The sequence below is a fragment of the Anolis sagrei genome, chromosome 3 (assembly GCF_037176765.1).
Source record: "Anolis sagrei isolate rAnoSag1 chromosome 3, rAnoSag1.mat, whole genome shotgun sequence".
NCBI lineage: Eukaryota > Metazoa > Chordata > Lepidosauria > Squamata > Dactyloidae > Anolis > Anolis sagrei.
Window position 1 is genome coordinate 46,948,116 of NC_090023.1, and position 72,089 is coordinate 47,020,204.

The window sequence follows — 72,089 nt, forward strand, 5'->3', positions numbered from 1 at the left end:
TACTGACACTTCTATCAGCCTGAGTGACCAGTGCACACTAAAATATGATGCCCCAGCATCTGGAGAGACACATGTCCTCCCATACCTACAGTACCCAAACTGACCAGAATACTTATGACAAGCATCATATTGTTCTCTATTTGGAGATCAAGATCTACTGGCCAGATGGATACACAGTCAGTCCTCCACATTTGTTAGGTATAGGGGCAGAGCCACCATGAAAGTTTTATATATATATATATGTGTGTACACACATACATACACACACACACACACACATGAAAGAAAAAACTATTTTTTAACCTAAGAGATCTCCCAGCATGACTCTATGATAAATTTCTACTGGATGCTGGTAATAGAAGAACTTCCTGACTGTAAGAGCTGTTCAGAGTGTGGTGGAGGCTCCTTCTTTGCAGGCTTTTAAGCAGAGGCTGGATGGCCATCTGTCAGGGGTGCTTTGAATGCGATTTTCCTACTTCTTGGCAGGGGGTTGGACTGGATGGCCCACAGGGTCTCTTCCAACTCAACGATTCGATGATCCAGAGATCCCTAGAGACATGTTATCTTGAGAAATCTCTAGGTCATCCAACATGACTGGATGAAGTTGACTATAGAGTCATACTGGTGAATCTAAATTCCTAGTAAGAACATTTAAAATCAAATCTGTGAATCATCAACTCTGGAGGGACAACTCTAGTACTGAAGTCTTACTTCAAGGAAGGGAAAACCTTATCACATTCTGAACATGACCTAACTCTAGCCCTGCTAATGCTTCTCACTTTAGATATCTGCCACATCATGTTTAGTTTGCACTTGAGTTTTATACAGTGAAAACATAGGTGGATATAAATGCACTTTTACTGAGAATAGGGCTTAAGGTAATAATGAATAAGGAGTAATGATTGTAACGATTGGACTGAATATAGATCCATCTCAACAACTGGAAATGCCACTGGTATCCTAAGATAGAAGAGTGGCTTGTAAAGGCCACAAATAATTTAGTAAAGAAGATGAAATATTTATTGTGGTGTAAGCTGTTGTTGTTTAGAGCTCACTTCATGAGCTGCATGAAATGGTCTGGACTAGAGTGGCATTCACAATATGGATAGGACTTGCAAGCAAAATAATTGCAGAACCCTGGTTTCTGTTGTTGAGTATGAGTAACAAATAGGGTAAAATGTATTTTGAAGCTATGTCCTCAGGAGACAGAGTGAGAAAAACAGAGGGTGTTGACGCAATACAAATGAAGAAGCGGTAACCCTAGCCATTTATTTTCTGCAATCAAGCTAGAATCTAACGCAACTGATAAAAGTGTTTTTCAAAGCTTATCATATGAGCCTTTTTCAGTTTGAAATTACTATGTCCTTTTATTTCCTTTCAGACGTCATAGCTGTTTGGCTGCTTTATAAGACAGTTGAAATGTAACCAATTCTAACGCAAACAATATGCCTAAATATTTTACAGTTATGACCAGCCAAGGCAACAGCTGCCTCCTGACAAAATTAGTTTTTAATAACATAATACCAACTACTACACCAAGAATCCAAAATTCATTGGAGCTGCCAGTGCTCTAAAGACATTATCCTAGCATAATACATTTAACTTTATTTAGGAAAGACTACTAAGCAGGCCCAGCTTATTCAAGGTGATCCTGGAATAAAGGTATTACTTTTGAAGTTCAGGGTCACTGACAGCATTGCACAGTCGTAGGAGTTTGATGCCACTTTCAACTGTCATGGATCCTTTCCACAAAGTCCTGTGACTTGTAGTTTGGTGAGATGCTTAGAATTCCTCGCTAGAGAGCTGCAGTGTTATCATGCATTGAGTACACTATACTTTGATAGTAAAAGAATCCTAAGTATCATACTTTGTTGCTCTGTTTCCTTTGTTATTGGTATATTTACAGGATTACAAATAGCAATACTTCACAAAACTTGTCTCAGAGGTTGCCTGACTCTGCTCTTTCATATATACAGCTCGTATTTCCTTCCTGTTCAAACTGTCACCTCCCAGCCTCTTACTTCCCTGACTCTATCTTCCAAGAGGCAATAACATTTTAACAGGATATTACTACACCTCACAAACTTACAAATCTTAGCATTTCACAGCAGTTGAAATAATATCAAATGGCTATAACAAGTAAAGATACAATCTCAAAATATATTTCCATAGATTTTTTGATTTACAAAAGCTTGCCAAATATTGGATTATTACAGAAATAATCCTAGTCCCACTGCCTAGCACAGGTATGGGTAAACCCAGGCCCGGGACCCGATGCGGCCCCTTCGGCTCTTTTCTTAGGCTGTCCTTTCTCTATTATATCCTTCTTTCTCTTTCCTCCCTTTCCTTTTTTCCCTCCCTTCCTTCCCTTCTACCCTTTCTTCCTTCTCTTTCATCACTCCTTCCCTCTTTCTCTTTCCTTTTGTCTTTCTTCCTTCGCTCTTCCCTCCCTCCATTCTTTTCCACCCTTCTTTCCTTCCATCCTTCTCTTCCTCCCTTCCTTTTCTTTCCTTCCTCTCTCCATCCTTCCCTCCTACCCTTTTGTCCTTCCTTCCTTCTTTCCACCCTCCTTCTCCCCCTCTCTTTCTCCTTCATTCCTTCCCTTTTGTCTTTCCTTCACTCTTTCATCCCTCCCTTCCACCCTTCCTTCCATCCTCCTCTTCCTCCATCCCTTCTCCTTTTACTTCCTCCTTTCCTCTCGTCCACTATCTCATTCTGACCAAGATCAACCCTTTTGGGATCCAAAAGTTTCCTGTTTTTCCTTCACTTTCTGCCTCCAAAAGAGAAGAAGGGAAGGAAAGGGCAGGAAGGGGACTTGGGGAGAACTGCATGGTTCCGGCCTGCCATGCGACCCCCAAGTTAAAAAGTTTGCCCATGCCTTGTCTAGCAGAACAAGGCTTTGAAAACCAAATAAAACAGCTGCTCTTATTTGTTTGTTATAAGCAGCATGTGTCCCATTCCTTTATCATGTCATTTTGGAATTGTTTATTTTATTTTATTATGTTTTTATTTTGATGGTATTTTTGCTTTTTGTATTTTATTTTGCTATACTTGTATTATATTTTGTTGTAATTTTGGGCTTGGCTTCATGTTAGCTGTCCTGAGTCCCCTTCGGGGAGATGGTGGTGGGGTATAAATAAAGACTTATTATTATTATTATTATTATTATTATTATTAAACAAATATGGCTTAAAGAGCAAGTGATAAAAGCCCATTTTAAAAAATGCATGTAGGAATTGAGTTACTTGTGTTTCATAACATCCATTTGACACACAATTTGGGAATTACATTTTTATTTTTCTTCTCAGACACAAATGATGACATCGACAACAAAAATGATAAAAGAACAACTACAAATAATAAATATTTCATTGAAATGTCTAACACTTCCATTGGGTTGGAGACACTAAAGGACACACTCACAAAAATATAATTGACAGCATCAATTGTACCTATTGGGCACAAGAATGAAACAACAGAAGCTTGAAACAAAGTACAAAAACATTTGTTGACATTTTGGCTCAACATCACTGCACTCTAAATGGATTTAGTACTAAGAGTTTCAGAATGTTAATGCCTCCCATTATCATCATGTTTCATTCATTAAAATGCACAGGCGCCATACAAAGTATACCTTAGCAAAGTTCACGTCTTTGCTTTTAAGTATATCCTTTTCATTAAAATTGTTACTTTAAAAATGTTCATACAATGGTTTAAATGTGCATGAATTGTGCTTTTTTTGTTATATCAAAATGTACTAAAAATTGAACAAAGATTTAAAACACTAGACCAAAAAGGAATAGCAATAATGTGTGGATGCTTGATAAAGTTGTAAGATATTTTCAGAAACCTACAGAACCGAATAAGCATGAGTATTGGCATTTTTTAAAATTTCTTCAAGAAACAGTATTTAGGCAGCGATATTTTTAAAGGCACGTTCAATTCATTCTGTTGTAATTAAGATTGGACAATACAACTTTACAAAAAAATATGTTTTCATATATACATTGCTTTTGCCTATTTCTATTTCATCTCTGCATTTATGTTAGATAGATGGATTGTGCTGTGTTGAATTCTATATACAAGCCATTTTTTAAAAAATCAACATACAAATTGATAAAGGTAAAATCAGTTGAAAGTGGACTATCACTCACCCTGCCCCAATTCCCATTATATGTGACAGTATGTGTATTGGCAACAATTTGACTTTGCCCCTTTTAAAATGTATGACACGGCCCTCACACTGTGAGCATCAGTGTCATATGAAGTTATTGGGGCCAATTTCCTTCAAAAAACCTGTTATTTAATTATTACGTATATATATTTATATGTGGCAATTCTCTACAAAACTGGGATTTCTTTTACACAGCATTCATGAAAGCATACATTACTTTAATTGCCTCTTTTTAGTGAAACATTACTGTAAGGAATCAGATTCTATAAACTGAGATTCACAGTCTCTGAACTGATCTTCCCACCACTTAAGCTGTGTATCATTGCAATCATATGAGAGTGTTTGTTCAGTTCTTCCTGCTGGAGTTTGACCAAGCACTCCTTTTCTTCCAATCGCCCTTCCAGCTGTGACTTCTGGACTTCCAAAGATGAGGCCTAAAAGTACATATTATATACCATTCAGCAATCTCGCTCTCTTTCTGAAGTCTATCACCTAGTAAACTGGGGGAGTGTAAGACTCCATTCATGGGTTAAATTAAACCACAGTTAAAACAAGTTTAATAAATGTGGCATCTAAACTGGACTTGCAATTTGATAGAAAACCATAGTCTGTGACAGGGTTGCTTTGAGGTTTCTGAGCTGCATGACTATGTTCCAGAAACATTCTCTCCTGATGTTTACCCACATGTATGGCAGGTATCCTCAGAGGTTGTGAGGTCTGTTGGAAACTAGGCTAGTGAGGTTTATATATCTGTTGAATGTTCAGGGTGGGAGAAAGAACTCTTGTCTGCTTGAAACAGGTGTGAATGTTACAATTGGCCACCTTAATTAGCATTTAATAGCCTTGCAGCTTCAAAGCTTGGCTGCTTCTTGCCTGGGGGAATCCTTTGTTGGGAGGTGTTAGCTGACTCGGATTGATTCTTGTCTGGAATTCAAGGAACATGAAAGGCACTGCAGACTATTTCAACCTGAGAAGTCAGCCATAGAAGTGCACTTGATGAAGCGTAGAAGTGCACTTGATATGCTGGACACAGCATATTATTTAAGAACACAGAAATGCTGGGCCACTCTAACAACTACCATGTCATACTATACAGAGATGCCATTGAAATCCACAAACGTGGACAATTTCAACAGAAAGGAGGAAACCATGAAAATATACAAAATCTGGCTACCAGTATTTTCAAAAAACCTCTAAAATTAGGACAGTAAATAAAGAGCGGCACTCAAAAAGCAGGGGAAATCCAGACAAGAATCAATCCGAGCCAGCTAACACCTCCTAACAAAGGAGTCCCCCAGGCCGTAACCAGCCAGGCTTTGAAGCTGTAAGGCCATTAAATGCTAATCAATATGATTAATTGCAAAATTCACATTCGCCTCAAGCAGACAAGAATTCTTTCTCCCACCCTGGACTTTCCACAGATATACAAACATCACTTGCCTAGTTTCCAATAGACCTCACAACCTCTGAGGATGACTGCCATAGATGTGAGCGAAATGTCAGGAGAGAATGCTTCTGGAGCGTGGCCATACAGCCCAGAAAACTCACAGCAATCCAGTGATTCTGGCCATGAAAGCCTTCAACAACACATAAACTGTTAATTACTTTAAAAAATGTTGACTGTATTTGGGTAGTATGTCTTAATTTGTAAAACTACACTATTGCTGCTGCACTATGGAAACAGAAGTGAGTTTATGGCATTAAGTGCAGAAAGAACAGAACAAAATTAAGCCAGAAATCTGAACCATACCCACATATTTGCATATAGACCATCGCTACTACATATAAAGCATGAATTAGTATGATACTTTACAGAAGCTAAGCCTTAAGAAAAAAATATTGCATCACACTAATTTTTTACTGAATCAACACATCCATTTTTGATAATCAATTTGACATAAGCTGTAAGCTACAAGGTCAAAAGAAGAAATCAAACTATTTTTTAAGAAAAGGACCTTGTCTGGTTCATTCTTTCCTTCATAGCAAAGAGTTTAAAAGTGAAAGCGCCGAGCTGCAAAGTGCAACGAAAGGCATGCTTTTGCCAATAATGCAACCACAAGTGATCAATCAAAGACAAGATATACTGCAAGTTAAAATTCAAAGTAACAAATCCATTTTGAGAAACACTATAGATCAGCCCTGCTTTCAGCAAAGTGTCTGTTAGATTTGGGGGCATTCTGACTTTATCTGTTGCATAAAACCAATTGGGTTCCAGCACTATTTCTCTGAAATAATATAGAACAATGAAAACTTATTCCTATTGCTCCAGTCTCAAACCTTGTTATAAGACTGAGAATGCAATCCTTAACAGGATATTAAGAAATAAATTTCAGAGTTCAAAGGGACTTACTACTATGTAAATGAATTGCAACCTCCATCTACACCGTTCATACAATAGTATATATTCCTAACTATGGTGACCAGATGTTTAGTTCTTTTGCTTTGATAATCTTGATATCAAATAAACTTCCAAAGATAACTTACCTTAATGCTAAGTTCTTTCCTTGCCTGTTCTGTTTTGCTCAGTTCTTTTCTAAGGATGTCTATGGTCTCCTCCATATCTGCTTTTTCCTTCTGCCTGGCTTTCAATTTTTCTTCCTGAATCTTTGCCTTCTGTTGCAGACCTTTTGGAAATAATTGAGAGACAGCCATGCTTTTGCCTAGTACCTGAAAAACACTCTTGAACAGCAACATTCCCGCACACTACTATTGAATTAGACAGTACTGCCACCTACTGAACATCAGTCATTTCTTTCATAGTCTTCAGCATTTACCTACTGAAATATATATTTTATAATTAACGACAAAATCATCTTGAGATATTTGAACTCCAAAGCATCCTTTTCAGCTGTCTGGTTACACCGTGTAACACAATTGTTGTTTCTGGGTTATAAATGTAATTTCCTAATTGTTTCTATCATAAAAACATGAGGAAAGCTTATTAAATTGCAAAAATGTTGTTTTTGTGGGATGTCCTGCAGCACATTTTGCTATAGTTTTTCAATGAGTATAACAACTACTGTATTTTCCGGTGTATAAGACAACTGGGCGTATAAGACAACCCCCAACTTTTCTAGTTAAAATATAGTTTAACATATGCTCACTGTATAAAATTACCCCTCTTCACATGCACACCAAATAAAAACAAAAAAACCCCATCAGATTTGATTTTGATGTAGTAATTTTCCTATTACCATACCTCCTTCTTTGCCTCTCAGATCTCGCACATGTGTGCCTGTGCCACTGCACTGCAGTCCTCAGGAGCAAGATCTGAGAGGCAGAGAAGGAGGTATGGTAATAGGATACAAGGACGTCCCAGGCGGGTAAAAGAGGCATTTTTTTCTGGGCACAGTCCTGCTCTATTTCGTTTTTCCATGCCCCGCACGTCCCGGACGCTTGCAGCTTTCCCGCCCTTCATTTACACTTTCCCGGTGAGGCGCATCGGGACCGCGTTAAGTCATTTCTTTCTACGAATGCTAGTGAGTAGATTTTCTTCTACTGTACTTGTACAGTGCCACCCTTGCTGCTTTCAAACAGTCACCGCATACAGTGGGGATGTGTCTGCGGCCGTTTTCAAGCTACTCCCACCATATGTGGTGACCACAGATTCTCCAGTCCAGTTTGGAAGTTTCAGCACCCGCCCTATAAGATGACACCCGCCCTATAAGATGACCCCTGACTTTTGAGAAGATTTTCCTGGGTTAAAAAATAGTTTTATACGTCAGAAAATACAGTACTTTCAAAGTAAGTACCACACAATTAAACAGGAATAACACCTTCAAATCAGGAGCAGAACATTTTTAAAATTTGTTTACATGGTGTTATCAAAGATCATTAACAATAATTTTTGAAATATAGCTTTACAAGTCTTTCAAAAATCATAATTTTCCTCAACATAAGATGAATATTACTTGAATTAGCTACTGTAAAAACAACTTAGTCACCATAAATGCAGTACAGACAGTACTGCAACTGCGACTGTAGATTCATTAACTTCATGAATGTGATATTCCTGATTCTTGGCAAGAGGTTGGGTTGGATGGCCCATGTGGTCTCTTCCAACTTTATGACTCTACAATTCTAACTCTGAAATGCCCTTCTTGGGCCAGAGCTGTCATATCTGTGGATGGGACTTGTGCACTATACTGCGATTGGGGAACTCCCATTAATGAGCACAGAGTCACAGCAGAAAGTATCTGTATGCAATTACAGAAAATGACTCTTGCATATTCAAATGAATGTGGAACTCCCTCCCCAATGAAATTAAGTCTGCCCCCTCCCTCCTGGCCTTTTGTAAAAAACTTAAAACCTGGCTGTGGGATCAAGCATTTGAGCAGTAGATGTAGCAACTGGGAAGAAAATGTTTTAAGTGACCACAATGGATTGAACTGGACTATGATTTTGAACCAACGGACTGTTTTAAATTGAATGTTTATAATTGCTTTAATTGTTGTTTTAATTGTAACTGTGTATTTTAATGTATTGTCTGGCATCTAACGGTTGCCACCCTGAGTCCCTCTTCAGAGGTGAGAAGGACGGGATATGAATACTCAAAATAAATAAATAAATATCTCTCTATTCATAGTTCTGTTAGGGCAGATAGGAGAGGAACATAACATTTTCTTGATTAAACTTTTTTCCTGACTGATATCACTAGAAGCTAACTGAAGTATGAAATCTCCAGTATTGATGTCATTCTTGCCATAGTCAAGGTAGATAACACCTTTGAAGTTCCATAGCTTTTGCTATATCCCTCAAACCCACCTACCACAGCATTTTTCCTTATCAGGGAAACAGCTGAGATCTTTTCAAAAAATCATACAAGAGTTGTACTGTTGCATCCAAGCTGCTGTAAATGTCTTTTCTGCTAATGTGTCTTAACTTTCCTTCAGCTTGGGGGATGCTGGTTTGCTTTCCTGTTTGAGCAAGAAACCCCACAGATTCAATGTCTAGGCTACTGCTTTAGAGAAAAGGTAACGATTTCTTAATTAAGTTGTAGTTTTTTTCGGGCTATATGGCCATGTTCTAGGGCATTCTCTCCTGGCATTTCGCCTGCATCTATGGCAAGCATCCTCAGAGGTAGTGAGGTCTTAATTGGTCTTGGGCCTATCTCTACTCTACTCTACCACTATCTTGGTTTCCCCACAACAAAGTCCATACTTAAAGTGTGAAGGTAACTGGTTGTTTTTGAAGTCACTACTAGTGGATAATTCTGTAAACCAGTTGTTCTCAACCTGTGGGTCCCAGATGTTTTGGCCTTTAACTACCAGAAATCCTAACAACTGTTAAACTGGCTGAGATTTCTGGGAGTTGTAGGCCAAAACACCTGGGGACCAACAGGTTGAAAAACAGCGCTGTAGACAAAGGACAGGTGAAAGTCTGTCTTGCTCATTTTCTATGGTAAAGGGCCTCTGGGGCAACCGATGCCCAAGGTGATCAGGCCAGAGGCTGAGAGAGGCCTCTCCTATTGAGGCTTGGCACCTTGCTGGAAACTGCACAGGCTGCCACTGATCAAAAGTAGATCAGTATAATCGATTGAGTTCCCAGAATAGTAGTGGTGATTGGCTTGAAATGGCCTGTCCAAGTCTGGATCTTGCTGTGACCAACTATAGACACATCTTGCTTCCAAGATTCCTTGGTGGTAATAACTCTAATCTAAAATGGCTACCTTTCCCCAGGCAAACTTACTGATACAAACCAGTAAGGGTTTTCTTAAGCTTCACCCTCATAAAGCTAACAGGAAAATGGCTATTTTAAAACTGAGAGAGCCTGACAAGAGTGTTGAGGGTAGCAAAAATACTCTAAATGTGGGTATCTATATTTGCTTATTGAGAGCAATGTGAAAAATCATATAGTCCCTGAGATATTTTCCCAGAAATTATGACTTCAGTCTTAAAGCTTTCAAATATACAAGAATACAATTGTATTTTGCCCCTTTGCTCAATAAATCAAGATGTCAAATGAAGCTGATACAGAAGCAGAATGCTTCAGCACTAACTTACTTGATATTTTTGCATCTTTGTCTTGCAACTGTTTGTGCAGTTCTTTTCTTTGCTCTTCTGTTTCCATCAATTGAGCAGCAGTTCTGAAAAAGTGAACATTACAGTTCTTCCATAGATGAATTTAAGAGAAGCCCTTTTCCTTGTCTTCAGAGGAAAATACTACAACATTTACTGATACTAGCAAAGTTTGAAGCATTCCTTCATTTTGTTATCCACAGAAGACACACCTTTCACCAAACAGCTAGAGCAACAGTACATCTACCATAGATGTACATCTAGTTGTAACCTAGCATTTGAACTTGGTATGTGGGAACATGCTATGTAAAAATAGCTGAGATGTTATTTTTGCTGAATTACATTATTACGTACATAGGGTATTTTTTACTTTATCTTCCTTGACATTAAAGCATTATACATTAGAAAGTAAAACAGCCACAGATCTCATTTCTCAACTAAACCGAAAGGCAACATATAAGGTAGTGTTGTTTTCCACCACCATTAACGTCAACTGGGTTTTCCCCTTCCATAATCCATTCCAGGAAATGCTGAATGAGTCTAATTCTGATCTACCCATATGAACACTCAATTTCTTTTCTTTCTTTTTTAAAAAAAATGAGAAAAGAAAGGAAACTTAGTTTGAATTTCTTGCTTTGGACAAAGGTGAATGCATACTTCAATATCCATTCTATTTTTAAAAGAGCCCCAAATGCAAAAGTTTGCAGTATGCTGATGATATACGTCTTTTTCCCATCCAATTCCAGGAAGCTGTTTCTGACTAAACAAGTGTCTCCTGTCAAAAATGAACTTAATGAGGGTAAAACAAATAGAAACACAATCCAAACAAGACAGAAGTGCTTCTATTTCAATTAGGTTTTAAAATAGTATTTTTATTTATTTAAATTAATGTTATTATCCTAATTATTGTCGAAGGCTTTCATGGGTGGAATCACTGGGTTTTTAAAAAAAGTTTTTTGGGCTGTATGGCCATGTCCCAGAAACATTATCTCCTGACGTTTCACCGGCATCTATAGCAGACATCCTCAGAGGTGGCGAGGTCCTCACAACCTCTGAGGATGTCTGTCATAGGTGAAACATTAGGAGCGAATGCTTCTGGAAAATGGACATAAAGCCCATAAAACTTAAAAATAACAATTTATCCTAATTGTTTTACAATATTATAAACTGCCTTGAAACTCAGCTTAGGAAAAATGCAGGATATAAATTCAACCAATCAATTCAATCAATATCAGCTTCACAATCTGGGCTCTGCAAGGGACTTTCAGAAAAAATGTGTATGTGAACATCATTCTGAATTATAACTTAAATTGGATCTCATATAGCTACATTCCAGCCTAACTGTACTCAACAGGAAGAAATTAAATACAATTTCTTGAAACAGTTACTCATCCAATCAGCCATGGTGACAACTGTCACTAAAAATATATCTTTTAAACACAGCATGGATTGGGATAGGGGCTGCCAGAGGACAGGACAATTTGCCAAAACTAGGCGGAAGAACTTTTCAAAACTTCTCTGTGTAGTCTGACATAAAGCCACTGAAATCTACAAGCATGTGGACAATTTCAACAGAAAGGAGGAAACCATGAAAATGAACAAAATCTGGCTACCAGTATTTTTTTTAAAAAACCTCTAGAATCAGGACAGTAAATAAAGAACAACATTCAAACAACAAGGAATCCCAGACAGGAAACAACCAGGGCCAGCTAACACCTCCCAACATAGGATTCCCCCAGGCAGGAAGCAGCCAGGCTTTGAAGCTGCAAGGCTATTCAGTGTTAATCAAGCTGGCCAATTGCAACATTCACATTTGCCTTCAACAGACGAGTTCTTTCTCCCACCCTGGACAACCCACAGATATATGCACCCACTTGCCTAGTTTTCAACAGACCTCACAACCTCTGAGGATGCCTGCCATAAATGTGGGCAAAACCTCAGGAGAAAATGCTCTTGGAACATGGCCATACAGCCCAGAAAACTCACAGCAACCCAACCAAATAGTGGATAACCAAAAAAGCTCTACGTAATAGATCCTTTTCCTTTTTGAATATGTGCCAGATCTGCAGCAAAGCAGCAACAGGCCTGACCGGGGAAGGGACGGTGAGTATGAATGTACTAGTGAATGCTGAATATATGTTATAAAGTCATAATTTTACTTGTTAAGTCATAATTTGTATTTATATGTTGGGTTGCCAAATTTCATTACTATGGATGTATTGTTGTTGTGTTCGGCATTGAATGTTTGCCTTTTATGTCTGAAATCCACCTTGAGTCCCTCCAGGGAGATAGGGCAGAATAGAAATAAATAAATAAATAAATAAATAAATGTTGTTGTTGTTATACATGATGTCCCCCCCCCCCTTGTCTTTGTAACCAATATAGCTACTATAAAACCCAGTACTGGTGTCTGTGTGCCTACTTCTTTCTTTTAAAGTACCTAATGTACTCCATCCCACTGAAAAATATTCAAAAAGGATTCATTATGCATGTGATTCTGAAAGCAACTAATATAAATACAAGTTAAACAGGGACATGCACTTTCATGTGGTGCTGAATTAGCCTAAGAGTATATTTACATTATATAGTTATAGTAGTTTAGTAACTTTTCAGCTGCCATGGTTCTATCCTGTTGAATCCTAGGATTTTTAGTTTGGTGATGGGGCCAGCGCTGCCTTTTGGAAAACTCATGTCTCTTTCTCTGAAGTAGTTCTAGAACATTCTGGCAGAGAATTATAAGCACTTTTGTCAAGTGCACATTCACCCATAAGAGTGAATGTTCTTTTACAATGAAGCTGACAAGCTGGCTAAATGAAAAGCTGAAATGTAATTCAGTAGAATGAAATAACCAGACAATGCATCTCATTCAAATTCAAAATGCCTCAAAGCATATTACACAGATATGAAAAAATGAACTCAATAAAAACATAACAAACTTTAACAAATATTTAGTAAAACAGTTGGTTTCCGTATCCATGGATTCTGTACCCACAGGTTCAACCAACCATGACTCAAAAATACATTTTTTAAATTCCAAAACTAAACCCCTTTTCTTCTTCTTTTTATATAAAGGATGCCATTGTACATAATGGGACTTGAACAGTCCCTTGATCTGCAGGGGATCAAGCCCCAGCAGATACAGAGGGCATGCAGTATAATTTCACTCTTACTACAAATTAATTTGCTCTGTTCTATAGTCTTCACAGTGTAGACAAGAAAAAATGGGATCAACTTCCAAGTACATTAAAAAAGCTACCTTAAGCAGTATTTATAGGAATTGTTCACTGAAAAACAGCCTTTTTCAAATTGAATAAGAGGTGAACTTACTTGTCATTCTGTTGCTTGAGCGACTCATTCAGCTTTTTTATGTTCTCGAGTTGTTTATTCAATGAATTACACATCAGCTGCATATCATTATATTGCTTTTCTATTGCTTCAAACCTAAAATGTTTAAATTATTGTTATTAAATGAGATGACTGTTCTGCGGGTTTTCATAACACAAGATTTTGATAACACATTGGAGTTCCTACTTTCAAAATAAGAAAATTTGGTGGCATTCACATTGCTTGTCTGTAGGTGGGTGTCACAGCACAAGCGTGACTTTCAGTACAAGGCTTAAATGCAATGCTGATCATGTATTTCTGGCACTTGTGTGCATGAAAATTCAATCAATTCACTGCTCAGCAAATTATTCATACTTTTCCATGTAACACATTACAGGTAAATGTACATCTGTAAAATGGACTGGGGTCAGGGTTCAGGATTCCAGGCACCCAAATATGTCCTTCTCTAGGATTCATTCTCTCTTTTGCTCTCTCTTACATGCGCACACTTCCCCCCTTCTCCAACTTCCACGTGACAGTCCATGGTTACTGAGCATTTTCAGATCTGTTTCTCAGGAGCAAATATCTCCTCTTTCTCCCAGTTCTACACATCTCGATGTTCCTTGTTTTTCAGAGGCTATTTGGTTTGATTTCTATCTGCAATTTGCTATTAATAGTAAGTGATATGGTTGTTCTCACAAATGAGCTAGAGTACTTGAGTTACTAGAATAATTCCTGGCTGAAAGCATCTAGTTGACCTGAATACAGAATTCATTTTCTGAATGATTTTATCTTAGGAGAGAAGTGTCTTATTCAAATATGGATGTATTGCTTCTTTACAAATTGCAATGAGTTTTTTACAAATTGTGTATCATGTTTTCTAGTACCATTTACTTCTTCTGCATACCAGAATGGGATAACAACTACTGTTTCTCTTGTAAGACTGATACTGTGTTTTAACTCTGAGATTTTTCCTAACACTAAACACAATAACTTGGCTGTTTCTACCTTATTCTACCTTATTTGAGCATGAACAAATTCTGCAAGGAAGTCCAGATCTTACTCATGTTTTAGGTGCACATCAGTTTGGTAAAGTACATACAATCATAAAACATGCTTATCCAGAGGAGAGAGTTGTCAAGGATTTACTTATCTTTCAGGATAATGAAGCGTCTTACTTTTGAAGGAGGTCAATGGAAGATCTTTTTAGTAGCTCATGCTCTTCAGCTATAGTCTGGAGCTTTCTATTGTGTTGAAAGAGCTGTTCAATATCACTTTGTGCCCGTTCAGATTCTACTTGCTGTGCTTTTAACAATGCCTCAAGATCTTCATTTTTTCGTTCAGCATCCTTCAAGATTGAAGCAAGAGCCCTAGCCTTTTTGAAAAAACATAGAGAATTATTCCAGTAGAAAGTAAATTACCTCATGCTCCTAATACTACTACTATTAGGAGTATATTTCGAGGTCCACCAAAATATAAAACTTTATTTCTGTCCGCCCTATCTCCCTGATGGCGGTTCACAACATACAGCGGCAAACATTCAATACCATAAAGTGCGACCAAAAACAAATAAACCAACCATAAATCAACTAATAGCACATTAGACACCAACATAAAACAGTAAAACATTACAACCAATTAGGCATAACACAGCTAAAATACAAGTTTAAAAGATAAGCATTTGCAAACAAAGCTTAGATGTAAACATTAAAATTTTAAAAGCCAGAATAACATGCCATTGCATATTTCATTCCATTATATTTGTGTCAGGTATCTTGTATGTCCTCCTTTCTATATGCTTGTGAGCATAAAAAGGGTTTTAGTTGCTTTTTAAAAAGGCAATATATATATATGTGTGTGTGTGTGTGTGTGTGTGTGTGTGTAAAGGCTTGTAACCTGTTGTGCCCACTGTAAAGGATATAATATGTCTCCCCAAGCTAGTCTGATGCATGTTTCCCAACTCTGTTCTAAAGATTGGATGTGCACAGAAATGCATGTGAAAATACAAAAAAAAAACCAAAACTAAAAAAAAAAACAACCCCCCCCAAAAAAAAAACCCCCACTTTTTTGCTCTAAGAGAATTCAGTATTAAACCAGTAGCTTTCAAAAGGCACATAACAATTTTTAAATATAATTTAAACTGTTTTGGAACTTGACATCCCTGCAATTCCATCTTATAATTGATAATTGTAGCTAAAACAAATTGAGCCATGAGGAAAGGTGAGTAAGAAATAAAAAGTATTATTATTACTATTATTATTTATAATTCAGACTGAATTGTCATATTCTAAAATAGGATAACCTAATTAAAGAAATAATAATGTGCACAGTTGTAAGGACTTTTTCAGTAGTAGCAATGAGCAGACACTAACTCAGTTCTTGTCTGATGATTTCAGTTTTACTCACCTCTGTTTCAGCTTGAGCTCTCTGGCAACGATACTGAGCAATAAGCCTGTCTGCTTGAGCAAGAGCTAATGCCTTTGCTTCCAAAAGGTCCTGCAACCTTGTTTCTTTAGACTAAAAATAAAACAGAAACTAATTAATTTGAAACAAAAATATAAAGTATGCACATGAAACAAGCATATTAAATGTGTACTCACTGCTAATGCAGACAATTTCTGCTCATATACATCCATTATTTCAGAAATCCTTATGTCTGTGACTGATTCCTTCATCTGTGGGAAATGTTGACAGTATGAGCTGCTACACAACATGCAAAACTTGAGTTATGATTCTAAACATACGGATAAAAGAAATGCTTGATAAGAGTAATGGATTCAGCACTGGCAGATAATCAACATTTGTCCACTTTCCCATACTAACAGATCAATAACATAATAATCTTCACAGAAGGCATTCTTAGAAACATATAATTATATTGATACTTCATAAAACAGATGCCCTGTATTTACTGTAAACATTACACTGCAAACAGAACAATTTAACACTCATTTGTATTGTACACTTAGGAATCTTATGAAATGCTGATTTCAAGAAAATGTAATGTCAATAATAGAGTTTAGAAGTCTCCTATTAACATAATGTTCTATAAACAAACTTCAGCTGCCTGCAAGTAAGTCCTACTGATTTCAGTGGTGTCACCAAATCCCAATGTGTATTCCATACCGAACTACTAGCTCCAAAATCTAACAGTAGCTTGGAACAGAATGTCTTGTATTTTATATAGACCACGACAAAGAGGCTTTTATCAAAATAGGATGCACATTAAAAACATTAACCTCCAGGCCAGACTGGAGTTTCTCTATCAGTTCCTGAACGTTGTGCATCTCAACATCATCATTTGGAGGGCAACTAATAGAGCACTTCAGTGAGTTAACACAGGTCAGGGATGTTTGCATGTGGCTTCTTTTGGATACATGCTCTGCTTCCTGTTGTCTGTACGAATTATTAGCTGTAATACTCTCACCAAGCCTGTATAAAGACAAAAAACAAAAAAAGATAACGTGAACAAAAAGAACTGCAATTAAATATAAATAAACAAGCCTCTTCTGAAATGGGGGTAAAATCTGGGAGAACTGCAAGGGAAAACAACTTAGCAATAACATTAATATGAAAGACAATTTTTAAAAATGTTAGAAGGAACTCACATTATGGCGGGGAAATCTGGTAATGGTGCTGCTTCAAATAATAGTCTGAGTCCAGCCTGCACTTGCTCCCTGTGATCTGATGTTAAAGCAAATGCCAAAGGTGTAACCAGACGCTGATCCTAGGCACAAAACATTAATCAGTTTTAATTATAACTTTAAAAACAACAAGTCCACAGGAAATACATGTTGTAAACATTTTCATTTTATCTGCTGAATTCCTACCATGTGATATACCACATTTCAGCAGTTTTAAGGTACCCCCCCCCCCCCATTGTAGGGACTCCAAAAATGTGATGTGTGTTACAATCAATGGCACCTTAGTTCTGTGTTTGGGGGTTTTTTTTCTTTCAAAAATGTTTTACCTCAAAGAGAGGAGGAGACAGAAGAAGATATACTATAGTTATAACTAAACCTATGTTGCTCTTTCCATATCAGAACCAAAATGCATTTCCCAGGATACCCACCATGAAAAAGATGAATAAAAACTGATCTGAAATGGGGAAAATAAACAGTGGTATTTTAACTGTCTGTAGAACAAGTAATTGCTAAAGTAATAAGCCTACTTAACAATATTTGATTAGTGCTATGTTGACTAAAGCCTCAAGAAAGTTGAATGACTTTTGCCTGAATTGGAAAATTAAGTACTTGCATGTTTTCACAATGAAGATTACTTTGATAATACTCTTATTCACTGCTACTGAAATGATTGTAATCATGCACTCTTTTTAATAGGAATCAAATAAAAACACACAAAACGACTTACTTGAAGAACTTTATAAAAGCTGACTTCCATATTAGGTACCAACTGCTTAAGCTTGCTCATGAGATCTAGCATTTTTAGGATTAGATCAGCAGCAAGCTTACTGGACAAAAATAGAAATGAAAATAAAGCATTTGACAGTTAGCATAGAATAGTTTCATTTTAGAGACGAAAATATATCAAACATTTACCTAATTAAATTTCTACTTCAACTAATTTCTCCTCTGAATATAAATACATTCAAGCTACCACCAACTATGCTATGAACATTTTTAAAACTTACTAAAAGTACAAACATGGCCCAAAATGCGGGGCTGAGAAGAGAGGAGTAGAAATGCTGTAAATAAATAAATAAATAAATAAATAAATAAATAAATAAATGTCCTAATCACTATGTGTACAGTGGGTTAAGAAAGGAAGACTAAACCTTGATGATGTTTTTGGCTGTGGTAATCACCTTTAAAATTCTTCACATTCTATTTTTTGTTCTCATTTTGCAGACAGGTTTAAACTATCAAGAAAGGCAAGCTTTCTCTAGCTACTGATACCGGCTATTGTGTTTTTACCATGCAATTGTTGAAAAAAAAAGTTTCACAACCCATTACAGAATTATGGGGTGCCACCATTTTGTTTCTAAAGCATCATGAAATGTGAAAATTTCATTGCTATAATGAGAGTAACAAAAATTCATTACTTTTTCATTACAGTAATTGTGCAAGTGGGGAAATTTCAGGGGCTCTTTTCTCCTCATTTTTACAGCTATTAGGGTGAAACTTGCTACAATGGTAGAACACATTTACCACTGTTAGTCCATCAAGTTTCAGAACGTTTCACTTATCCACAGATTTTTGAGGAGTTTTATTTATTTATTTACTTTATTTGTATACTGCTCTTCTCAGCTCTTAGGCGACTCAGTTTTCAAAGTTTTTATAAACATTTTGAACACTGCATTAGCTATCTCCTTTAATTGTCTATAAATTAAAATATCTCTGCACAAGATAGCAAAGGATCATTCCCCCCAACTTTCAGAAATATTTGTACATCTACCGATTTTGGGGAATTTTTAAAAAGTTTTGACAAAACCTTATTTTTAAAAAAGCTGCAACAGAATATCTCTCATATTAACCCATAGAATTTCAATTTAGGGATTTCTTCCCAGCACGATATAGAGATTTACTTTCGAGAAGTATTGGTCAGTCCTCCTCTTTGCAGATTCAACAATTTATTGGAACTGGATGACTGCTGCTACGTGGGGACAAATTTCTCCCCTGATTGGAGCTTTCTGATGCTGAGCAGAATTCTGAAAATTGTAGTTTAGGGTGGGGCCTTTTGAATTCTCTGGCATATGGCTCCTCACCTTCCCAAACTACATTTCCCAGAATTCTGTGATTCTGAAGTCTCTTTCCCAGCGAACTCTGCTTTCTCCCTGCTGCTTCCCTCTTCTAATGGCAAGAGGCCACTAATTTAAAGAGGAAAAGCTTTGCTTCCTTAGGTTGAAAATGCAACTGACTTTGGGAGGCTTCCGAGATTTACAAAATTCAAACGAAAAAGTATTGGGAACATTGCATTCTTAAGTTTTTTGGTGCAGGCCACCCTTGCGCATTGGTTCTAAGTACAAATTTTACAAAATTGATACGACTTATGAAAAAACTGCACAGCCCTGGTTTTTACCCTTGTCCTAATTGCTATTGTATCTGTGTTTGTTAGCATTTATATACTCTCTTTAGAGGTATTTTAAAAATCCATAATGATGGCTTACAAAATAAAATGCAATACAGTTATGAGACAATATTAAAACCAGTTAAAACTTGATTGTTTTAAAATTTAAATCCTATGAAACCAATCAGCGAAAATAATTCTATGTTAGTTATCAGTGGAGAGCCCATGTATTTCTTCCAAAGTTTTTTGATTTTGCTATTTATCTGTTTCCTGGGTGCCCCTGTATGCTGGTCCTGTCCTTATCACCCCAAGTTGCAAAGTTTACCAGGTGCTTGAATATAAAAAGGAACCTCCGTGTGACCAGGTTTACTGTTACTGCAGGCCTAACAATCACATGGAAGCTTCTGCTCATTGTCAGGTAAGCGTATAAAGAAATGCCAGCAAAATTTTCTACTTTAGATAGGAAGGTCACTGGAGGAATGAGGCAGGTATACAGAGTCTCAAACTCCATAGGCGCTCTCTTCTGTTGCCTGAATAATTACTTCCTTGACATAAAGGGATCAAATTTGGGGTGGCATTCCTGTTTTTTATCAAAAATGTTTCTGTAGTTATTTTCATTTTCACATATTACCAGTGTGGTGTTTTGACTATGTAATATTGCTCTTCTCAAAATGTGCAAACAAGCTTAAACAAAGCTTCCAAAAATATTTCCATAACAGAAAAATCTCCAGAATATTGAAATGAACATACAGGCCTTCAATATCAAGCACAGCTTGTCAGCTACTAGATTCGTCAACTACATAATGGAGTTGTTATTTGCAGAAAAAGTTAAGTTAAAAAGTTAACTATGAACTTAAGCAATTCTGCCTATACATTTTTTCAGTTTTGCTCACCTCAGTTCAGTATCCATTACTTTTGCTCCAAAGCCAAAGTCAACCTCATTGCATGTAAACTGGTGTTCAATTAAAGATGTACATTTGCTAGTTGTGAGAACTTTAGTAACATACGTTTTTAGCATGTCATCTGCACAAAGCGGTATTTTTCAGTTAAGGATATAGAGCCTTGACTTACAGTTTCAGATCTTAAGGAAGTTCACTGGTCATCTTTTTATACATTTTATATTTTATACATTTGTATACATTTTATACAACTATACATTTTAAAGAAAAATCATGTTTTAAACCAGCATCCCACAGTATATCTGATAACTAGAGAATACTCTCTATCTACTTTTCAGCAACTCACAATATAATAAATATGGTCCTTTAGCCAAAAAGCTCAAACAGGAACATATAGTTTAAGTGGCTTTCATTTGTGTCTAAATACCAGACAAGGTATCTTCTATAGATTGCTCAGACAACATTTTGGTCCTAAAGCAAATTGATTTCTTCCAAGTTTATTTCGCAAAAGAGCACTTTCTTGACAAACTTAATCATCACAATAAAACTTGCTTCAAGGATATTTATCAAGATATCAATGGCTCTGATCATTCTTTCACATTTCTTCTTTGCCAACACATCTTCCATTGTATGATCTGGGCAATGAAGATGGTCAAGGAGAACAGGCAGGAGAAGATCCACAAAGCGCTCTGCTGTAGTACTATTACCGGTATCTATGACATCCTGTGGCAGAAATAATAAATGAAGTGTGAATACTAAATTGCAGATTAAGATGTTATTCTATCTCAGCTGCCAAATCTGACTTCTTAGTCTAAAACTATTCAGTCTTCACATCATATCTTTAACACAGAATGCTTTCCCACTATTTTTGATTTTTCATTACAGGATATATCGAGAGAATCCTATGCTGGTTCAGTTTTAATTGTAATTGTTGTGCACACAACATCTAACTTATAATTTTTCAGACCCAAAACAGATTTTGAAACAGTAATTTAACTCACATGTAATAGCTGCAGAATTGACTTACAAAACCATATAGAAATCTAGGATATAGGCCAAATCAGCAGCTTAAACTTAATCTCTTTCCTAAATAAATTTAGATATGAACATTTTTTGTCCTAATAAACACTTACCTTTATATAAAACCATCAGCAACATTCAACTGGATGGAAGCCAGTACCATGTCTACTATAACATGTCACTAGTGAAAAGGATAATAAATTGCATTTTCTGTGTACATAGTTCAGACAGTACATCAAATGCTCACTTTGTCCAATGAATGGACTTGAACCTATTCAGATCCACTAATAAAAAAATAGATACCTCAAGTATCTCTTTGAACAGCTCCAAGGCCAGATTTGAGCATTTTTCAGATGCTTCCAATGGTTGGTTTGACCAATGTACTAAGACAACAGATGGCTCTGAAGGTTTCGATCGAGTTGCAAGTCTTGAACTTCCACTGCTTGCTTTATTTGGTTCCAATATTGCTTGACGCAAAGTATGACGAAGTTCTGTTACTGAACAGAAGGCAAGGAGTAACTCTAACACCTGAATGAAATGCATAAAAATAAAAATATTTTTCTTATCTTCACGGCAAAATCCTTCTTATAGTAATGGAGAAGGGTATTTTAGAGTATTGTAAAACATCATTTTGGGATCTAAATGCAATAGCAACAAAAGACTTAACTCAAACAAATTCCTTGAAAAAACACCCTGAGTTCTTCCACAGATAAAGCAACAACTACAGAATGGCAGAGCAAACCTATATATGAATTGTCTTGTGGACATAGGATTCACCAACATGAAAAGGAGCTATGCACAGTAAAACCCACACATCTACACAGAAAACAACATAGAAAGAACAAATGTATTTGCTGAGGACTACTCAGTAGCAATTTAGCTATCTCAACAATTGTATGTAAGGAAAATGAAGTTTCCCTAATTCTTTGGCACATTCTATGACAATTCATTCAGCAAACTATTTTTAAAGTAACAGAAGCCATGAGTATGAAGTTTAATGCCACTATAACAATAAAACTACATGATGAAAACCGAGCCTAACAAGCCAATATCTTCAACATTCTTAAAGGTTTATAGCATGCCAAAGTACGATGTTTAGTTCCTGGAGAGCTAATATAGAATTAAATGTTGAAAAATTTAGAGTAGTTTCTCAAGCTGTGCTCCTTTTGGACTTCCACAATTCTTAACAGCTGGTAAGCTGGCTAGGATTTCTGGGAATTAAAGTCCAAAACATCTGGAGGAGCACAGTTTGAGAAACACTGATTTAGAATACAAATTTTGTACAAAGTATATAATGCTAACCCTCAATTGGGAAAATAGCTTAGAAAGATTTTGTTGAAAGTATACAATTGTGTGCCTGCTCATTTATAAATTACCTTTGCTGATGAATCAGCATCCCTCCCATGAAGGAGGCCTAATACTTGACTTAGGCAGGAGGTAAAATGTTCATACCTGTATTGTTTAGCAAGAAATAAAGAATCAATGTTGACATTTGTCCTATATTTATAAGAGACAAAGGAAAATGAGATCTTCAAAGAGATGAACAATAATCATTGTTGATTCTCATCTTGAATATTTATTATTTAATATAATTCAATGTCATAAGAGAAATGAATGGACTCCCAAGGTTCAAAAAGACTAAATTTTGTTCAGATACTCATACTGTGCCTAATGAGCAAAACAATAAAATACTCCTTTCCCTATACAAGTAGCTCTTTCACTTCCCCATTGTGTAATGCTTATAGAAGGAAGCCTCTAATTTAGAATATAGTTTCCCATATCATCTACAGTAGGAAACTATGCTTAGCAGCTTTGAGAAAAGACCAGATATTAAACTAACTTTAGTGTTCCCAATTGTTTCAAAACTATTTATGGACAGAATGAAAAATTATGCTTGGAGACTTCTGAATAAATTGTAGCTCTTGGCTGCATGTTCATTATTCAGCCTTAAAACGTTACTAAAGCTATTCTGATGACTTCAAACATAGAAGTACATGAAGGGTATTAAGAGTATCTCATGAACAGTATGCATTTATAACATTTTATGACACTTTAAAGTTAGGTTGAAATCTGAAAACAAATGATTCGAAACTGGATCTATATTGTTGATGAGATGGCCAAAGATTCAGTTGCCTATCTATGTTTAAACGAAAGCCTATGCATAGGACTAAAAGGAAAGGGTTGGACCAAAAAGAAGAAGAAGCAATGTCATAATGTATTCAGTAGGGCAAAATGTACTAGAAATGCAAAAACTCAAAGACAAAACAGAATATTGGTAAATATATTTTAAAAATCGTACTTTGTAAGATAATCTGCAATTTTTGGATTTTTCAGCAGGTCCATGAGCAGATCAACAGAATATTTCCTTGTTAGTGTTCCATCCCCATTCACAAGAATGTTGAATATTAATTGGAAAGTCTGATGAATATTCCTGGAATGAAAAAGCTAAACAAACAATCCTAATCAACAACCATATGGATTTTACCGACATTGCAGAGCAAGTTATATCAAGGCAAACTTTTGAAAAATGAAATACGGAAGTATTAACTATGATTCAATGGGTTTGGAAAAGACATAAAAAGGAGAATGGGAAGACTATTTAACTTGTCTTGAATGTCGAGGTAATTGCACATCCAGGCATGCATAATATGTGAGATTAACATGATAGATGTTAAGAGTTTCTTTTAGAACAGAATAAACATTCATCCTTACCTTTTCTCCAACTTCTTCATTTAATGTAAGACTTGATAATATTGAAAGTGCAAATACGACCATTGTTAGACTACTGTGAGCCAAAAAACTGATCAGAGTGCGATAGAAGCTCTTCACATTGGTCTAGCACAGAGAACAGAAAAATATTCATAAGAAAAGTATTAAGAATACACTGCAACTTAAATCAATACATTTTATGCTACACAGTTTTCAAAAACTGAATTTGTGTTTATCAAGTATCATACTCATAAAAATCAGCTGGACAATAAAAAAGAAATACCAAAAACTACAACATAAACAGGTAAAACCCAACATTTAAACTCTATAGAAAAAAGGAGAAAAGAAAGGAGAAAGAGAAGAAAAGAGGAAAAGAAGACTTCCCACTGTTTTAAATACTTTATTATACATCCTTCAATTCTTTAATTGTGAGAAAAGGTTAGTTTTCAAAACCCACAAAAGATGTTTCCACTCTTTCAATTTATCTTCCAATCAACAGCCACTTAAGCAAACAATATTAACTCTTTTTACTATCTTTTTAAGCCATATTTCATCATGCCCTTGAAATAGCACAGTCACAAGTTTTATCTCAGAATTAGAATTACTCTTGACACTGCTTCAATTCTGGTCTTTAATCACTGCTCTTACTTTTTTGGAACATATTGGTAACTTAGAAATATCAGCTCTATTATCAAACAAAATGTGATGATATCCAAACATACTGCAGAGAAGGATCTTTCTTTTTTCTTGATTTTCTTTCGTAAAGAATTTGGTATCTCACTTTCTCAATTTCAATGAGGCAAGAGATGTCTTTACCATGTATGTAAAGATGGATGCCTAGGTCAAAGTTCTGTTCAACAGATATATTTGTGTAAAAATGTTTTTTATTTATTTATTTCGTACACTTTGTACCCTGCCCTTCTCACCCCCGAGGAGAGACTCAGGGCGGCCTCACAGCAAGCACCATTCGGTGGCAGCACAATCATAAAAACATTCAACAAATCCATTAAAACAACATTAAATAAAGAGTTGTTAAAAACACGCCAGTTAAAACCAAAGTTCATTGTCACTTCAAATTGCTTTTGTCTTCTTTACATTTGCTGCTATTCGATGATCAAATGCTTGGTCCCATAAACAAGTTTTGAGTTTCCTTCTAAAGGACAGGAGGGAGGTGGCCAATCTGATGTCCCTGGGGAGCAAATTCCATAGACAGGGGGCCACTGCTGAGAAGGCCCTGTCCCTCGTCCCCACCAATCGCATTTGCAACTGCAGTGGGATCAAGAGCAGGGCCTCTCCAGATGATTTTAAACTTCGCGATGGTTCGTAACAGGAGATAGGTTCCGTTTAGGGCTTTAAAAGTTAAAACCAGCCTTTGAATTGTGCTTGGTAGCAGATCGGCAGCCAGTGAAGCTGGCGTAACAAAGGAGTTGCATGCTCCCTTTACGCCGCTCTGGTGAGCAACCTGGCAACTTGTCCAACTCAAAATAGTTGGACAAGTAGTTACATATTCTCAAAATAGGTGTAGGTACAACTTTAAGCACAGCCAATCCTTCTGCCAAAAGGCATAGTATCTCTCCACTACCATCACTTGAATCCTGGGCTGTTCATGAAATCAAGACTGTAGAATCTGATTAGTAAGTGTACTCACAACTGTGAGATCCAGCATAACTACCATGGCATATTTGTACACCAAATAACCTTCCCTATAAATGCAGAGAATATTGGCCATGGAATGAAAGTGTGCCAAATTACCTAGACCATTTCTTTAAAATTCATTTCCTTCTATGTCCCTTGGAAGTAATTTTGAACTTATGATGTTGTAATAGTTCATGAATATGCTATCATTTCGCACATGCTCACTTAAAATGCTAAATTTACCAATGTTCAAATAAAGATATTCTCCTAGTTTTTCCTTATATCCAAAACAAAAACCAAGGAGAAATTTCACTTAAGGAGGTTTCTTACCAATGATTTGATGTGTGTTTGAATGGCAAGATTATGTCGACACAAATTTGCCAAAAGCCCCAGGCATGGTATAGTTAACTCATCTTCGGTAGATTGGCTAAAATAAAAGTCCAATGAGTAAGATGCTTGTTGTTTACAAAAAGCTATAAACTAATTTCATTATTCCCCAAAGAGACCTTCATACTGCTAAGAAATTGAACTGAAAAGGCTACTTTTTAAATCCTGCTCTGATGTTTATTTGATAGGTTTCCTCTGTTTATAGTATGATGTTTTCTTTACTACATTTAATGTAATAGATATTTGAAATTATGTTTCTTAGGTTATTTATTGTGTTATTTATTATGTTTATTGTCTTGTAAGCTTTGGTACTGACTGACCTTAAATAAAACAAATATAAGCAAAAAGAAACATGAAATGTATCATTGCATCAATTATGTCTTTTATTAAGCTAAAATGGTCTTAAGGGCTACATTGCAGAAATGGACCAACTAAGCTGCCCAAACGTATACTACATTACCCAAAAACATACAGCTATGAGTATCAGAGTGGGTTCAGTCAGGTCATCATTGAACAATTTATGAAAGAACAACCATGTATTAATATAATGTAATAGAATGTGCCGAGGGACTTCTGAAATACCAAGAACAAATGAAAAATTTCTGGGGGAAGGGATCTTCTGTTCTTTAGCCAAAGCCAATTTAGTAGAAATGTTTTTAAATATCACTGTTCTACAAATTTTCAGTTTTTCTCAATTGCGGAAACGAAATGTGCCGTTTCTTAATAAATTTAACATGCTGAATTCAAATATAATAATTAAATGTGTTAATTGGCTCTGGTTTTTATACAACAGCTATTTCAATTTTCTCCACAATAGGTAATTCGTTAATATTATGATAATGCGCCTAACCTTACTGCATGTATATAAACCGTGAATATTTACTAAATTTTAGTCAAATTATATTGCCAATAGTTTATACATGAGAAATATTTATTTAATTAGTCTATTGTTTATGTTTGTGCAGCAAGAAACTATATTAGTAGGCCTAATGCAGTTGAAAAGTCTAAAAGTTTAAATGTTGCTTTAATCGTGACTTTAGTTTATATCCTGTTTGCTTCTCTTGACTTTTCTTTTGTGTTCAAGAAAAGGATTGTCTCTTCCAATGCTCCAGCAGTAGTCTGACAGCATTGACAGAGTCCATTTGCCTTGGTATCTTTTTTCCATAGTGCTTTATTTACACACGTGCGAGGCATAACTACAGTAAAAGGAACAATGTAAAACGATGTTTAATGATACTGTCTCAGTCTTCAACTGACTGACCCTCACCGTTCAAAAGTCTGGTCTTATATAGGGCTTTCTGGCTTTTGCACACGGCACTAATACTGCGTCATCAAACTTTCTAGAGTATTCTAGAATCTTCCACAGTGTAAGTCGCAACATGCATTTCTTCAACCATACGTGATCACGTGATTGCTTATATCATAAAAACTAGAGCCAATATACATTTTTAAATGTCATTTTCGTTTTCAGCACCCCAAAATCATAAAAGAACAACTATTTTCAGGCCTGCAACTTTTTCTCTGTTGAACAGTGTATTAAGAGTTTTTTAGAATGCCTAATAAATTATTTCAGAGAAAGCACTCCTATATTTACTCCTGACCCCAATATTATTTCTATGTGGCAGTAAGTCTTCTATGTTGGAAGATGTACAGTATCACTGCTACAATTCCTTGTCTTGTTTTCTTTTTCACATTTCTTTTTATGGATATGAGTGCTTTCAGCTTTATGATTCTATATGTGCTGAGGATGAAATGAAGGACGAGGAGCCAAAATAATTTTCATTTTCTAAATTAGTTGTTTCTTCCGCTCCCCATAAACTGATGAAAGAAGCCCTGTACAGTTCAGGTGACCTTATAAATTCAGGACTCTATAGAATGATAGAAAAATGTAACAATAAATGAAAGTTTAAAATATGATTTTGAATAAATTATACTTTTAATATATCTAATAATAACTTTATTTTTGTACCCCGCCTCCATCTCCCCAACGGAACTTGGGGCGGTTTGCATATGGCACAATGTACATGGAACAACCCAAGAAATAAAAAATATAACCACAGCATATAAAACAATTATTTAAATTTAAAACAGCGCCCAATGACCTATGATGGCAACTGTCATAAAACATGGCCAACCGTAGCCAGGAGCAGGGGAATGGGATAGTGCAAGTTGTAGCGCATGTACTAGGGAATGGGACAAAAGTGCAGTGTTGTCATATGATGCTTTTATGCCAATCCAAGAAATAGGCAATACGTTTTATATTGTTAAAATGACTTTTAATCTGTATAGCAGGCTAATATAGCATTTTAATAAATTCTTTTCCGAAAAATCTTCAAAAAAGAAAAAGAAGTTACTTACATACGATTCAAAAGGAATGAAACCAAGTCATCAATATGAGCACAGGTGTGAAATACTCTTGAAGTATAGGTCAATTTCTGAAGCAGTTGAACACTCTGAGAAATAAAATGAAAACAAATAAAGGAAATAACAAAAAAGATTTATCTTAGCCTTGGATTCTGAAGAAAATTATTTCCTTTTATAAGACTAATTTCCATTCCACTTTGTGATGTGGAGATTAACAATATACTGTTTCAAAATGGTACCGAAATAATAATCCACTGTGTGCCTTATTATTGTTCCAGCTGATAAATCAGAACAGTCAAACCAAGATTTTAAACCACTCAAGTTCATCATACGAATCTTTACAAGCATTATTAGATAGGAATATACTTGCCTGACTAAACTACTGTTTCTTTCAGAGAATCTAATTAGTTATATTTTGGTTTTATAGCAAAGTCTCCAAATACAGTCACTTTATGACTTAATATTTGTAACATACCATAAATAAATGAAGTTGTACAGTCACTACATGTTTACTTGATTATTTGGTGGCCCCCTGACTTTGAAACACCCTCCCCAGGGTGATTAGGGAAACCCTCACACTGTCCTCCTTTCATAGGGAACTGACAACCTGGATGTTCCAGCAAGTTTTCGAGAACAATTCGTCCCTAGGTCATCAGACAGTCCTCTGTTCTGCACCTCATCCACTTCCCCAGCCCTATGATATACTGTTTGCATTATCCCTCACTCAACCCTTTTTAATTGATTAGGTCCATTTTTAGCACTCCTTGGCACTGGTATTGTTGAACCTTGCCTGATGGAACTCCCATGTATTCGGTTATATATTTTATTTTAGTGTGTTTTATCAGGGTTTTTTTTTATGTTTTTACTTTATTTTTATTTTATTTCTATTTTGATTAATAAGTTATAGTTATGGTATTTTCTATTGTCGAATATGTTTTGTCCTGATGTAAACTGTTTGTATTGTTTTTCTTTGGGCATTGAATGTTTGCCATATTTATTCGAAACTGCTCTTAGTTCCTTCAGGGAGATAAGAGACTCTATAAAGTTTATTATTATTAATAGTATTACTACTACTACTTTTTATAGTTATCTTAAACCATATAGAAATGTAAACAAAATTGTGCCATGGCTGTACTGATGTAATTCAAGACAGCCAGTGAGACTTTTTTTTTGTAAAGAATTAAAACCACAAGACTACGAATGTAAATGTGCACATATATTGGGAATCTTACAATATCTGGCATTGTAGACATTGTTTCACATTTAATTCAGAGCATCATTCAAAGACACAAAAAAAAATCTATCAGGCTGAAGTAAGTAGGCCTGCATATCTTCGTCACCTGCTATTTATGGCAATTCCATACATTTCATGTTATTTTCATAGGCAAGGAATATTCAGATGTGGGTTTGCCAGATCTTTTCCCTGAAATCCAAAAAAGCTTCAAAACCCAAATTTGTGACTTATTTGCCCTATGATGGTTCAATGTACACAAACTTTGTTTCATGTTCAAAACCGTTAAAACACTGTGCATAAAATGACCATATGTATAAAGTGTACGTGAAACACAAATCATTTTCGTCTTTCAGCTTGAGTCTCAGCTCCAAGGTATCTCAGTATCTATATGCAAATATTCCAAAATCTGAAAATTTCCAACATACTTCTTGTCCCAAGCATTTTGGATAAGAGATACTATGATCTCATTTTCTACAGCACATGGCATTTGTTGGATGTGACTAGTCTGCCTCAAAATCCTATACAGGAGACTAACTCAATTCTAAAACTGTTATTATATAAATTATTAACCATTGTATTTTCTTACCTGGAGTAATATTGGCTCAATAGGGTTGCTAGGACTTCGAAGAATCACACCTGCCAGAACACTACACAGATTGTAAGTATTCTGAAGAGCTTCTCTGGTCTCATTGTCTAGAACTAATAGGTAAACATATATAAACATTTGATCAAAATATGTATGATTACAAATATGAGAAGTACCATGTCTACAACAATTAAAGGGATCAGCTTTTAGTGATTATAAGTCAGGAAAAGCAATATATTGTTCTCTCCATTTCAATTATAACTTTTCTAATATTGTATATCTTAAGATAATTATGCTATATCTCTTGAATTGACATTTTTAATATTCTAAACACAAGATAAATAACTCCATCAAGAAGATGCTCCAGTTGTGCATGCATTTCGAGCTTTATATATTTGAAACAAGTTTGTTCCTATCTTAAAACCAATGAAAAAGTGATAATCTACTCCTTTCCAGCTGCACAGACATCACGAGGAAGTTAGATATCAATCAATTCTATGTGTTACACCATATTCTCTCATTAGCTATGAAAAATGTTATATATGCAACATAAATATTTGTATTATTATTTGATTACATGTGTTTAGTCAGTCTATAGAATTAAAATCATTTAAAATTAAATGCAAAAAAAAAAATATCTACAGAATAGCATATTATTGAAAGCCCTTATTGTGAGTTTCCAAATTCTGATGGAAAAAAGGTCACCTGGTGACAGAAGAACAACAAGAGGAGATCAATCCTAGGGCCCTTCCAGACAGGCCCTATATCCCAGGATATGAGTCTGCACTACCAGATAATCTGAGATAAACAGAAAACTTGGGATGGGATTCTGGGATATAGAGCCTGTCTGAAACGTCCCCTAGACTACCCTGGAAGATATCCTACCAGTCAGAAGCAGCTTTTAAGGCTCACCTAGTTGAGAGAGCAAGCCCACAACACTCAAGGCTAGTGATGGGCTTATATTTGGGTCTTCAATGAGCTCTACTAAACAGCTCAGGCATTCACTTGGTAAAATCTGATTTGAAGCAAAGAATTTTGTCAGCTTCAGTCCTGAGATGACCTGAAACAAGAAGAATCATTTTGGTAGAAACTTGATAGTAATACAGACACAAGAAAGTCCTTAAACAGTCTGTTTAGCATTCCTTGCAAATCAGCCTGTTTATAGTTCCTTGCAAATGCTAATTTATTATAAGTTAACGTTTGGCTTTTATGTCTGTTTCCTACTCTCAGGGCCATGTACAAATTTCTGAGGCATAAAGGGGTCAGAAGTGGAAAAGGTTTAAGAAGCCCTGTTACCTCTGGGGGGAGTGCATGGGAAATGGGTGATACACACATAAGGAATATAGTGCCATTTAAGCTAAAGTGACTATTGAGATAAGACTCTTATGGAAAAAGTTTGCTAACTGAATTAATATATCAATAAAATAATAATTAAAAAAGAAGCCCAGTTACTAGCTTCTCTGTGAGAATGTCATTGGGAACCTTGTCAAAGGCCTGACTGAAATCGGGATATGCTACATCCACAGCATTCCCTTCATCTACCAAGCTTGTAACACTATTTTAAAAAAGAAAATATGGTTTGTTTGGCATGAGGTTTTGGGTTTTTTTTTTTTTAGAAACCGATGTTGGCTTTTGATTATGGCATTCTTTTCTAAGTGTTTATTACATAACAAGTTACATCTCCACTCAGAAGCGCTCGATGGGTTTTAAACCAAAGGAAAGGAATTTGTGTTTTGTTCAGCACACAGGGCTCTTAGAACAGCTCATGATAAATGTTATTGATTAAAGCAACCTCCCACAAATTTAAGTTACCGGCTTCAATTCAAATTCAATTCCAGACAGCCTGGAACAACAGCTAAGAATGCTGGGAACCAGAGCCCAAAGCACCTGGAAGACAAGGGGCCCTTCCACCCAGAATATCAAGGAAAGAAATCCAACAATATCTGCTTTGAACTGGGCTATCTGAGGGCCCTTCCAGATAAACCCTATATCCCAGGATCTGATAGGTCAACAGGCAACTTAAGGACACACATAGACAAGGATTAGAGATAGTAGGAAATTACACTTTCCAATTCATAGCAGAACTTCCCGGCGGATGTCAGGTGGTGCAATGTCGCCCTAGGGCTGAGAATTGCGGTATATAAGCGCAGTAAATAAATAAATAAATCTCTTTTTTTTCAAATTTCAGGAATATAGTAAAGTGTTTTGTAATGACCAGTTGATCCAAATAACTGTCAACTCAACTGGAAGCTGTGGCTCTCCAAGGCAGTGACATCTCCAGCTCATCCCTTGTTTGGGTATCAGCCAGCACGTCAACGACTTAAATCACGAAATAGTTTTCTTAGATCTACAGACACTCGCTGGAACACCTCAGCAAGCGAGAGTCCAAAAGTGGCAGGCTCAAACCCAGCACCTCAATCCGTGGGTGATACCAGATGACAGATCCTGGGATATAGGGCCCTTCCACACAGGCCCTATATCCCAGGATCTGATCCCAGGTTTTCTGCTTTGAATCGAATTATGTGAGTCTGCACTGTCAGATGAACTGGGATAACCAGAAAACCTGGAATCAGATCCTAGGATATAGGGCCGGTCTGGAAGGGCCCCGAGTCCACACTGTCATATGATGGTTGAATAAAAAGCAATGCCTCCACCTTCGAAACTTGTCAATAGATAGCAGTACTGGTAGCCAGTACAGTTCCATTTTGGTGGGAAGCCTTAGCATTAAACAGTTGTGTTGTTAAAGTGCGAAGCATGGAACCCTGCAGAGATGGTCGGTCAATGCGACTTAAGCAACGTGCAGTCATTTAATTCCTGACAGCAGGTGTCACCTCAACATCTTTAAACTTACTCGCCCAACGACTCAGTTCTCACATTAACACAATCACCATAAACAGCTTGCATTCTCTGATGAATCTCCTTAGGGGTGCCACCTTCTGCTGTCAAGAATTCAATGACTGCACGTTGCTTGTCACATTGACCAACCACCTGCACAGGGTTCCATGCTTCGCACTTTAACACAACCATTCAATGATAAGGCTTCCCGCCAAAATGGAACTGCAGAGGAGCATCTACTGAACAAGCCAGTACCTGCCACATACCAGTACTGCCATATGTTGAGTTACGACAGTGGAGGCATTACTTTTCATTCAACCCTCATATATCCCAACTCAAAGCAGGAAATGTGGGATTTTATTCAGCAGTGTGGATAAGGCCAAAGTTTGGGAAACAGTGGATTAAAACACGACTCTGCCCTCAAAGAAGTCAACAATGCTAAAAAAAAGAAAGAACCCACAGGAGGATTCTAAAGGAAAGCTGTTTTTCTGAACAGCAGACAAATAGTACCCGTTAAAAGACTGATCACTTGAAAGATCAGGGAGAGCTTTGAAAGATCATAAGTATGAATCATTAAATTCGGCTGTTGTAGGTTTTTTCGGGCTATATGGCCATGTTCTAGAGGCATTCTCTCCTGACATTTCGCCTGCATCTATGTGGAAGCTCTAGGTGCTCTTACTGTCTATTACAGGGAAAACCAACTGATCCCTAATCCATCTAAAACACAGACATGTGCCTTTCACATTAAGAACAGACAAGCATCCTGAGCTCTGAGGATTACCTGGGAAGGAATCCCACTGGAGCATTGCTGCACACCCAAATACCTGGGAGTCACTCTGGACCGTGCTCTGACCTACAAGCATTGCCTGAATATCAAGCAAAAAGTGGGCGCTAGAAAAAATATCATACGAAAGCTGACTGGCACAACCTGGGGATCACAACCAGACACAGTGAAGACATCTGCCCTTGTGCTGTGCTACTCTGCTGCTGAGTATGCATGCCCAGTGTGGAACATATCTCACCACGCTAAAACAGTGGATGTGGCTCTTAATGAGACATGCCGCATTATCACAGGGTGTCTGCGCCCTACACCACTGGAGAAATTACACTGCTTAGCCAGCATTGCACCACCTGACATCTGCCGATAGTCAGGTAGCAGCCAATAGTGAATGGACCAAGGCAGTGACATCTCCAGCTCATCCCTTGTTTGGGTATCAGCCAGCACGTCAACGACTTAAATCACGAAATAGTTTTCTTAGATCTACAGACACTCGCTGGAACACCTCAGCAAGCGAGAGTCCAAAAGTGGCAGGCTCAAACCCAGCACCTCAATCCGTGGGTGATACCAGATGACAGACTCCCCCCTGGGCAGACAGAAGACTGGGCGACTTGGAAGGCGCTGAACAGATTGCGCTCTGGCACCACGAGATGCAGAGCCAATCTTAAGAAATGGGACAAGCATCCTCAGAGGTTGTGATGTCGTTTAAGGATATTTAATCATTTAATTTGCAACAATTAATAATGTAAAGATCACAATTAGTCATTGTTTATAATAGTTGCCTATTGATAAAGAGGGCGAGGAGACTTAGACCAGGCCTCCTCAAACTGCGGCCCTCCAACTCCCACTGAACAAGCAGGCGAGGGCTTCTGGGAGTTGGAGGCCCCAAGAGCGGGAGGCCTGCCTCGGACAGAGAGGCCGAAGGAAGGATGGAAGGAAGCCCCCTCCTCCTCCCGAACTCCTGCTCTTCCTACCTCCAGGCTCCGCTGCAGGAGCGCCGCGTTGGGCTGGGTGCGAGCCGCCCGGTACTGAGAGGCCGCCAGGAGCAGCGACTTCATGCAGGCCGAGGCGTCCATGCCGCCGCGGAGCGCCAGTATCACCAAACTTGGGCTCCCGGTCTCTCTTTCACTCTCCCGAAATCGTATTTGGCGCCTTGGCCGCCATTTTGAGGCCGCGACCGACCACGACGACGCCCCTCGGGAGCACTTCCGCCCAGCCTGGTGCATGCTGGGAAGGCGCGAGGCGGCTGCCTGATCTGAGGAGCGCGCGCCTTCCTCCAGGCAGCAGAACCAATGCAGTTGGAGGAATGCCCTTGGACTTCTAAGGCCTTGCAAGACTACAAATCCCACAATTCCATGTCAGCTCAAGTGGTATCAACCTGCATTCATTCTACAGTGTAGGTGCACCCTCAGTCTCCAAAGTGAGGCACTTAAAAGTGGTGCCAAAGCTGCATTAGCATAGTAATTCAGGCATGGGCAAACTTCAGCCTTCCCACAACTCCTAACAGCCTCAGCTCCTTTCCTTTTCCCCTCAGGGGTCTGAAGCTGTTAGGAATTGTGGGAGTTGAAGTTCAAAACTTCTGGAGGGCCAAAGTTTGCTCATGCCTTATCTAGGTAAAGGTTTAAGTCTAGTCATGTCCGACTGAGCGTTGGTTTTATCTCAATTTCTGAGCCGAAGAGCCGGTATTGTCCACAGACACCTCCAAGATCATGTGGCCAGCATGACTGATAGTATGATAGCTGGGTCCAGAAGCTCCCAAGTGTTAAGGAGATGATGCAAAGATGATAAATAAGGGAAAAGAGAGGGCAGAGTGAGAGCAGAGAGAGCGAAGGAAGGATAGAAAGGAGGGGACGCTTAGGATAAGGGTTAGGGCAAAGTTCAGGATTTGGGTTAGGGTTAAGGTTAGGGTACGGGTAAGGTTTAGGATTTGGGTTAGCATAAGAGTTAGGGCAGGGGTCCTCAAACTAAGGCCCGTGGACCAGATGTGGCCCTCCAAGGTCATTTACCCGGCCCTCGCTCAGGGTCAACCTCAGTGAAATTATTTGAAAGCACACAACAAGAACAACAATCCTATCTCATCAGCCAAAAGCAGGCCCACACTTCCCATTGAAATACCAAAAAAAAAAAACCAATAAGTTTATATTTGTCAGTATTGTTTTAAAGTGTTTTTTGCATTACAAATAAGATATGTGCAGTGTGTATAGGAATTCATTCTAAATGTTTTTTTCAAATTATTATCCGGCCCTCCAACAGTTTGAGGGACTGTGACCTGGCCCTCTGTTTAAAAAGTTTGTGGATCCCTGGGTTAGGGTAATGTTTAGGGTTTGGGTTAGGGCAAGGTTTTGGGTAAGGGGTTAGGGTTAGGCTTACGGTACGGTTCACGGTTAGGGTAAAGATTAGGGTTTCACCATTAAAGAACTCTTACATTCCTTCTATATTATCTGTCTTCGGCCTGGCTTACATTAGCTAAGTCTCTCTTGCACAAACAGCACTCCCGAACAAGCGATGCGGCATCTCTGTAACACTCGGAGCTTCCGGACCCAGCTATCATATTATTTCCAACATGACTGCATGGAGCGTTGTTACAGTCCTACCAGAATGGTACCTATTGATCTACTCATTTGCATGTTTTCGAACTGTTAGGTTGACAGAAGCTGGGGCTAACAGCAGGAACTCACACAACTTTCCTGATTCGAACAGCTGACCTTTCAGTCAACAAGTTCAGCAGCTCAGCGGTTTAACCCACTTCAGGCATGTGGGCCCCCTGTGATGCATTGGGTTAAACCGCTGAGCTGCTGAACTTGTTGATTGAAAGGTCAGCTGTTCGAAGAATTAATGCTGTTTGGCACCTCTTTACCTGCCAATGCTTAAGTTTTAAAGAATCCTGGGATTTTTAGTTTTGTGAGGCACCAACACTCTGGAAGCAAAGGTCTTGTAAAACCGAACCCTCAGGATTCAATGGCATTGAGATACGGCAGTAAAAGTGGTGTCAAACTGCATCAATTTCCTCAGTGTAGATGCACACATCTTTGAGGATTCCTTGCCTAAGCAACAAGGCCACCCCAGATTTTATATTCTGTCACCTTCATGAGAGTTTAGCCTTCCTTTTTTATTTGATTTCTTAATGCAGCTGCGCTCTTCTCCTTTCAGTTCTCAGGGACCCATATTTATGTATAGTTTATTTATATAGTTTTTGCCACAAAAATACAGTAGTATTGAATATGTTGCAAGTTGCCACAGAACTTTATTTTTCTACCCTGCCTCCATCTCCCCAAGGGGACTTGGGGCGGCTTACATGGGGCCAAGCCCAAGCAACATATAGTTAAAAGCAAAAAGAACAACAAATTAAAATAGCACAAAACAGCGTAACAGTAATAAACAAGTATCAAGCAACAGCAGACCAATTTTGGAGGGAGGAAGGAGGCCAACATACGAACTGATTAAAGGATAAATGGTTCAATAAGGTGGGCGAAACATATAATGGCACAGGAGATATCATGGAAACAGAGCTGAAACTGTGAAGACTATTGTGGGTAATAATGAATCCCCTTTCAATAGCACTCTGCACATCTACTGTAGTAAAAACAAGAGTTCTTCGTTTTCTTATGTTTCTTCATTGCGGTGGTCATCCATAGACTCTACAGATAGGGATTTTGTATTGGCACCATTCTGCTATTTTTCTGTTGTTTTTTAATTCATTTATAAACTTCCCTGAGAAATTTGCAACAGGAAAGTATAGGGAATCCCCAAGTTATGAGCAAGGGAGGTTCTGTAAGTTTGTTCTTAAGTTGTCTTTGGTTCTAAGATGGATCAGATTTCTTTTTAAAGTGTAACTCCAGCCAGGATATATATTTAGAGAGAGAGAGAGAGAGGTGGAGCCCCCAGTGGTGCAGTGGGTCAAAGCGCTGAGCTGTTGAACTTGCTGACTGAAAGGTTACAGGTTTGGATCTGGGGAGCGGCATGAGCTCCCGCTGTTAGTCCCAGCTTCTGTCAACCTAGCAGTTCGAAAACATGCAAATGTGAGTAGATCAATAGGTACCGCTCCACCGGGAAGGTAACAGCTCTCCATGCAGTCATGCTGGCCACATGACCTTGGAGGCGCCTACAGACAATGCCGACTCTTTGGCTTAGAAATGGAGAGGAGCATCACCCCCCCCCCCCAGAGTTGGACACAACTGGATTTGGACTTAATGTCAGAGGGGAACCTTTACCTTTACTATAGGTATAGATATATATGTATATGTATATTCTGGCTGGAGTTATACTTAAAAATGCATGCTTTGGATAGCATAGGGAAGGATTAACTCCCCTGTGGTCTTTGTTTTGCGCTCCGTGCTAAACATTGCAGAAGATTTCACCTCACTTTATGTCCTTGTGAGAATTGGATTTTGAAAATTTTGACTTGTTACGGAAACAAAGATTACTGAGAAAGCTTCAGTGGAGACATCTCCCCCCCCCCCCCCCATGATAACTGTCATGAGCAAATTTTTCTTCCAAGGGGAAGATTTCTCTCACTTCCAGTTGTCTCACTCCCCATAACCATTTTGATTGCAATTGTTTTCCAACTTATTTTTATTAAGAATAATTTGGCTCCGAGAGGTTGGAGTGTGAAGAAAGTTTGTAAAATCATGATAGGTTTATATCAAAAGTGTGAGAACAATATGAGAAGGAAAGTAGGAAAGGAAAGAGACGGGGGTTGGGGAGTGGGAAGTTGAAAAAAGGTAGTAATAACAAAATAAATTAAGGGGGGGGGGGGGCAAGAAGAAGTTGCATGTAACTTCCAGGCTGTTTTAGGTTGTGTTAACCTAAGAACTTTTTTCTATTGTGTTGCAATTATTTCCTATTACATCATTGTCTAGTGAATTTGCATGATCTGTAAGTGTTCCTGAAATAACCTCCATATTTCTTTGGTCAACTGTACACTTACCTTTGATTTATAGAACTGTGTTATATGGCAGTGTAGACTCATATAATCCAGTTCAAAACAGATAATGTGGATTATCTGCTTTGATAATCTTGATTATATGGCAGTGTAGAAGGGGCCCAGAAATCAGTGAGATGTTATCAGATAGTGTAACTTTTTACAATAATAATAATAATAATAATAAGACTTTATTTATATTTTGCCCTATCTCCCATAGGGAGATACAGTTATATTGAGATCCCTTTAGTGGTAATTTCATCCAGCTGTTTTATCTGTCCATTTGGAATTACTCCAGAGTGCAATTACTACTAGAACCCAAGTTGTCTTCTATTTATTTGTTTCTTTCTTTCTTTCCTTTCCGCCCCAGGAACTTACCAATGTTGAATCCAGCTAAAAGTTCACATTGTTGAAACATACAAAACTTAAAATAGGATTATCAATATAATTAAAAACATTTAAAGAGTTCCCATTTTAAAAAAATATAACAGATATATATATATGCATTTGAGCACATTAGTGAAGTCCCTTGTCCCATAAGCAAACAGTCTTCAAGGGGCTGCTGAACCATGCACAGTCTTCACTTGGCTACAGATGGCTAGCAAGGAAGGAGATGATCTAGCAAGGGTTTCCATGGACTCTCTCCAATGTTTCAGATGTACGAGTGAGAACGAAGGGACCCAGAAAAGAGTTTCTTCAGAAGACGCCAAAACCTGAATTCAAAATACACGTTCCAGTGACATGGACCTTGTATGCATGTTGTGTCTCTGTACAATAAACGCCTGGCTGCTGTCCAGTGATTTTTTATATATATAAAATCTGAACTTGTCCTTATCTTCAATCTTATGACTGAAAGAAGAGCACTTGAGGGAGCAGGTTAGGTGTCAGCTGTTATTTCCTGTGGCCACAGATGTCTTAATAAAACAACATAACCGTGCTAATACACTAAACCAATATGAAAGTGTTAAATCCTGTTTTCATCACCTTCTGTCACACTGTTGTACATAGAATGTGCATTCAGCAGCCAACATACCCATGCTTTAATGTCACAAACGCCAGTATTTCTTAAATCTGGTTGATGAAGAGTGAAATTTGCATTACAAAACATGATTTTCTAAAATCCAGAAAATATAAAGAGCATTTTGTATCACTATGGAAGAATATAATGAAATACACCAGTAAAAAATGTTTGTGCACATTCCTGCAGAAGAGAAGTAATAGATAGTATGAGTAAATGCTGAAAGGAGAAAAAAAATGTCCCATAACATGTCTGTGGCTGGATCTATGCTGCCCTATATCCTAGGATTTGGTCCCAGATTATTGGTTTAGCCCAGATTAACTGGCAGTATAATCCAGTTCAAAGCAGTATAGATTTGTATAATCCAGATTGGGTCCTGGGCTATAAGGCAATGTAGATCTAATCTATGTTAGTATTATTCCAAGGGAAGAGAACATGCATACCACTCACAAGATATGAAGGCCTGGGGTAGAAATAAGAAAAAATGAAGGCCTTTCCCACCAAACAAATTGGGTGGGAATGAGTAAGTAACTAATTACACAATGTTTTCACATATTCACCACCCAAAATCATTTCTTAACGCAACAGGAGGATTTTATATAAGGCTATGGGTCAATGTAGATCTGCCCTATGCTTGCTCTCAGAGGAATCTTTGCACTTTTGCAACTCATGAAACCATTTTCATGGAGAAATATGTGATGAGAATGAAATTATGAAAAACCAGACATTTAAAAATCACTTTCAGTATCATCCTGTATTTAGGGCAAATTCAGATCTTTATGGCATGTACAACAATAGGGTTTTAAAAACAATCAGTCACTTGTACTCACAATTGTTAAAAAGACTGAATTCAGGTTGCATAGTGTGCAAAGACTATTATCTGCGAAAAACAAGTTCACATAGTGATAAGGCAAATGTGACAATGTTAAGATTTGGCTCCTAACTTTCCCCCCCTCTTCTCCCCTAGATCCGAGCTCTTTTACTCAGTGTCACATACTGGTATGTCTATTTCAATGGGCGAATAGCTCCAGACTTATGAAATTGTCATGAAATACTGGGTTCCAAAACCTATAAAAACATATACCCCAAAACTCATATGAATAATGTTTTTGTTGCTATGAAATTTCACATAGTAGAAAAATAAACACATCACAATAACTTGCAAAGACTGATAATATACAACCAAACCTCCTTTGATATGCTCTCCCTAAATGGTATAGAATACTGTTTGTTTAAAAACAATATGATACAACAATGAGATACACCGAAGAAGAAAAAACAATGGAAACATGTTTCAAGCAGATTTTTATAAGAAAAAAAACCTCCAAACATCTTTTGCCATCTATATTTCAGAATTAAGGAATGGCAAATTAACATTTAAACCATTACCATGGTTTAATGAAACTGATGCTGTGTTGTTCTTATGTCATTACTGTATCAAACTTTATATGGGGTAATATGTGTACCTCAGTGCCCATATGGCTACGCTAGCCAGCATAAGCAACAGTGAAGAACGCTGTAGGCTATAATCTAACTACATCTGGAGGGCCATATGATCCTCACTCCTCTGAGTATGTGATGTCTAGATTTCAGCTCCATGAGTAGAGAGAAGAATGTTTGAAGGATTTGGTTTTTATTACAATTATACAAAAATTACAAGTAAGAAATTTTTAGCTTTGTGAATACTATCCAGAGAGAAACAAAGACAGATCCCAACATCCATGACTGAGCTGCAGTCTGTATTAGTGCAACCCACTGCAGTTGATTTCCTTGATAAAATGGAGCAAACTGAGGCCCCTTCTACACTGCCATATCAAATCCAGATTAGCTGCTTTGATCTGGATTATATGGCTGTGTAGACTCATCTAATCCAGTTCATCTGGATTATATGGCAGTGTAGAAGGGGCCTGAGATGAAGGTCCTTCAATCAATCAGGCAATACATGGATATAATCGTCATCTCCGGGTTCTGTGAAGAGAGAAAAGATAATTCACATTTTTCTAATTTTTGAATGTAGAGGGATATCATTTAGTGTTCTGCCCATGAAAAGAAAATGTATTGAGTTGGCCCTACACATGAATTAGGGTACCTCTTTCCACTGCTGATTCCCATATTTAGCTTCATTTTGCACTCACGTTAATAATCTGTCATCAGATTGGATCCTGTAAAGTCTGGCATTTGTTTCTAAATGCAGTCCTCATTCTCCTGGTTGATCAGTTCAATTGCATAACAATCTATATATATAAATTTCCTACTGGCGTCCAACGGGGAAGCAAAACTCTAAAACCCCTCCACAAAACTCTACCAAAATTGCCATGCCCCAAGGACAACCCACTAGGTACAAACTAATCCACTCAGAAATCAAAACCACACAACAACAACCACAAAAAACGGGAAAACAACTGAGCATGCGCACTGGCACAAACTCCTCGACGCGCGCGCACATATGGCCCCTCACCCTCCCCCCCCCAGCGGAGCACACACACACACCCGCATGCGCGTGCCCCCTCACCCCCGGCACACACACACGCGCGCGCGCCCCCCTCAGCCCCCCCCCGCAGCACACACACACGCCCGCGCCCGCGCCCCCCTGATCCCCCCCGCACGGCACACACGCGCGCGCGTGCCCCCATCACCCCCCGGCGCGGCCACGCCCCCTTCTAAACCCATCCCCCCTCCCCTCCTCCCTCTTACCCCTCACGTCACCTCCAAGCCCCGCCCCCTTCTAAACCCATCCCCCCTCCCCTCCTCCCTCTTACCCCTCACGTCACCTCCAAGCCCCACCCCCTTCTAAACCCATCCCCCCTCCCCTCCTCCCTCTTACCCCTCACATCACCTCCAAGCCCCGCCCCCTTCTAATCTGTCAAGGAAGAAAGGAGAGAAAGAGGGAGGGAAAGAAAGAAGGAAGGAAGGAAGGAATGAGGTAGAAAAGGAAGAAAGGAGAGAAAGAGGGAGGGAAAGAAAGAAGGAAGGAAGGAATGAGGTAGAAAAGGAAGAAAGGAGAGAAAGAGGGAGGGAAAGAAAGAAGGAAGGAAGGAATGAGGTAGAAAAGGAAGAAAGGAGAGAAAGAGGGAGGGAAAGAAAGAAGGAAGGAAGGAATGAGGTAGAAAAGGAAGAAAGGAGAGAAAGAGGGAGGGAAAGAAAAAGGGGGGAGGAAGGAAAGTTAGAGAAGGAAGAAGAGAAGGAAAGAAAAAAGGGAAAGAAGGAAGGAAAGAAGGAGCGAAGGAAGGGGGAAGATGTAGAGAAAGAGGGAGGGAAAGAAAGGAGGAAAGAGAGAAGGAAGAAAAGAGAGACAGCAGAAGAGAAAGAAAAAGGGGCAAGGAAGGAAAGCGATAGAGAGGGAAGGAAGGAGAGAAGGAAAGACGGGAAGGAAGGAAGGAAGGAAACAGGGAGTGAAGGAAGGAGGGAAAGAAGGGGAGATAGGGCGAAGGTTGGCCACAGCAACGCGTGGTGGGTACAGCTAGTAAGACTGAAAACTCTTATGCCAGAAAAGTCTGTTTCTTAAATTGCAAATAGAGGAATTGCCTGCAAATCTCATCATGTTTAGTGATTCCCTTCAAAGAAAGGAACTCTTTAATCCAGAGGAAGAGGAGTGATAATACTTCTAGATGCAGATTTTGTGAGAGATATAGATATATACTGGATACGGACGTAAACTGTGTGAGAGGAAAGCACTTCTGATAGTTCAAAGGATACTTTCCAATTTCAATAGTTCTTCACTTCTAACACTACCTACCTGGAACATTTATGTGATACAATAATGAAAGTTTAGAAATAAGTCAAACTAAAAAGGGAAGCTTTGTTTCAGTTGCAGAGGTCTACTCAAAAGCAGTAACCACTATATTAGAGCTGCCACTGGTTGCTGGTTTCAGGTAAGTTTCCAGGAAAGAGAGGGACCATTTTAGCCAATGGGCACAAAAATGGAGCCAATCCCTGACATATTGGGGGGAAATTGCTGCATCAGATAGCCCAAGAAACACTGACTTACAGAGTCACCATCAAATATATTGTAATATATCTTCTTTTTGTCAGATTTCTGTAAGCAGTGTTATAAACTAAAATATGCAACATTTGATTATTGTAAAGTAATAAATGGTAGGCAAAATGCTTAATTTACATTACCCTTATGTAAGGAACCTCCAAAGTAAATTAAGCCTGAAGACTAAGCCAAGTTGCGTGATCTTAATGTTTGGGGAAAATTGAATTTGGATTTTCCAAAATTCCAGTAAATCAACTGATATATAATCAAAATAAATGGCATTTTATTTTTTTAGTTAAGCTATTCCAAATCCTTGCTTGGTATGACTTAACTATGGTATGCTATATCCCTGCATTTGTGCTTTTTTAAAAAAAAAACACACACCTTTTTCTATTGAATAACCATTGTACAACATAGTATTCTTCACACACCATGATTATTTGTGTATCTCTTACCGTTATTCACATAGTCATCATCATACTCATAGTGATTTTGAGTTTGTTGTCTGGGTGTAGATCTATTTACAGGATATCGCAGATTGATGACTAGCCCTTGATTTGGTTTTTCAAAGGTGGCTATTAAGTCCTTTAAAGTTTTGAAGTCCTGTTTTGGTGCACCTTCAGAAGCCTAAAAAATAAGTATGTTAATTTTTTTTTCCATGTCAGGAGTGACTTGAGAAACTGCAAGTCACTTCTGGTGTGAGAGAATAGGTTGTCTGCAAGGACATTGCCCAGGGGACACCCAGATGTTTTACCATCCTGTGGGGGTTTCTCTTATGTCCCCACATGAGAAGCTAGAGCTGACAGATGGGAGCTCACCCCACTCCTTGGATTCGAACTGCCTACCTTCCGGTCAGCAGTCCTGCCAGCACAAGGGTTTAACCCATTGCGTCACTGGGGGCTCCTGTTGAATAATAACACTGGCCAACACACATTTTGATGCCTCAAATGTTAGACCTGTTTCTGGGTATATTTGACTTGCTGATTCCAAAAACAGCACCATTACCCTATCAGCTCTAGTTTTTGAAATACAGAATATATGCCTTATATTAGTCGCCATCTGCTCACCCATAGAAAACCATGATAGCCATATGGAAGAAACGAGATCTGACGCAATCTATCCAATGCAATTTCCTGAAACAGCACCCCAAATAACCCTAGGAACAGGCCTAAAAACCAAGACAGCAATAATTTTCTTTTGTTGGGCTGTGTAATTCTTCCTGACTTAAATGAGATTGATTTCAGAGAAAGGTATAATGAACTCAGCAGGTTTAATATGAAACTGCCTCATAATTAGATTTGCTTCTTTTAAATATCTGGAAACTGATCCTTGGCAGTTCCTTTTCATTCAGAATCCAGACTCTCATCAAGATATAAAAAGGTTGGATAACTCAAAATAGAATTTCCCAAATATATTTTAATTTTTCCAAATAAAAAATGGAAAAGGTGGCACAAAATGACGTAAGGATTTGGTCGGATTCTACTGTTGCATGCATTGTTGGGTTAAGGTTAAGGAACTCATTAAGGTATAGGAACAGATTGTTTTTCTTACCTGAATCATAAAATGTCCATTGTGTTTCCTGAAGATCCTGTATGTGTAGACAAACGATTCATAGCTGGATTTTTAAAAAGGGAAAAACAATGATTTCTGAGATCACTCAAATATTAATGTGTCTTGAGGAATCATATAAGAGTGGGGGGAGCTTTTGTCTGTGCCCTACCAACTTTTCAGGTTTGTTTGGTGGGAATAAGGGAAAATACCTTATTCCCACCAAAAAGCTGGAACTCCACCCAGCTTTTAAAAACTGGCTGATGTGGGACTTTAATACTGTGCAATGCTGTTTTAAGGTTTGGATGGGGACTTTTAATCATTTTTCTGTCTTTAATGTTTTAAATTTGCAAATGGTTTCATTGCTGAGTTGTTGTAGTTTTTTCGGGCTATATGGCCATGTTGAAGACTGCACAACCTCTGAGGATGCCTGTCATAGATGCAGGTGAAACGTCAGGAGAGAGTGCTTCTAGAACATGGCCATACAGCCCGAAAAACCTACAACAACCCAGTGATTCTGGCCATGAAAGCCTTCAACAATACATCTGTTTCATTGCTTTTAAAATGATTTATGTTGTATAGTTTTAATCTATATTGTTTTCAAATATGTTGTTGATTGCTGTAAGTCCCATTATTAAGAGATGGGTAAGATAGAAATGAATAAATTACATAAATATTGTACATGCATAAATACATTTAGATGTGTGCAACAGAACATTAAAACGCCACCCAGTTCATACAGACTGCAGGTTGCCAAGGAAATGTTTCCTTCCTCACGTTATGTTAGCTGTGAGTGTCAGTTGCTGCCGATAAATCCCCCCTTACCCTTTGGGAACAGCATGTAGCCACTGTTACAGTTAGTTGTTATTTTTCTAGAGGTGTGCACACATGAAGCCATTTCTGATGGTAACTAGGACTGGCGTTCTTACTGATTTTTGTTGTATGTTGAAACATCTTTGGTGGAAGTTAGAACTATTTTTGCCTAATTATTTTCAGCCAGCCATTTAGATATTGGTGTCAGGCAAGCAAATGGTATTTGCTCATAAATTGAAAATAATTAAACTGACAAAGTAGACCAGGCATATTTTAGGTATGTCGTAGTTCAAAACAGAGGAAACAATATTATTTTTTTTAACCTCCTGGTGATATTTAAAGACACAAAAGGAATCATGATGACCGAGATTGAAGTTCTGTTGAAATATGTGCTGGCTAGAGATACTGTAAACCAATGTAATTCATATACGAGAACAGTCTTAACATCTAGCCTAAGCATTTATCAGCAGTAATCATTTTGTCCAGAGAAGGCACTCCTGTCCATGGAGAAGAGACAGTGGGCACTAGAGTGCTTTCATGTGAGTATGGAATGAGTCTAAAACAAGCAGAAACTAGGGCACATCCAGAAGAAACTGGCGAGTCATCTCAAGATGCTCAAAATATTGTTATTTTATTAGTTTAAGAAGCTTGCCTTGTCCTTGCCTTTCTCAGACGTTATTTGAAGTGAAAGTCCAGATACTTCTAGACTGTTAACTCTCAAAATATTTACTGGACAAGTGAAAAACATGTTAATTAAGGCTTGTAATTGAACACAGTTCTTCACCTTTCAAAAATGCATTTCAGTCTGGGCAGGGCTTACAGTGGATTTTTTAATAAAAGCAGAATAGTATTAGATTTGTTCATGGACATAAAATGAAGTGCAGTGTGAGTATCCCTTATCCAAAATCCAAAATACTTCGAAATTGCCTACATGGGTGGTTGAGCCAGTGACACCTTTGCTTTCTGATGGTTCAGTGTACACAAACTGTTGAAAATATTTCTCTCTGTGTACACAGTGTATATGAAACATAAATAATAGAATCATAGAGTTGGAAGAGACCTCATGGGCTATCCAGTCCAGCCCCCTGCCAAGAGGCAGGAAAATCACATTCATAACATCCCTGGCAGATGGCCACCCAGCTTCTGTTTAAAAGCCTCCAAAGAAGAAGCCTCCGCCACACTCCGGGGCAGAGAACTAATTTCATGTCCAAACTTGGGTCCCATCTCCAAGATATCTCATTATGAATATGCAGATATTCCAAAATGTAAAAACAATATTTCCAAATCCAAAGCACTTCTGGTCCCAGGCATTTCAAATAAGAGATGATCAACCTATAGTCCTTCCAAATGTCACTGGATCCAATCCACATAAAACTAGTCATGCTTATTTTGCATATAGTTAAATATCAGTGTTAAGATGTAGCTATGTTTATCTGAATGCTCTTATCTCCTAATGAGATAACCAAGACTCCAAGTTTGCATATTTGAAGGAGAAATACTTACAAAACACAAAGGCACAAAGCTCCTGGGATGCTCTCGCTGTCTCGTATTAAAAAGCAGCCATTGTTTTTGTTCTTGCTCAGCAATTCTTCACAGTTTTCTTTAGTAATATTTCCATGGTAATATTGTAGCTCCATTTACCTAGGAAGTTGCTTCCAGAGTAAGACTTAAGATTGAGGTCAGAAGAGGACCTGTTCTGTCCTCAATGAAACTGAATTGTGAAGCAAATTATGATGAAATCAACACAGCCTTCTGCTGGGGTTTCAAGTGTTGTGTCAGCTCTACAACGTGATTGTTTTTTCCTTTATGCAAAATGAAGGGAGACGGAACAGGAAACTCAAAAACTGATAAGGGGATTTGTTGACATCAAAGGTCTTTTTTTCCTTTTAACTAGGCTGCTGGGTTTCTTAGACACTGGGAGCAGAAGAGAAGAGTTAGAGCTAATTAATTTATTACAGTTCCTTCATTGCCCTGTTTCCTTGCACCACAAGAGACGTCTGATATGAAGAAAATATCTGCCTTCCATTTCACCTTTTAATCACAGCCCATCCTAATTTTCCCCCCCATAGTAACCTATGGATGTGAGAGCTGGACCATAAGGAAGGCTGAGTGAAGGAAGATAGACACTTTTGAACTGTGGTGTTGGAGGAAAATTCTGAGAGTGCCTTGGACTGCGAGAAGACCAAACCAGTCCATCCTTCAGGAAATAATACTTGACTGCTCACTGGAAGGAAGGATATTTAGAGACAAAGATGAAGTACTTTGGCCACATAATGAGAAGACAGGAAAGCTTGGAGAAGATAATGATGCTGGGGAAAATAGAAGGAAAAAGGAAGAGGAGGCAACCAAGAGCAAGATGGATGGATGTTATCTTTGAAGTGACTGGCTTGACCTTGAAGGAGCTGGGGGTGGCAATGGCTGACAGGGAGCTCTGGCATGGGCTGGTCCATGAGATCACGAAGAGTCACAAGCAACTGAATGACTAAACAACAAAACAACCTAATATGCTAATATTGTACATAGTAATAATTCTTAGATTTAAAAAGGAGGAAGAAAATTCAGCACCCTCTTGTATGTCATGTAACAAAGATAGAATACACACTAGTGTTAGTAATAGATATACCACAAGCAGTACTGTTAGTACAGGTATTCCCCAGTTTTCCAAAATCTTTGTTTGAGAGGAACCCACTTATCCCTTTTGTTGTCTTCAGTCTAACTAGATGGTTGTTGTTGTTTGGGATTTGCAGCAATGGCACTGGAAGGCTGGTGAAAAAGACCTGCAGAAAGACATATTCTCATGGTGGTCTGCGAAAAGGCCTTGCTGGTACATTATTTAAACTCTTATGTTTATTCATATCATGATCTGATCACCATACTCAATATATCTCATATGCATGGGGGTATTGAGGTGATACAAAAGGTTTGCGAGGCTACACCCTCTTTCACTCAGACTCAGCTCCCCCCCCCCCCCCCCGAATCAAAATCCTGGCTACGGGCCTGGGTTGTAGCATTGTGTCTTTATTAAGCAATGCAAGAAAGCTTGATGTGAGAAAGAAAGGTGAGCGGACTGTAGCTGTGTGTGCTTAATCAAAGAAGCAAAACATGCACCTGCCTCCAGAACTTTGGAAGAAGCTTTCAGATTACCTGTAGTCTAGAAAATTCAAAATCTTCTCATTTGCTTATGTACCTGATTGCTTTGTACAACATGTGCATAATGTTAGTTTTGAATAAAAAGATTGCTGAAACATATTGAACTGCTCTTCTTTTGAGGATGTAAATTGTCTTTCCATATCATTGCGTTCTGTTAAAGAAATAAAGGCCAGGAACATATCTACTTTGTTAACTGAGATATGATTGTACTAGTATTTCACTGAGTGTGGTGGAGGCTCCTTCTTTGGAAGGTTTTAAACAGAGGCTGGATGGCCATCTGTCAGGGGTGATTTGAATGCAATATTTGTGCTTCTTGGCAGGGGGTTGGACTGTATGGCCCATGAGGTCTCTTCCAACTCTTTGATTCTATGATTCTATGAAATGAAAAGTTTTTAAAAAATATCCTATTCTGCTTTTCATTTTCCCCTAAAATAAGCCTGAAAATGTAACCATAATTATCATGTTTTAGTAGAACTATCTAGAACACGAAGATCAAGCTTATATTTTTAAAATATGACTAAGTTTATAAACTGGATACACACAAGGTGTCACTGTAACACAGTGTCTGACACACTCATAATACATCATCAAAAGGTGTATCTAAACTGTAGAATTAATACAGTATGATAACACTATATGTGCCGTGGCTCCATGCTCTGAAATCCTGGAGCTGTAGATTGACACGGTCTTTAATCTTTTCTGCCAAACCGTACTGGTGCCTCACCAAACTATATACAACACTCAGTGTAGATACACACTAGGTTACTGCCCAGCCTTGCATATATAAGTCTGTTTGAAAAATAATTTCCCATATTTCTGTCTCCTCATCCTGAACATTTTGCAAGTGAATGGGAGAGATGATGATGTTAAGAGCCTGCCTCTGGGACCTATTGAGTGGGAAAAACATAGTTTTGGGACATTCAGCCCTGAATGTTTTGACTTAGGCCTGGTTTTCAGCTGTGACTAAAGTTTCCTTTACAATGTTAAAACCAATTGCTACTTGTGGCCATTGCTAGAGAAGTGAGATAGGAAGGAGGGCAGGAGAAAAGAAAAGGAAAGAGGTGAGCGAGGCCGATCTGGAAAAACAGAGTTGGAAGCCAGCCATATCTACTAAGCTATTTCCTGTTGACGTGCTTGCTTACTCATGGCACATATAGTGGTATCAGATTGCACTGATTCTACAGTATTTATGCAGCCTTTTGATGTTGTATGATGAGTGTGTTAGACATCTTGTCAGATTGTTGCAGATTGTCTTATACCCATATCAAAGTTTCCTGTCCTATTATTGCATAGGAGTTCTGGAAGTATGGAGGAATAAGGAATGCATTTTGATAATTTCAAACATTTTGCTTTTTCTCCTTATTATTCAAAAGAAAGAAATGGTAGGATCGGGATCAAAGTCTAACATGTTCTGCAGATTCACATATTTACTTAATTATCTCATTCATCAAGTCAAAAACAGTGGGGCCACTTTAGAATAATGCAGACTCTAAAAGTGTTTGGTTTGGTGGGTTGAAATCCTGATTTGGTTTGTGAGGATAAATTCGCTCAGCTTTATACATGTTTAGTTCTGTGGTCTTCTCTGAACCTTTTAGAAACACCTTAACTTTTGAGTGAATCTGTGCCTTCAAGCCACCATTTGACTTATGGTGACTCCATTAATTTTATGAAGTTTTCTTCAGCAAGGAAGACTCAGAGGTGGTTCTGCCAGCTCCTTCCTCTGAAATATGGCCTTAAGTTAGAAAACTCAAAACCATCACGTACTGTTTGCGACCAATGCTAAATCAAAACTCCTGGCACTTGGATTTTGCTGAAAACAACACAACCCAGGAAGCTGAAACCCTTGCATGTTTACCTTTCTAATTTTTGCTCACTTATTGATAAGGAATTCTAGTAGGCTTTAAAGCTAGCAGCTTCTATCCCTATGTTTCTGTCTGTTTCAGACTGAATACAAGGTTATATATTATACGGCAACTTTATGATTATTTTGCCCCCATTTCTGGGAGTAGTTAGAATAGGAGCAATGAAGAAAGGACTCAATGGGGGAATACAGCTGATGCGTGAGAGATCATTCATGGACAGTCTTGTACTTTGACTACTGCAGGTTCCTTCAGTTAAATAAACCCAATATAGTATGTATTTCTTCACACAAATTATTGCATCATAATTCAGTTTCTTTCTGAACTGGCTCTCACTGTGTCCGCCTTCCACAGGGAATTGAAAAGCTATATGTTCCAGTGTTCATTTGAATGATGATTAGTCCCTGTCTATGAATGTCCAGCCCTAATTCACTGATAAGGTTATATGCAGCACTTTATCCCCAGCTCAGCCCTAGAGTTAGCTTTTTGCACAAGCTTATGCCCTGCCCTCTTTAATCTGATTTTATGTTTTTAACTGTGTTATAATGTTTTTAACTGTGTTTGAGCTGGTTAATTTTGCTGTATGTTGGGCTGGTCCCCATGTAAGCCACCCCGAGTCCCTTCAGGGAGATGGTGGCAGGGGTATAAAAATAAAATTATTATTATTATTATTATTATTATTAGTAGTAGTAGTAGTAGTAATAGTAGTATTCTGTGCACAAAAGTATGAACCTTAAAAATTTAAACCAGTGTTTTCCAACCTGGGGGTCGGGACCTCTGGGGGGGGGTCATGAGGGGGTGATAGAGGAGGTCGCCAAAGACCACCAGAAAACACAGTATTTTCTGTTCATCATGGGGGCTCTGTGTGGGAAGTTTGGCTCAATCATTGGCGGGATTCAGAAATTTTGTTTGATTGTAGGTGAACTATAAATCCCAACAACTACAACTCCCAAATGTAAAGGTCTACAGTATTTTCCCTAAACTCCACCAGTGTTCACATTTGGGGAAATTGGGCATGGTCCAGATCCATCATTGTTTGGGTCTACAGTGCTCTCTGGGTGTAGGTGAACTACGACCCAAACAATGCCCACCAAACCCTTCCAGTATTTTCTGTTGGTCATGGGAGTTCAGTGTGCCAAGTTTGGTTCAATTCCATTGCTAGTGGAGTTCAGAATGCTCTCTGATTGTAGGTTAACTATAAATTCCAGTAACTACAACTACCAAATGACAAAATCAATCCACCACCACCACCCCCCCCCCCAACCCCACCAGTATTCAGATTTGGACATATCGAGTATTTGTGCCAAATTTGGTCCAGTGAATGAAAATACATCCTGAATATCAGATATCTGCATTATGATTCATAATGGTAGCAAATTATAGTTATGAAGTAGCAACAAAAATAATTTTACAGTTAGGGGTCACCACAACATGAGGAACTGTATTAAGGGGTTGCGACATTAGGAAGGTTGAGAACCACTGGTTTAAACTATACCACCCATCACATGTTATAACTCCTGATTTGCCGTGCTTTATCAGAACTCAGATAGAAAGGATATTCTGAACCCTTTGCCAGCCTTTTATCATTTTAACTTCCTGTTGTCTTCACTTACGTCTCTGGCATGAATCTTTCCAAGAATGTTCCACTGATGCAAGAGTAACAATTCTTGCTCTTTTTGCACAGAGTTCAGTGAACTCTTTTGTCTTTTCTTAATAGAAGTTATACAACCTAAAACAGTGGGGGTCTGTTATTCTTGTGCCTGGTGCCATCACACACAGGGCAAGTACTTTCATCTTCTCAAACTCACTGGCAGGTTTTCAAGAATAGAATATACTTTTTTTAACGTAGTATCTTAGAGGTGTCTTTATTGGTAAGTGATTTCAGTTTTGGTGGCCCACACACAGAGGCTTGCGATAGTTCATACCAACAGCCAGGCACTTTGGAATATGTTTGACTGTTCTTCAAAGCAGCTACATAGCTTTATGAAATACAGTATCCTACTGCTTTAACAACAGCTATTTCAAGTTTCTGTTATTTTTGAGTGGCAAGAAAAGTAAGTGAATCCTCAGAGCTACACAACCCAGTGCTCCTGAATAAGAACAGCAAGCCAATAAAAGGCTTCCTATCAGTCCACAGGATGAAGACTGAAGAAACATTTTCAGATGGAAGCAGACCTGTGCTTTTCTATTTTTTGTTTCTGTTTTTTGTGTGTATGCCTTCAAATCAACACTATTTTGTGGTTATTCTATTATAGAGTTTTCTTGGCAAGACTTGTCAATGCTTTTACCTTAGGCTGAAAGAGTGTGACTTACCCACGGTCTCTGGGGCCCACACGGATTACTATAGGTGCTCAAGCCAAAGCTAAAGCATCTGCAAGTGTACATCTAGGTATTTTTAATGTTTATGATTCCTAAGGGGAAGCTGCAACTTATTTAAAATTCATATATCTTCCGGGAAAAAAGTAAGAAATATTAAAAATTAACTAGGTATTTTTAATTACAAAAATGTGAGTCAAGCACTGAAAGGGTTAATTGAATGCAATGACTCGGCAAATGCTGCAGTTCTAAATAAAGTGTGCCTATAGCGTAGTAGCAATCAGTCTGAGGTAAACCTCAGTGGGAGAAGGGTCTCAGTCTGCAAATAGGCCTCACAGTGTGAGATACGCCTTAGTCTGTGAGAAGGCATGGTGTGAGAAGCTCTGGTGAGAGAAGCTCTGGTGAGAAGCTCCAGGTTGAAGGCCTTCTGTGTAAAGCTGTGTGTAAAGCTCCTTTGTAAGTTTGATGTGAGAGAAAGCTCTACAAAGCTAGAAGCTGTTTATCTGCACAAGAAAGAAGCCCAGCATGGAAGCAACGAAGGAAGTATAGAGAATTTTATTTGTCTTATAAAAACCTTGTTCTTGTAAATGGTATGACCATATTATTTTACGACAAAGAAGTCTCTTATGGAAAAGATAACATTGGCCTGCATGTTTTTGTTCGTTTTATCACTTTGGCCTGCTGGTGCTGGGTCACGCTGCTGCTGCTGCTAAGTTACTCTGCTATATATTTATGAGGAGGGTTTTTGTTAATAAGCCCACTCGTCCAACAAAAAACACATTCATTCTTTTTTGATCTATAAAAAGAGTTGTCTAGATAGTCTATAAAAGTTTAGGGCGGCAAAAACAGATTTTGGGTCTAATACATCCCCAGAACCACATATTTCTTATTGTGTGGTGCATTGGATCGAATTCTTCAGTCGGGATAACCTGAGGTTTCTGGGCAGTTTTTTAAAAAGGTAACTCTCAGGGTGGTTGCACTGGCACAGAGGTGACTAAAGCAGTCAGGGGCCGGGGGGGGGGGGGGGGGGAGGACGGACTTGAAATCCTGGTGAACTGCTACAGAATGAAAAGGCTAGTCAGCTCTTGTAGGGCACCAGTGCAACACACTGGAAACCTGCCTTTTCAACCTTCTTGATGATTCTATGATAAAGCAAACCTCCCAGCATCAACCCAAAGTCAATCTGTCACCTGTGTTTTTCAGGTTATACATTTTTTTTAAGTGCTCAGTTGTTTTAAGAGGGGAAGAGTGGTTTCACAGAGAGAAAACCTCATGCCAGTTAGAGCAGTTTCTAAAGCCATTTCCATCAGTGAGCTGTCAACATCCTTGTTGTATAGTTTCCTGTCCCCCCTCTGAGAGTCTGATTAAGTTCTTGGAGTTCATCCGCGCCTGCTTTACTCCATGCTGGGCACCTGCATGAAGCTGAAGCCGGGAGTTATTTTCCTGCCTGGTGAAAAATAAGCAAAGCCTGTCACATCAGCTTTTTCATGCAGAAACGATTCAGCAAATTGCCTTGCCTTGCTCAGAAAGCACAGCTCATTCGTGATCTTTCGTTAAACAAAGTGTCACTCAAGCAGTTACCCCCCTCCACACATCCCTCAAAGATGATCAAGACTGTTGTAAAACAAAATGAACAGGCTAAAATGTGTATTTTTGACATATTGTCTTATGGTGTCGATATCTTTGATTGCCCCCTTCCCAGCCTCATTTGTGAGCTTTACATCCATTCTGGAGTCCATAATGAGATGGGAGGTTTTTGCTGCTCTCCGCTTTCACTATAGTTTGTAGGATTATTGGAGGATCATGAATGTATATTGAGAAATTTTGAAGTTAGGAATTCATAATGATAGTATATTTTTAAAAATATTCTCAAATATATATAGCCATCAGCTGTTTACAAGTTTTGATCTTTACTAAGGGCCTCCATTGGTGCAGCGGGTTAAACCACTGAGCTATTGAACTTGCTAACCAAAAGGACAGCAGTTCGAATCCAGAGAACCAAGTGAGCTTCTCCTGGTAGCCCCAGCTTCTGCCAACCTAGCAGTTTGAAAACATGCAAATATGAGTAGATCAATAGGTACTGCTCCAACAGAAATGTAACAGCGCTTCATGCAGTTATGCCGGCCACATGACTTTGGAGGCGTCTACGGACAACACCGGATCTTTGGCTTAGAAATGGAGATGAGTACCACCCCCTAGAGTTGGACATGACTAGACTTAATATCAAAGGGAAAGCTTTACCTTCAATGGCAGGTCTTTTGTAATAGTCCTGATGAATCCAAATAAGACCACTTTTTTCAGGTTTTCTTGAACTTACAGTCACTTCTATGCTAAAACTGAGACGAGGTCTCCTAGTACTGCAGCGCAAACAGGATCCCATCTAGCATGACTGAGCAATCCAGTTTAGATGGGGTAGGTTGCACATTGTTATACATATAGCTGTCTTTTTTTCTTTTTCTTTTTTGGTAAAACTGCAATGGCATAAATAGTCCTCACAAAAAGAAGCATGTAGTCAGCTTTAGAATACTGGTTAATACTAAAAAGCCCTGAGCTGACCATGTTTCTCATTTATGATTTCCAAACTGGGGTTGAACGAGTTTCTCTATGAGGCAATACACTATTTTTGTTCTTACTGTCATGTATCTTCATGCTGATTCTGACTTTTGGCAACCTTATCCTAGGGCTCACTTAGCAGGGTGTATTCAAAGGAGGTTTGCTACTGCTTTTCTTTCAAGGCAGAGTGAATGTATCTGGCCTGAAAGTTTTCGTGCCTGAGTGAGGAATGCAACTGTAACCTCCCAAAATCTGAATCCATTCGTCAAATCATTATACCATACTGACTCTCTTGAGACAATAGCTTTACCATCAAATAACTTGTTGATGTACAGTAGGAGGATTTTTTAAAAATCTAATTTCCTTTCACAGCAAGAACCAACAAGGCAACTCTTTCTTTTCTAAAAATAATGCCTTCTCAGTCGGAAACTATTTCTCCAATTATTCAGAGATAAGATCTATTGAAGGATGTATGACATACAGTCGAGAGTCAATCTGTGAGATATTAGTCATATTTGCCACTTTTTGGTACTGTTCCTTTATCTGGGCAGAGGTCACAGGGGGGCACTAGACAGAAGATAGTCCATTTTACAGGGGAGAGTTGAAAGAATAAAACCATTTCCCCCGTTTTCACTGGTAATTCCCCTTACCCATATCCTATTTCATAAATGAGGTTTGCTTCTACAATGGGGACATGGGGGGGGGGGGGAGTAACAGGGTGGTTTTACTCCTTCAACCCACCCTCCACCCCTGTAAAATGGACTGTCCTTCTCTCTCTATCACTCGACTTGTGGCTTCCGCCCAAATAGTGTAACAGTACCCACTTTTCTTTAGAGAAATAAATAGAAAAACCATTGGACTTTACTCTGGAACAGGTTAAGGTCCCAAGCCTATTTTCAGTTGGAGCAACATCTCCCATGCAGATATTTTAGACAGTTATATAACATACCTAGAATAAGTCATCCACAATTCAGGATCATTTATCATCAGTGTACAGATGACACTTTTGGCTGCCCTTATACATATAATATGGTAAAAATGCTGCATTTGGGTGAGAAAATTGAAACTTGATCTCACCAAGACTTACTGGGTATGGTAATGCATTGGATGTGGTGTTCTCTTTGATGATAAAACCATTAGCTTAGAATATGGGAGATAAGTTACTAATTTGGAGAAGTACATGGGACTCAAGAAGTTGGAAAATGTTCAGATCTTTTCCAGGCTTTCTTGAAACTACACTATGGCTAACCTATCATATTGCCTTCAGGTTTATTTCAAAGCACAATTCTAAGTCTTAGGGTTGATGATCTTCAAAAATCTATGTGTCTTAAGTCTTGAGTATCTAAAGCAGTGGTTCTCAACCTGTGGGCCCCCAGATGTTTTGGCCTTCAACTCCCAAAAATCCTAACAGCTGGTAAACTGGTCGGGATTTCTGGGGGTTGTAGCCAAAACACCTGGGCACCCACAGGTTGAGAACCACTGATCTTAAGGAACACTTGTCACAATAACCTGACATTGTTTGGAGGCCAACATAAGAAGCTCTTATCCATATACCTTAATCATCATTGCAGGGAAAGAGGATCAACAGAAGGGTGTTGCAACGTAAGGGAGTAGTAACAGAGAGAAAGATGAAGGTATTTGGCCCCAAATAAGAATTTTAACTCACAATGAAAATTTCCTTCAATGCCCACATTTCTAACATTGAACATTGCTCAGACCTAGAACACTAGCCTTTACTGTGTTCACATTCCCTTCATATCCTTTCCTGCCCCTGTTGTTTGGATGCTCAAATTGCATTTCTAAATGGTCAGCTGAAGTTATTGCCATACAATTGGCCCTTCATTTTTGCAACTGACTTTTTCAGAGTTGATTATTTGCAGATTTGATTAAAATGCTCTCTTTAGCAATCTCTAGGTCCCCCAGTGTAACCCTATGGTCACCTGCCCGAAGTCGAGCATAGAGTCAGGCTAAAGGATTTAGAGATTCCTAGAGAGGTGTTCTGTCACATTAAAAAGTATTAATAACTTTTTAAAAAAATCAGATTTCCACTTTTTATGGGGGTTCTGTGCCCCTAGCCCCAATGAATGGGGAGAGCTAGCTATACTAGAAATGTAAGGCCAGAAGGGAAATTTCATGGGAGACAGAATTCTTTTTCATTCCACCTCCCCCTTAACTACACCCTTGTTTGACACAATACTTAGCTACGCATGTTTTCAACCACTTGGGGAAAATTTCAGACTCTCAAACTTCTACTGGCCTAACACAGTCCCTCTTCAGAATTGTGGTGCTAGGTCAAAGCTAGAACCCACATTGGAAACTTATGTTATGCTTTTTAAAACGAAGAGGAATGATGCTTTTCTGTATTGAGGTCTTTTATTTTCTTAGTAGTAGTATCCTGCTTTTCCTCCAAAGAGCCCAAACTGTTACCATAACAATAAAGAGATAAGTGAGGCTGAGCTATTTGATTGGTCCATTTGTGGAAGTCTGCTCAGATCTGGACTTGTGTTTTAAGGCTCTGAATGGTCTGTAGATGGCACTGTAGCTTTGCCCAATTCCAAGACAGAAGGAACAATGTCATTTTTTAAAATGTTTCTCTTCCCTTGCTGAGAAAAACCGTTAAGCAAAAGTCTCTGACTCCTTATATACAATTGTTACATATTGGGCAAATGCTGCAGTCATTTTTAAAAAATATATTTTATGAATATACATATTTTGCCACGATCCTTATATAGGCTTCATGGGTCATTTGTGAGTGGTGCATGACTGATGAATAATGGAGTAATTGTCAATGTGTAAATAAACAGGCAATTCCATTCAAAGAACTATGCAAAGAAAAGTGATTAATATTTATTTTTGCCCACTGAAATCTAAATAGCCACCATTGGTTGAGCGATGGGTTTTATGGCCACACACTTCATGCACGATATTGGCAAGGCTGCCTTCTTCTGCTGAGTACAAGGGGAAATGACGTCCTTTGAATTTCAGAGTCTTTCTTAATATCATGTCCCATATTTATAAGGCTATCTGTCTGCACAGCATATTCTGATCTGCCTGGAGTCACTTTGCAGTCCCAGGTGCTAATATTCAGAAAGGTATCATCATTCTTCAAAAACAGGTTTCCAAGTACAATTCAGACTACATAATTATAACACTATTATTCCACTTTAATTGTCATGGTTCCATCCAGGGTTTTTTTTAGTTTATTCAGGCATTGGAGCACTCTGGCTGGAAATTCATGATGCCACTCCTGAAACTACCAATCCTAAGATTCCACAGGATATAATGTCAGTTAAAGTGGGATAACAGTGCTATAATTGTGTAGTGTGAATTCACCGCAGGCTTCCTTTAGGCAAAAGCACAGAGAGACTGTTTGAAAGATTGGGGTGATGTTAGTATTGCACACCTCCAATGTCAAGCCACTGCTAATGACAACACTCCCCTGGCTACAATGTAGAAAAAGCTACCCTTTTGCACCATGACTACTCCAGCCAGCAAGGCCAATGAGATTCTGGGATCTTATTAAAAAAATAATTTCCCTTAGCTTTACTGACAGTATGGAGAAGGAACCAAATGGACCAAGCACACAGCCAATACAGATCTGAGTAGTAAAATCAGCTCCCAACATAGAGCCACAACTGGTGCATCCCTGTTTCACACAGACAGTACAGATCTAAGGAGTAGTAAAATCAGCTTCCAACATAGAGCCACAACCGGTGCATCCCTGTCTCACACAGACAGTACAGATCTAAGGAGTAGTAAAATCAGCTCCCAACATAGAGCCACAACTGGTGCATCCCTGTCTCACACAGACAGTACAGATCTAAGGAGTAGTAAAATCAGCTCCCAACATAGAGCCACAACCGATGCATCCCTGTCTCCCATCACCACTGAACCCACACCTATACTACATTTTCCTCAGCTGGTCTGTTTCCACAAGGAACACACACGCCTCGCTGCTTGCTCTCAAGTTTAGGTAACTTATATCATCAGAACGATTAAGCAAAGTGATTTCCTAAAAAAAGAAGATGCTGGGAGGAGAAGCCAGAATTGTAATATTGTAAATTGACTGTTACAATAACTGTAAATTGTAAATTGACTGTTACAATAATTTCAGACAGATTTTTACAGATGGAGGTGTTCAAGATCTAGTCAGTGGGTGCTGTGGTTTTTAACTTTGAATATGTTTGGATGGATTTTAACTATGAATTTTTTAGTGTTTATTTTTAATTCTGTTTTAATGGTTGCATATTTATATATGTTAAATAGTATACTAATATTTTTACGTCAAACTGCTTTGAGTTCCCTTTGGGAACAACAACAACAACAACAACAACAATTCAAAAGCAGCATGTTCTTGAGATGAGACAAAAGGTTGATGTGATGAAGTCCTTAGATAGCTGTTCTGAGGCAAGATTCACCCGTAATAAGATTCAGTCCAGTTGGCTCCTGTACTTGGAAGAGTCGGATGCTATGCTGTCCTTATCTCTGTCAGCAAAATGTTTTGAGCTGATATTGGCTGGCTGAGAGATTACTTTAAGACTCTACATTTGTAACTCATGTGTGTTTCCCCATTTTCCTTCTTTTCTTTCTTTTTTAAATTGTATATTAAAATTCATTGAAAAATCTCAATTCTTGAAGGGGATAAAATCTCAGGACAGTCCTGGATGAATAATAATAATAATAAAATCTCATATTGGAACAGTTGTCAGGTTGGAGCCATCGTATAGTCAAGCAATCTCTGACATCTTCCTTGTCCCCTTTGTTGCTGTTCACATCCAGGAAATGCATGGCTATCACTTTTTAGCATAATTTATGACATTGTGAGATAATAAAAATGGTGGCAGCCTCCAACTTCCATTCAGGGAGTTGATCTGTTCCACAGGCCACAAGGGCCCATAATTTTGCAAAATTATAGTGCTATTATTCTACTTTACCTGCCATGGTTCTTTCCCATGGTATTATAAAGACTGTAAGTTTGGTGAGTCACTGGAGCATTCTAGCGGAGAATTCTCCCTAAAACTGAAAATCCCAAGATTCCATAGAAAAGAACTATGACAGCGAAAGTGGTATAATAGCTCTATAATGCTGTAGTGTGAATAAGACTTGAAAAATGAACCTGTAAGGCTGTTGTTCATCAGTGGCAACAAGTCTTCAAACCTATCTGCACAAAGGTTCAGCAACATAGATAGTGCCTTTTGAATTTGTACTGAGCTCAAAGATTCTCCACCCCATTGGCACAGGAACCATGGACAGCACTCCCCACGAGTAGATTATGCAGTCTGTCAACCTTCCTAATGCCACGACCCCTTAATACAGTTCCTCATGTTGTGGTGACCTGCAACCATAACATTATTTTGTTATTTTGTATCATAACTGTAATTTTGCTACTGTTACAAATTGTAATGTAAATATCTGATATGCAGGATGTATTTTCATTCACTGGACCAAACTTGGTATGAATATTCAATATGCCCAAATGTGGACACTGGTGGAGTTTGGGGGAAAATAGACCTTGGCATTTGGGAGTTGTAGTTGCTTGGATTTATAGTTCATCTACAATAAAGGAGCATTCTGAACCCCGCCAACAATGGAATTGGGCCAAACTTGGCACAGAAAACCCTCAGATTTACACAATCTCTCTGTATTTCAATTTCTTTCTCTGCATACCTTATTTTGAATATATTTTTACTATTGCAAGCAATACTTAAAAAGAATTCCATTTATAAAAACATAGCAGTAAAACAAAAAGCCGAGCAAATAATTACAATAAGAAACAGCAATACAGCTAAGATCAAAACCATTGTGTTTTTTAAAACCAAGCATAAAACACATAGAGCATTATTTATGAGCATCCTATTGACTGACTCAAAGATATTGTGGCTGCACAGTGCAATGGAAGCTGTTCACCAGATTGTGTGCTTTTCCCAGAGATTCGATTCTCTTTGATTTATTTTTCATATATTATAAAGATTGCAGCATTTGCAGTACCTTCTTTAACCAACTATTACAGACTTCCAGGCTTTCTGGAAATCTAATAGGAATGACAATCAATAAATTAAGGGAAACATAAATCACAACTGAGATATTAAAAGGACTGACAAAACTTTATGAGTTTTAAATAAGTGATTGGCCTTATTTATAATTAAGTACTGTATATTATAAAACTTTCTGTTTAAAGCTTTGTGCTAAATCTTTATGAGGAGTGTTAATATAACAAGCTAGAGGAAATAAATATTAGTTTGTTAATAATAAAAGGCTGCATTTCCTGTTTTGCTTTTTAAAACACACAATTATTTTAAATGATGTTTAGTTCAGTAGAGCAGCAGACGGTCCGTGGTTGTTGATTGAGTTTTGAGTTTTCAATATCTCCTAGAATTTATTTATTTATTTAGAACATTTATACCCTGTCCTTCTTAACCTCTGAAAAGGGACTCAGGATGGTTTTCAACAGGCAGCCATTCAGTGCCGACACAAAATAAAACATATAATAAAATACAACCATATACATTAAAACAATTATAAATATACATTAAAACAGTTCACCAGATTAAAATCGTCATCCAAATCAGTCCATTGTGGTCAAATAATGTCTTATCTTCACCAGTAAATCGGTCTATTCTACAAACACTTGATCCCATAGCCATGATTTAAGTTGCTTCCAGAATGTCAGGAGGGCGGGGACAGATCTAACCTCATTAGGGAGGGAGTTCCACAGTCGAGGGGCCACCACAAAGAAGGCCCTGTCTTTTGTTCCCACTGAACGTGACTGCGATGGCAGTGGGACCGAAAGCAGGGCCTCCCCTGATGATCCTTGGTGGTTCGTAGAGGGAGATACGTTTGGACAGGTGAACTGGGTCGGAACCGTTTAGGGCTTTATAGGTTAAACCAGCACTTTGAATTGTGCTCGGAAGCTAATAGGCAGCCAATGGAGCTGGCGTAACAAGGGAGTTGTATGCTACATGAACCCCGCTCCGCTGAGCAACCTGGCTGCCGAGCATTGGACTAGCTGGAGCTTCCGAGCAGTTTTCAGAGGCAACCCCACATAGATTACATTGCAGTAGTCTATTCAGGACATAACCAGAGCATGGACCACTGTGGCGAAGAAGGCTTAGGAAATCTCTCTAGAATTGTGGAAAATATCTTTCAGTGTCACTAGTACTGGGCTACATGAACTCATGAATCATAGAATACAATTGGAAGAGACCACATCTAGTCCAACCCCCTGCCATGCAGGAAAAGCATAAACAAAGCACCCCAGACAGATGGCCATTCAGCCTCTGTTTAAAAGCCTCCAAAGAAGTAGCTTCCACCACACTCCAAGGCAGTGAGTTCCACTGCTGAACAGCTCTTAGGCAGTTCTTCCTAATGTTCAACTGAAATTGACTTTCAATTAATTTGAACCCATTGCTTTGAGTCCTACTCTCCAGGGCAGCAGAAAACAGTCTGCTCCCTCTTTCTTATGACATCCTTTCAAATATTTATACATAGCTATCATGTCTCCTCTCAAGCTTCTCTTTTGCAAGCTAAACATACCCAAGTTCTTAGAGATGTTCCTCATAGTTTGAGGATCCCTGTTCTAGAGTATTAGCTATCCTTCCTGATTGGGTGTAATCTGCAAACTTGATAAGTACGCCATCTAAACCTTCATCCAAGTCATTAATAAAGATGTTGAACAGTACTGGAATCAGGACTGAACCCTGCACCACCCCGCTAATCACTTATTTCCAGGAGGAACTATTTGTGAGCACCTTTTGGGTTCAGTCACTTAACCAATTACAAATCCACCTAACAGTAGTATTGTCTAGCCCCCAGTATATAGATAGCTCTTTCTCCAGTAAGCTTCATCCTTATTACCCTAGAAATATCAATGCATATAAAACTGAGAACATGCAATAGATCATCCCACTGGGACAAGAACATTTCAGGAGTCAGTGACTGCTAATTCTCTCCCTTGCACTTTGTGTGTCAATAGTGACCTTGCAGGTAACAAGCTAAATGCAGGTAACAAGCTAATGTAGAAAATGTGTCTGTTAATTAAAAGAGGGGTGTAAGATATTAAAGTACCTTACCGTGCCAGCTTTTGACCAGTAATGGTGGACAAGGACATTAATTTAGAAATGCCTCAGAGGGCATCTTTGCATTGCTTTACCTACAGAAGTCATTATAACTGTGCCATTGTATCCCATCTTTTTTTTTTTTTTTTGGCATCCACAGGCCCATGTCTTCTGTTTCATCTTTTTTTTTTTACTTTTCTTGAGAACATGAAACACCTAAATATTACGGGCTTGATTTTAAAGCTGCAGCTTTTGAGAGGTCGAGGTGATAACACCAAGCTTTTATTGTACTGTTCTAACATTGCAAGCTCAAGAAGCAACTTTATACCAAACCAGATACTTGTCCACCTTATTCATTATTTTCTAATTTGCATGTATTGGCAATGGCTCTCCAGAATTTCTGGAAGATGTATTTCCATACCTGGAATTCTAGATACTGAATCTGAAACATTTTGCCTGCAAAGCCTATTCTTTGCTACTTGATTGGGCCAAGTAGCAAAGAATATTCTCACATCTCACTTAGAAGAATGTTGGGAATCCTGAGTGTCAAATTCAAAAGTAAACAAATGGAACCAAATATTACTGTACAGTAATCCAAATGGTATGTAACCAATACATATAACACGATGGCTAGATCTGTAAATATTGCAAATCACATTTCTGGTTGTGGCACTATTGCAACTATTGGAAATGCCTCCTCTAAACCACTTTAGAAAACAGGGGTTTACACCACCAGAAGGAGTTCCAAGTCTTCTGGCTTCTGAGAGGGATTGTGAGTGGGTCAGATTGGGAGATGGTGCTATGGTGATGGAGTTCTGTCATCCTAGGCCACATCTACACTGTTAATGTAGTATCAAGTTATTTTTGAACTGCCATAGCTAGAGAGCAAACTCCCACGAAAGCAAGCAAAAGAAAGCCGTAATGCACATAAGTGCTCTGTGATTTGTGTTATCACCATCCAGGCCTTAAAATGGCTTCAGGATTTCCTATGCAATCATCTGCACAGGGAGAACACTTCCTTTAATATTAGTTTGAAGCTGATTTAAGTAATCAGTGCAGGTGTACACATGGCTATGTCTAATGATTCAAGACCATCCTTGTTTACTTTTCACATACAATAATTTCTGAAGTGTAAACATTCTTACCCACCTGGGATTCTCCTTGTCCTGATGACAGTCCTGACATGCAAGAAACTAAATTTTGACCATTTCCCTAATATTTCCTAATGTTTTCCTATCCCCTGTGGTGTGCTACTGATGATAAGCAACCCATCACACTATGCCAAGTAAACATGTTTTTTCCAAATCCTGTTTCCTGTTTCTAAACAGTAAAAATACAAGGAGAATTGGACTGACTCCCAACACTCTTTTTCAGACTTCAACTTAATCAAAGCAAATCAGCAACACTGATGAAATCATGCTCACACTGAGACATCATCAGGAATGTATATCTGTAATGCTCCCACGAGGACACATATAGCTACCTAATTAAGGCTTATTTTTAAGCAATCAAACAAATATGTTGCTAATCACAGCTAGCTGCCAATTAATCCCAAAATATATAATGTTTAAAATGCATTATAGACTACAGTACAAGAAAGGGACTGTTATTATTATTATTATTATTATTATTATGTTTATGTTTATTTATATCCTGCTTTTTCTCTCCATAGAGACTCGAAGCAGCTCATAATAAAAAGCATTACAATACAACATAAAATATACAAATATACAAATATTTGTATATTTGTATTGTAAAGTTGTAGTGTAATGTATTGTATTCAAAAATTATCTGAAGCCCCCTGGAGCGCAATGGGTTAAGCCACTGAGCTGCTGAACTTGCTAACCGAAAGGCCTACAGACAATGCGGGCTCTTCGGCTTAGAAATGGAGATGAACAGCAACCCCTAGAGTTGGACACGACTAAACTTAATGTCAGGGAAAAACCTTTACCTTTACCTTACAATTATTAAAACAGCATTAAACCTCATTAATATTAAAAACAATTCAGGTTTAAACCATAAAAGCATATAAAATCACAGCAGCCTCTGATGATCTTAGCAACCTTCATCTTAAATGCCTGCTTGAATAAAAAGTTTAAGCTGCTGTCAGAAGGACAGCAGGTAGCGGGCCATTCTGACTTCCCTGGGCAGAGAGTTCCAGAATCAAGGGGCAACCACTGAGAAGGACTGCTCCCTCATTCCCACCAACTGAGCTTGATATGGAAATTGGACCGAGAGAAGGGCCTCTCCTGAAGATCTCAGGGCCTGGGCAGGTTTGTACAATGGGATGTGGTCAGCCAAATAGCCTGGACCTGATCCATCTAGGGCAGTGGTTCTCAACCTGGGCTCCCCAGATGTTTTTGGCCTACAACTCCCAGAAATCCCAGCCAGTTTACCAGCTGTTAGGATTTCTTGGAGTTGAAGGCCAAAAACCTCTGGGGACCCCAGGTTGAGTACCACTGATCTAGGGCTTTAATGGTCATAACCAGCTAGCCCTTAACCATTGAGAGAACACATAACATTCTAAAATTTGTTTATGTTAAATGCATGATTGGTATTCAAAAGACCCTTCCACACATCCATATAACCTAAAATAGGGAGTCCCACAACCCAGGGGCCACCACTGAGAAGGCCTGTCTCTCGTCCCCACCAGTTGTGCCTGTGAAGGAGGCGGGGCTGAGAGCAGGGCCTCCCCAATCTTTATCTCCAAAATGGTTCACAGGGGGAGATAAATTCAGACAAGTAAGCTGGGTTGGAACCGTTTAGGCCTTTATAGGCTAAAGTCAGCACTTTGAATTCTGCTCAGAAGCAGACTGGCAGCCAGTGGAGCTAACAGGGGGATTGTATGCTCCCTGTACGTTGCTCTGGTTAGCCACCTGACTGTTGCCTGTTTGACCCTTTGTAGCTTCTGAATAGTCTTCAAAGGCAACCCTATGCAGAGCATATTGCTGTAGTCTTTTTGGTATGAGTGCGGACTACCGTGGCCAAGTCTGACTTCCCTGAGTATGGGTGCAGTTGGCACACAAGTTTTAATTGTGCGAATACTCCCCTGGCCACCACCAAAACCTGAGGTTCCAGGCTCAGCTATGAGTCCTGGAGAACTCCCATGCTGCAAATCTGTGTTTTCAAGAAGAGTGTAACCCCATCCAACACATTATTTGGTAATAATAGTACCAAAAGGCAAAGTTCCCAAAACCAGCCGCACTATTTTTGTTCTAGAGAGGGAAAATCCCCCCCAAATCCTACCCCATCCAATGAATAACAAGTAAATCACAAACAGTTTGCAGTCACTCTAGCTCTCTGTCTCTCTGAAAACTGGTAGAACCCAACCTTGTTCTCAAAACAAAAAAACAAAACAAAAAACAATTCCAATCTATTCTAGCATTCTGTCCCCAGATCAACTCTTAAAAGCAAGTATGATTTCAGGAATTTATGAGTACATTAAATCTAATAGCTTTTCAGCAGCTGTTACCATGACATTCAACAATGGTGTGTATGGCACATACTAATTTGTGTGAAAATTTCCTTAGTGGACATTTTGTAAGAAACATGAAAGGTGCTGTTTTCCAGATTCTGATTCCCATCTAGTTTCAGTCACATAAACCTGTTGCTTTGAAACTTCCTGATGTCGGTTTTTGGCTCGATATTTCCAGTGAGACCAAAGCATATGAAACTTCATTACTATTGAGAAAGCAACACAATCACAGCCATGCAGTTGATGAATGGTGTCCCAAGTTCTGCTGAAAACATTATTACGAAATAGATCAGCTTCGTATCAGAAGCGTTGAAGTTTTTATCGCCTTTCCATTTCCAGTAATGGTTCTCTTGTCACAAGGGTTTCATAATCTCAAAAGAGGGCAACTCTTAGATTGAAGAAAATGATTTATAAAACTCCTATCATGATTTGAGAATAGATATGTAAATCAGAAATGTTTTCGTGAAGTGAAAATTGCTGTTGCCGCTGCTCTTTGATAAATAGGAACTCCATGTTCTAAGGAGAAATAATTTAAATTCATAAACTCGGCACATAACTTCATGGGAATAGCATTATGTTAATGAAAACTATTAACATAAGCTTATCTAATTAAACTCCAATAATGGCTCTTTGTAGGAAAACGTACACAGTTCAATTTTTCCTGAATGATTTAACGGCCTTTTCACGCTGCACAATTATAACACTATTATACCCCTTTAATTGCAATGCCTGTATCCTGTGAAATTCTGAGATTTGTTGTTTGGTGAAGCATTAGATCTCGGTGGCTGAGAATTCGAAATATTCCTCTCTAAATGGTACAGCCCAAGATTGCATACAACGGAACTACTGCAGTTCAAATGAAATCACAACACTATAAATGTGTTGTATGAGACATCCTCCCGGGAATTTCTCTTCCAGACAAAACAAAACCCCAAGTTCTTCTTCTCTAACTGCTTTAAGGAAGCATCTGAGGATGATAAACTCCAATGTTTTTGTTTCCAGACTGTGCAAATAGTTCAACATGGAAATACGAAATTCTTACAGCATCTCAATAATAAAACATTGATTTCCTTAATATATATGGAATCTGTCGGAATCTGTCAGAATTTAAAACACACTTGAAGGAAGCCTACCCCACCAGTTTTAATCACAAATGTTAAACTTGCATCTTATGTCTAAGACCACCATGGGCTGCTATGATTTTGTGATGTTATTTTATATGCTTTTATGATTTTAACCTAGATTGTTTTAATGTTAATGTTATTTGATACTGCTTTAACATTTGTATATTTTTATATTTAAGTTGTATTGAAATGCTTTTAGTTGTGAGCCACTTTGAATCTCTGTATGGAGACAATAAGCAGGATATAAATAAACATAATAAATAAATAAATAATGTGTATTTTTGATATGTATTTTGCAAAAATATGTTGTAATATGTGTATTTTATAGAATTTCAAATGATTATTTGTTTTTAGCGATGTTGTAACCCACTTTGGGGTCCCCTGGTGGCACAGCAGGTTAAACCGCTTAGCTGCTGAACTTCCTAGCCAAAAGTTTGGCTGTTTGAATCCAGGGAGCAGGATGATCTCTCACTGTTAGGCCCAACTTCTGCCAACGTAGCAGTCCGAAAGCGTGCAAGTGTGAGTAGATCAATAGGTACCACTTCTGTAGGAAAGGAACAGCACTCCATGCAGTCATGCAGTCCACATGAACTTGGAGGTGTCTACAGAGAAAACCAGCTGTTCAGCTTAGATGAGCACCACCCCCAGAGTAAGAAATGACTGCCGCTAGCTGCAGAAAAAGCTGCTGACCGGAAGATCAGCAGTTTGAAGCCATGAGCTGGGGTGAGCTCCTGACTTTTCAGTCCTAGTTTCTGCCAACCCAACAGTTCAAAAGCATGCAATGTGAGATCAATAGGTACCACCTTGGTGGGAAGGTAAGAGGGCACCCCACGCTGACATGCAACATGGAAAATGGAACGAATACCCCATGGCTGGACTTGAGCATTGCCTCCAAACGCCGGAAGTGCGAAAGGGCAAGGCCTTTACCTTATCTGTGTATTGTATGTGTAAAAAAGGCATTGAATGGTTGCCTTATTTGTATACTGTAATCCGCTCTGAATCCCTCTGGGGAGATAATGCAGAATATAAATAAAGTGTATGAACCTAAATCACTTTATGTTATGTTAAAAATAGTGATTGCACAGCTGATCACTATTTTCCAAGTGACTAAAATGATGTTGAAACACGTCTGTAAAGGATGTAACCCAGCAGGCATGTAGCTGGGGGGGGGGGGGGGGGGGGGGGGCTTGAGGGGCTTCAGCCCCCCTGCCGAAATTCTCATGGTGGTTCGCAAAAAGGCCTTACTGGTGCATTATTTAAACTGTTATGTTTATTCATATCATGATCTGATCACCATACTCAATATATCCCATATGCATGGGGGTATTGGGGTAACGATACAAAAGGTTTACTAGGCTAGACCCTCTTTCACTCAGACTCAGCCCCCCCCAAAAACTCAGCCCCCCCCAAAACTCCCCCTTGAAAAAAAATCAGTCCCCCCCCCCCCCCCCGAAACGAAATCCTGGCTACGGGCCTGTAACCCAGCCTTAGTGAGTCTCTCTGCCTGCTTTCAATATTATCATATTTCACTGCATAATAGTCACACTTTCCCCCTTTGGGGGGTGGGGGGTGGGAGGGAGTGCAAGTAGTATGCAGCAAAATAAATAAATAAATGAAGCAGTTGAGAGCCAGTGGAAGCCCTGTCACTGCAAAGGGGACAGGCGCATGGGGGAGTGAAGATACAGTCCCCTGCACGCCTGCCCTTTTGGCACTATGAGGTTAGACCCGGCTGGCATCAGAGCCAAGTCCTGTAGTGCCAAATTGGCAGGCACATCCTTCATTCCCTTGCCTGGGCAAGTGGCTATTGTATAGGGAATAATAAAAAGTCAAAAATTCCACTCCAAAAATGGAGGTGTAACTATTATGCAATGGCGACAATTATGCAATGAAATACAGGATTTCTTTCCTAAAACCTTATAACCAGGATCAGTGGGAGTTGATAACTCCAGTAGAAGTGGAGAATCAACTCCAACATTTAATCCAACCATTAAAATAGCTTTAGGATTCAGCACCTTAGATGGCTCTTTTAAATTTCAGACAAAAACCCAAAACTGATTCACAAAATTGTAGCCATCAGCATTCACTGAAAGGAAGACTGGAAGAAGTACACCTAAGGCAAGAAGGAGAATCTGCTGCCAGCTTAATTCTTTCCTCTTATCTCCCTTTAGCTCAATGCAAACGCATACAGTTTGGGACAAAGTTAAAATGGTTTCTTTAATACTTAAAATGGGCTGTTAACCTCAATATGCATTTTCAAATCGCTGTAGAAAATTTTAAAGCAAAATAAGTAATAAAATAGATTATGTGCTAAGTTGTCAATGATCCATAATAACCAGAACAGGTTCCCTATGGATATGAGGCACAGTAAAAATGCTAGTTTCTCTCTCTTTTTGTATGCCCATTGGCACATTGTTTAACAAGGCAAGATCCTGATGGGCTTCTTAGGTCTTAATGCTTTCTATGTAGCAGTTACCACATATTTATCCCAAGAGAAGTAAACTTTGAAATATGTTTGCTGAAGGTAATTCCTTTCCTGCTACACAGGACTTGTAGATTTTGAAGCAATGCTTCTAAGTGATAGTTCTGTCTGTAAGGGATGGAGTTGTTCATCTCATGACTCTTAGAGATATACTATTCACCTTTGCACAACTTAAAGAAACAGAAAAATATATTTCTAAGAGATTAGGAAAGAAAATTCTTGAAGGAGTTTATAGTATATTTTAGACCCTCATGACACCATTGCTTTTACAAAGCAGTTTGTGCATGTGTGTGTGTCTGTTTTGAAGTCTTTTGTTGACATAAGGTGATAGGGGCTTTTGTTGGAAATGGGAACAGTTATTTGTGTTTCTCATATGCCAGAGATGAGGAACTTTCAGTTATTCTGATGTTGCTTGACTACAATTGCCCGTTTTATGAGCCCATTTACAATTGTCTTATTTCTGCTAGGGATGGTTGGAGCTGCAGTTCAGCAACATCTGTAAAGCCACATGTTTTCCACTTCTGTCACAACGGCAAGCATTTTTAACATAAAAGAAACCATACAATGCATGGCTAATTAAGGAAGAAGCATCATATTGCTCATCAGTAGTGATTGCATAAAGCTGATGTCATTTGTGATGATAATGGCAAAGAATTATGTAGAAAAAGCTGGCACATTTGCCCATCTTCCTAGAATACTGATTTGGTTGGAATTATACAGGTTGTGTATCAATTATCCCCAAATCCAAAATATGCTAAAGTAGAATTGTTTAAATGGGTGGCTGAGATGGTGACCCCTTTCCTCCTGAAGT

At 38.5% G+C, this 72,089-nt stretch overlaps 2 protein-coding genes and 1 long non-coding RNA gene across 3 annotated transcripts; 1 reads left to right on the top strand and 2 right to left on the bottom strand.

The window, feature by feature from the left end:
- Window positions 1–3,276: 3,276 nt before the first annotated feature.
- Window positions 3,277–35,199, bottom strand: CIP2A (cellular inhibitor of PP2A). The gene is made up of 21 exons (XM_060770658.2): window positions 34,964–35,199; window positions 31,289–31,436; window positions 30,377–30,489; window positions 28,551–28,645; window positions 26,136–26,232; window positions 24,174–24,296; window positions 23,761–23,906; window positions 22,838–22,913; window positions 21,765–21,989; window positions 21,005–21,164; window positions 20,436–20,577; window positions 17,887–17,986; window positions 17,124–17,242; window positions 16,755–16,947; window positions 16,116–16,190; window positions 15,922–16,032; window positions 14,694–14,890; window positions 13,519–13,632; window positions 10,177–10,259; window positions 6,659–6,798; window positions 3,277–4,608 (listed from the first exon to the last, which is right to left on the bottom strand). Exons 1-21 carry the CDS (start codon window positions 35,063–35,065, stop codon window positions 4,438–4,440), a joined length of 2,730 nt encoding a protein of 909 aa, XP_060626641.2. The 5' UTR covers window positions 35,066–35,199; the 3' UTR covers window positions 3,277–4,437.
- A 26-nt stretch (window positions 35,200–35,225) lies between these two features.
- LOC137096711 (uncharacterized) lies at window positions 35,226–39,719 on the top strand. The gene is made up of 2 exons (XR_010909633.1): window positions 35,226–35,385; window positions 39,281–39,719. It is a non-coding gene; the product is annotated as an uncharacterized lncRNA (long non-coding RNA).
- A 2,090-nt stretch (window positions 39,720–41,809) lies between these two features.
- LOC132770040 (SH2 domain-containing protein 1B-like) lies at window positions 41,810–48,048 on the bottom strand. The gene is made up of 4 exons (XM_060766927.2): window positions 47,772–48,048; window positions 45,459–45,522; window positions 44,363–44,534; window positions 41,810–41,896 (listed from the first exon to the last, which is right to left on the bottom strand). Exons 1-4 carry the CDS (start codon window positions 47,903–47,905, stop codon window positions 41,856–41,858), a joined length of 411 nt encoding a protein of 136 aa, XP_060622910.2. The 5' UTR covers window positions 47,906–48,048; the 3' UTR covers window positions 41,810–41,855.
- Between the last annotated feature and the right edge of the window lie 24,041 nt (window positions 48,049–72,089).

Excerpts from the sequence above, each read along its gene's own strand:
- CIP2A (XM_060770658.2), bottom strand. The coding sequence starts at position 35,065 with ATGGACGCCTCGGCCTGCATGAAGTCGCTGCTCCTGGCGGCCTCTCAG. Across the intron at positions 16,191-16,754 it reads AACTCCAGTCTGGCCTGGAG|ATGAAGGAATCAGTCACAGA; the intron begins GTTAATGTTTTT and ends CATTTCCCACAG. Across the intron at positions 6,799-10,176 it reads CAAAGATGCAAAAATATCAA|GTCTGCAACAGAAGGCAAAG; the intron begins GTAAGTTAGTGC and ends TATTTCCAAAAG.
- LOC132770040 (XM_060766927.2), bottom strand. The coding sequence starts at position 47,905 with ATGGAGCTACAATATTACCATGGAAATATTACTAAAGAAAACTGTGAA. Across the intron at positions 45,523-47,771 it reads GCTTTGTGCCTTTGTGTTTT|CTATGAATCGTTTGTCTACA; the intron begins GTAAGTATTTCT and ends TTAAAAATCCAG. Across the intron at positions 41,897-44,362 it reads TGATGACTATGTGAATAACG|AACCCGGAGATGACGATTAT; the intron begins GTAAGAGATACA and ends CTCTCTTCACAG.